This window comes from Hibiscus syriacus, unplaced genomic scaffold (assembly GCF_006381635.1).
Source record: "Hibiscus syriacus cultivar Baekdansim isolate YM2019G1 unplaced genomic scaffold, ASM638163v2 tig00004796_pilon, whole genome shotgun sequence".
Taxonomy (NCBI): Eukaryota; Viridiplantae; Streptophyta; class Magnoliopsida; order Malvales; family Malvaceae; genus Hibiscus; species Hibiscus syriacus.
Genome location: NW_024062031.1, coordinates 1 through 71320, shown reverse-complemented (window position 1 = coordinate 71320; position 71320 = coordinate 1). Strand labels below are relative to the sequence as shown.

General features: G+C 34.4%; 1 protein-coding gene and 2 pseudogenes across 1 annotated transcript; 1 reads left to right on the top strand and 2 right to left on the bottom strand.

Annotated features, from left to right (window-relative positions):
• Nucleotides 1-29978: 29978 nt before the first annotated feature.
• On the bottom strand, nucleotides 29979-58375 carry LOC120198756 (annotated as a pseudogene).
• A 361-nt stretch (nucleotides 58376-58736) lies between these two features.
• On the top strand, nucleotides 58737-59475 carry LOC120198755. Its single transcript, XM_039200037.1, has 2 exons — nucleotides 58737-59255; nucleotides 59404-59475. The coding sequence occupies exons 1-2, from the start codon at nucleotides 58737-58739 to the stop codon at nucleotides 59473-59475; spliced, it is 591 nt and encodes a 196-aa protein (XP_039055968.1).
• A 9323-nt stretch (nucleotides 59476-68798) lies between these two features.
• On the bottom strand, nucleotides 68799-69509 carry LOC120198754 (annotated as a pseudogene).
• Between the last annotated feature and the right edge of the window lie 1811 nt (nucleotides 69510-71320).

Sequence of the window (71320 nt, the reverse complement as noted above, 5' to 3'; positions counted from 1 at the left end):
GGTAGTTTTTTTAATGTTGTTGGCGAAATCAATATAAAAACATCAGTACCTTTATACTATTTTTATATAAAATACAGTATCGGTTGATGTCTAAATCTGAGTTAGGACAGGTTTATACTTGGTTCAAAGTGAGATGATGTTAAATCTGAGTTTGGGACATGTTCCAATAAAATAACAGCATGGAAGGTTTGGTTGTACTTTAATATTACTGTAATATCCATTTAGAGAGTCCATAATAATTAACTTTTAATATTTTATTTTTCTATTAAAATATCGTATAAAAAATCATAATGATTATAATTATCATACTTTATTGATGTGATATTTTATAGAGTTAAAAAATTTTATGTATCATATATCACATCATTATGATCATGATATGATATGTTTCATGTCACTCAGATGATATATAGAATATGATACACCATAATAAATAATATATAAATATTAAGCTAGCAACATGCGTTAAACATTAATCAACTCGTGATTTTCATCTAAACATGGTCGCTTTGATCAAAGATTGAATCGTTGAGAGTTAAAATATCAAAAGAAAAGAAGAATATGAATTAAGATAACTATCTAAATAAACATTGAACGCTAATTTTAATATTATACATTTAACTAATATCTAAACAATTTTTTAAATAACTAAGCACAAATGAAAATTTTAAAAAAGAATATTTGAAAATAATAAAATATAAGGGGCATGTTATGAGAGAAAAAAAAAAGATAGTTTAGGGACTCTCTAACCTACATGAATCAGTACTTATCTATCATTATATGTCTAATACAGTTACTGTGCGTTGGGGAAAATGATCAAAACTAACGAGCGCTTAGATTAGTGAAAAACGGTTAAGCAAACTTCAAAGTTCAGGTAGCGGTTTAGCATTTAGTCATATGATGTATATATGAATTTGTCATTTCCTTAATTGCACAATTGGATGCTGATTTCAACCTTATCAATTATTAAACAAAATACTCGTTAACAATTCAATAATAATTAACGGTCAAATGACTTTTTTATAAAAATAAATATTATTCTCTTTAGAGATTTTAAAAAATTTATTTGCATGTATACATCATCATTAATTAAAAAATTATGCATATATACTCACCTTAAATTATAAAATAATAATAATTCAATAACATTTACTTTGCCCTTTTATGCTATTTATTTTCTTGTTTCACGTATACGTACAATTGACTATCTTTGGCGAAGTTTGAGATGTTGCCGTGAACAAAAATTGGAACGTTAGCCTTAGGCACGTAAAACTATATAAAGTGCAAACAACAAATGCTGGAAAATGAATAATAATCTATCCCGAAAAAAAGAAGCAAATTTATGACAATATTATGGGAATAATACACTTTTTAATGTTTTTACCAAAATTACGCCCAAACAATATTATGGTCAAAATGAAACCTTCTAATAAAGTTATGTGTACGTCATCCAAATGGTATCTCCCACATTAACGTTAATTAGGGCTAAAATAAAAGAAAAAAGATTAATAGATCACAAATTATACGAATTTATTAAAAAAAAATAATGTGTGCGATACATGTGAAGATGCGTATGAGCACGAGTATGAGTCGATTGACAAATACAATGACATACATATGTATGTGTTATCTTTAATCATCAATTAGTTTATTGAGAAGAAATTTTAAACACTTTAAAAAAACATATAAATAATGTGAGATTTGAGAAAATAATGTCAAAAACTTTTACTTGAGCTGTCAAAGAGAATTCTTAAACTTGAATATGCTAGTATCGGTATAATAATTAAAGACAGTTTTGGATATTATGATCTCAAGTATTTCAAAAGGAAACATGTATCTTTAACAACCGTACTAATACAAATTTAATCAAGTTAAAAATTGTCTTAAATTCTTATATATTGTACTCAAATAAGTCTCTAACCTTAAATTAATTAGGATAATTTGCACATTTAGTACATAAATTATTACTTTGGGATGTTTTAGTATTAAACTTTCATTTTTTTCAAAACCATACCTAACGTTTAATTTTGTTTTTTAGTATCCATCATTTAAAAACATAATGGATGGGATGACGTGGTTAGCTCCGGTGGACAGACGACCAAGGTAGAACGATGAATCACGAGAGAATGATAAGTTAACCAACATAGTCCAGATTTAAGCCCATCGGACGATGGACATGAAGATCGAAAGATGAAGAAATTGAAGAGTCAATCATCGATTTGGGGAGATTAAGATGTTTTCGATGAAATGGAAGTTGGAATCACGTCCAAGGGTAAAAAAGGTGTGTGGACTAAAAAGTTTGGGCTTCATCGATCGACGGATGAGACAGCCGAAGATTTGTAGACATGATGGCGATGAGCTCGTCCGTTAAGTTTTTAACAACTGCACTAAATGAAATAAAATTTATACGTAAGTATGATTTGAAACAAATGAAAGTTTAGGTACTAAAACGAACAAAAACTGTAGTTTAGGTATAAATATGCAGTTTACCCAATTAATTAATATCTAACTAAATCCTAAACATAACTCGTTTTAATTAGTTACATACAAATAATAATATAAAAACTTATTTTCAAATAATAAAAGTATAAGGGCCATATTATGAAAAATAATGTAGTGTAGGGACTCTAACTACTTAAATCAATATTACCTATTCGTAGATATCTGTAGGGACGATAGACTAATGTTATCTCACTTGATTTTATTATATGTGTAAATCATCTCTTAATTAAGCCTATTTTTACTGTACAATTAATTGATTTGGTTCTCAAGATTTCATTAATTTTGAGTTTTACTTTTTTTATTAATTTGAAAAAATAATAATTTATTTTATGATTTTAACATTATTTGATAAGTTTTTCGATTTTTATAAATATTTATTTTAATTTAATTGTTTAATTAAATAAAAATAATCTAGAATTTATATATGATTTTAAAGTTATTAATTGTTTGAGATATAAAAATAAGGAACTAATTATAAATTAAACAAAAATATAATTCAATTTGATTCATATAATTATAATTTTAAATTATGAACTATTAATAGTCAAGATCAGAACAAACTCAAAATTTTATGTTATGAACGAACTTCTAAAATTTAAATATTCAAAGGGAACGACTCTCCACACTCACCCACTTCGATCAATCTCTAATCAAAAATATTTTAATTAAATTTTGTATTATTCAATCTCTTTGCTCACTCCTAATATCTAGTTTTTTTTAATAGTCCTAATATATAATTATTGTGCAGCGAGGAAGGGTGATTAAAACTAACAACCTTCTAGATTAATGGCAAAAAGTAGATCAAATATAAGAATTTGTGAGCCAAGAAGGGCCATCAATATAAGTGCCTCTTAGATTAATGACAAACAATAAGAGAATAGATTTAAATCTGAACAATTTTAACACGAAAGTCAAGACTTCATTAAATCAGAAGAAATTATAAACGTTAATTTAATTGTGATGATTATAAAATAATATATGTTGAAATTTTTTCTAAAATTGTTGACAAAATTCACACTTTGTATACAACTGTTCAAACCCAAAGATCAAAACTCCATTTTTAATAACGAATCACTTAATGAATTTTACTAAAATGTAGTCCTCTTGATCAAGATGGATGTTTCTATGGACTTTCTCTCAAAAGTGAAAAGAAATTGATGGGAAATGATCACATTTTGGAAAAGAATTCCAGAGGAGAAAACGGGCAAACTTGGCTATCGATGATGATGTCAAGGAACAACTTGTAATCCATTATTTCTGAAGTATTGTGACATTTTAAAAAATGGAATACCTACGACTTATGAATTTTTAAGGGAACAACTTATAGTCTCCCTTAATTGCAAACTTGAACGTAATTTCAACTCTATCAATAAAAAAAGAGTTTTTTTTCTTTTTTAAATAAAAGTAATTAATTTTATTAAAAAGTAAAATGTCTAAATTACAATAAAAAATGTATAATTATCACGTAGACTAAATATTAATTAAATATTTTCCTATAATTATGACACAAGAAACTAGCTAGCTACTTAGTTATACAAGGATCATACATAAAAAAAAGTTAAAAATTCAACCAAAATACTAATATTATCTCATTGATTTTATTATATATTTTTAATAATGATTATTTATCGGTAATGATCATTATCGTGAATACTATTTGAGAAAATAATAATAGTAATTTTTTTTGGAATAGTGGGTGTGATTATAATCTTATATTTGTTCATATTTTTAGTCATGACAATTCATATACCTTATAAATGCAGTTGTTGAATCCATATTTAAAAAGAATAACACTCCTTTAATTACTGATATCACTTACTGGGTCGATAATGATAATATAATTACCTCTCATTTCTAGGTAATATAATATTTTTATAAAAATGTTGTTTTGAATAATTTTATCTTGAAGAATATTATTTATTAATTTACTTATTTTAAAGAAAACATGCTCATAGGTTGAATGGTCTGTTTGACTCAATTCAAATATAATTAAAAAATATTATTTTTAATTAATTATAATATATATATATATATTAAAATAAAAATATACTATTACTTTATATTTAATTAAAAATGAATAATTTAAGGAAGGCATCCCGAGTCAAGCCTGTGCTTGGATACATATATATTTTAAATCGCTCAGTTCAGTTTATAGACATCTCTATTCCGTGTATATATATATATACATGATTAAAAAATGCAATTATTTTCTATAAAATATTTAATAAGCTAATTATAGAATTAGAGTTTGTGGTTTTTCTCTATTTTTTTCTTAGTTGTCGTTATTTTTTTCTTCATTATTTTTGTGATCGGTGATAGCGTTAGTGTTGGTGCTGATAGCCAACTATGATATTCATTTATTTCCTTTGTTTTATTATAAGTATATTTTTATTTAAATAATTATGTCTTTATGGCACACATTCTTCTGTCTTATAGCACGCATTATTCTGTCTTTATGATAGGTTTTCTCTGTCTTTATGGTATGTTTTCGGTCATTGGTTATTGTTTTCGTTTATCATTCTTTCAGTGTTGGATTAAACATAGTTACGACTGATTAAGATGACGCTATATTGTTATTATGTTGATTTCTTTGCTTTGGACCATCAAATGGATTTGGATAAACAATTGCGTTCGTGGATAATATTTTATGTCGCTTGATTTTTATTTACAGTTTATCGGTGGTCTTTCAATAATTTCATCTCTTTGTGGGTTGTTGTAAATACAATCCTATATGTTTATATTACCTTTGTTTAAGTTTATTTGATTATGTTTTTTTCTTTGTTTGGTCATTCTGTGATCTTAAGTGGCTAATTTTTTTGTGTTTAGGAGAATATATTTATCATATATTTAGTTTACGGTTATAAACTTTCATTATAATTTAAATATTTTTTATTTTTAATAAAATTAGCGGCTTTTATTAAAAAAATATACTAATTAAATTAACAATATAATAGATATAAAATCTAATCGGAGTGTAATGGAAAGAGTTAAACAAAATTTCATACTAGTATATTCTAATTTAATATTAAAAATTAATCTGATTACAATGTAAGAAAAAATATTTACTTTGAGATAGTATAATATAATATATGTACATAATTTTTTTTAATCAATTAACAATATATATATATACCTTATAAATATATATATATTTAAATTAAAATATAATATTTTATTTTATCACGGTGATGTTAAGTTTACATCTACCTGATTTTTTAGTTACAAAGAATGATAGGGCCTGGTTTAATGGAAAAGAGCTCACCTTTTCTAGACGGTCAAATTTGTCCCACAAATCAGGTCCTAATATAAAGTTTTAAGACATTGCAGTTTCAGGTCTTAAACTCCTCTCTCCCTCTCTCTCTCTCTCTCTCTCTCTCTCACTCCGGCGAGCGGCTCAGCAAAGTTCAATGTTGTCCGTTTCAGGAAACAATAACTTTGTAATAATCCCTTATCCCACTCAGCAATTCGACCTCGACGATGCAATTACGATGCCGGAAAATCCTTCTGTAATCATCCCCTATATCACTCATCAATTCGACCTCGACGAAGCAATAACGATGCCGGATAATCCTCAATCCAGGCAACAAGCAGTAACCGGTCTGGTTTCCAACATGCCGACCGTTGATCATGCCGGCGGTAGCTGTTCGGTTTGTATGGAAAGTTTCGGTAAATCCGAGGAAGCTGCTAGACAAGTTTCGTGCGGCCATGTGTATCACATAACTGTATTACCGGTTGGCTTTTGAACGGAAACAGCAATTCTTGCCCTCTCTGCCGCCGTGAGATTTCTGGTTGACGAGATTATATATCCGTAATAATTATCTGGGTAAAGTACACAAATAGTATCACGACTATAAGATAATACTTTTTTAGTTCCCCAATTATTAAAATTTATAAAATGGTCCCTAATTACTTTTTGAGTCTCTCGACTATAAACAATTGCAAAAGGGTTATCCGACAATCATTATGTTCTAAGCTTGTCCTTTTTCATTTAAAAATTAACGGTCGTATGAGTTGGATGTTAACATGTTAACTAAGATATATAGTTGTTTCAGATTATGAAATCAAATTTTATCATATCTCAATCAACAAGTTAACGTCTAACTCATACTGTTATCAATTTTTAACGAAAAATGAAGAGTTTGTGACATAATAAATATTCATGTGACCATTTTGTAACTTTTAATAGTTGAGGTGTTCAACAAAGTAACACATTATAGTCGAGAAATCATTTTTGTAATTTTTAATAATTGGGGACTCAACAAAATATATATTATAATTAGAGGATCATTTGTGTACTTTACTCTATAATTTTATATTTAGCTTCTCAGTTATGTTCGCAGGAAGTTCTTCTTTAATTATCTAATGTAAAAAAACGTTAATCCCAAGTCTTGAATCATAAATAATTACTACTTTTTAGTGCAATAATAATTGTATCAATTAAATTAATATTTTATTTCATTGACTAATTTTTTTATTTTTAATTCAAATTTCATTTAGCGAATTAATCTAAAATATTTCTATATTTTCTTATTACTTCAAATAAAATATAGTATCAGTTTATATTTTATAATATTAAATATGTTGACAAAATTAATACAAAATTACGAGAAATGTGTCCGGATATCTTATTAATCTTGCTTCAATCGCTAATAAATAATTCACGAACTTTTATTTATATAAGACTTTATTGTGTTTTAAGGGTACAAGTAAAATATTACCCTAACTCATAATAATTAATCTGAAACAAAATAATTCATAATTAGACAAATTTAAATTAGAACAATTCTTGATAAAATCCACACATAATATAAATAAGAAACATAGAAAAAATCCACACATATTTATAATAGAATTCAAATATAGAAGCTCAAAATCTCAATAATATTCGTCTTTTTATTTCTATTTCTTACTTAGATACGAGTTTAATATTTGAAATCAAAGAAAAAAAAAACTAACACTTATTTTTGTAGAATAAAAATATAAAAAACGTATTAATAAACGCTAAAGTTATAAAACATTTAAAATATATATAACAAATCATGTTATACTAATTAAATTTATAATTTTAAGTGTAATTTATATGATATTGTTTAAACTTATATTATTTTTTGAGGTATGATAAAGTGTTTATTAAAATTTAATGATTTATAAAAGATTTTTTGAGATTATAATTTTTGAAAATATTTTATAAATTTAAATAATATATATTTTTATTTTTTTAATTATGGTTAAAATTACAAAAATTATCAAAATAAAGTTATAGTTATAGTTGAGATACCAAATGAAACATTACCCATTAGTTTTAATGTGCTGCATCATCCCTTCACTGCAACTAATGACAGTTAACAGCTCGGTATCCATTTTATAATAAAATCCAAAAATTGATATCTATTTTATAATTTTTTAAAATTTAATATATAAATTGTAGTGTAAAGTGCAACAGGAATAAGAGAATCTGAATAAAGTATTATATCTTGAAAAGTAGAGGAGAATAAAAAGATATCACTCTAAATTTTCTATACTGGAGTCTGACCCATCCTTAGTCAATAGAAAGGTTCAAACTTCACTTCTAAACCCTTGTTCTTATTTCATTTCAATGTTAGAAAATCATATCGGAATTATCTTTATTATTTCGTATAATCAATTTATATCGATACTAAAAATATTTATATTATCTCACCTTATATGGATTTAAATCTTAATATTATCTTAGAATATAATACATCTTCACTTAATAAAAAACTCTAAATCAACTATATATCATGTTTTAAAAAATAGAATAAATAAAGTGATCTCGGTGGTTAAAGAAAGTATTATTCTCTCTTAAGGTCTTATATTCAAATAATTACATCTATAAAATATGTATATATTATCAATGATTAAAAAATATTATAAATAAATATTATCTTATAATCATTTTATACTATTAAAAAACACAAATTATGTTATTATTATTATTTACTTGACCTGCTAATGACATGTGCTTGTGGAAGACAAAAACGTAGTTATCAAAAGAGAAAAGGAGAATTGTCATTAAGTGCAAACTTTTCAAAGTGAAGAAAAAGGGTAATGACTGGACTTTTGTTTCCTTTCAACATCATACTTCTGCTTTACTTTCTTCTCTTCTTATCATAATTGTGTATTACATTTATTTTTGGATAAACTATATTAGTCATCCAACTATCATTTTAATTTTTTTATCGTTAATTTATTTAAATATATAAAGTTACGTTTTAATTCCTTCTTATTCATCTGTTGTTAAAAAGATAACAATAATATTAACACATCACCATAAGGTAATGTGATATTATCATTGACAAAATAAAAAAAATTCTATACCTACACCTTGTGTAAAATTGATACGTTTATTTATTTATTTTACTCTTATTCAAAATTAAACCTATAGTTACCAATTACCAGTTGGTTAAGTTGATGAGATGTTATATCTCTTAAACAATATCAGAGATTTAAATATAGGTTTTGTGAATGGAGAAAACTGGATTGAAAGGTCACTCTTATAATATGTCTTTGTAACATTTAATTTGAATTAATCAATGATCGAACTTATATTAAGATTAAGATAGATATATTAACTAAAGTTAAATAGACATATTTTTATTCACTAACATTATTATCTTCTTTAGTATTTTTTTTTTTGCAAATCTGAAAATTTTAGCTCATTCCAACTCTTCATGCTTTTAACTTTTTTTTCCACAACCGTGAAAATCTCTTAACAGTCCAACTGTTTATATATATTACAATCCATGATAATCTTTTTTTTTCTCAGCCGTGACAATTTTATAGTTGTTCGAAAATATTTTTTCCTTGAAATGATATATTTTACATACTTTTATTAGTTTTATAATTAATATTTTAATGGTTTAACAGTTAAAATTAATATTTTATTTAGACAGATCACACACATTAAATTTTAAATAAATTAACACAAATCAATCTACCTTAGTGGTTAAAGAGATAGTTATTATTTTTAATGATATCAAGTTCAAGCATTAAAGATTATAAAGGTGTTTGTGCTTTCATTGTGAAATGATTGAGAATCTTTAGAACAAATATTACTTGTAATCAATCTAGATTAATAAAAAAAGTTAATAAATTTAAAATATCTAGTTATTTATTTTGTATAAAAATTTTAATGATTAAATATACATTAATAATTGTATTATTTTAAATGAACATGATAAATAAATAAAAATGTTGAATCGATTCAAATACTTAAAAAATATATAATAATGTTAATAAATTCAGCCATTTAACAATTAAAAATATTAAGTATAAAAAGCTTATGTACATATATACAAGTCAATTTTATAAACTATGAAGTGTTTTTTTAGGGAGAAAGTAATATAATATAATATATAAATAAAAATCAACATTTGACCACGGTAAGTTGGACTTGATACAACAACGGGTGTCATCTGAACAAATAAACGTGCTTGCCGCTCACCATGGGATTGATACGTGTGACCCATTAATTTGCATGTTCGTCAATTACATTGATCAACAGTGTTTAGTTTAAGGTTTTAGTTTTTCAATTTTGATTTTTCTGTTAATTACGTTCACTATAATTTTTTCGACTCAACTTTAAAATAGTAAAAGTATATTTACAAGAGCAAAGGTCAATAACAACATTAATGCATATATTACTTCCATGGTATTTCTTAAATAACATTCATTTTCCGATGTTGAGCTCAAATCACAAGTACTGAAGTCACTGTCGAAACGATTTTTACGCGGTGCGGGGGGCGAGATTTTGAAAAACCGCGTCATTTTTAATTATTCTCTTTTCAATTGAATTTTAATTAAAAACAATGTGATTTTTAGAAAACCTCTCGTTTCGAAAATTTGGAAATTCCGTTACGGTAAAAATATAAGGTTCGAGGAGTCGCCACCAATCTTTGATTAGGGTGTGATTGGGCACCCAAAGCATTTTGTCATTTTAAATAAAATTAATTTTAATTAAAACGACAAGTAGAGGTCTGCGTTATCAAAATCTGAGTTCGGGAGTCGATTACGTGTGGGGAAGGATTAGCACCCCCACAACGCCCTAAATCGGTACCTAGTCGATTAATTAATTTCTTTGCAACGAATTTCACAAGTTCAAATTTGATTTGATTAGTGATCCCTTTAAACGACAAACATGCAAATTTGCAACATTCAAAGCAACAAAATAGATTTAATTTAAAATTACCAAGTCATTAGAAAGATAAAGAATATTCGATTATTTAAAATATCGGGACCAGATCTTTAGTTCAGTTCTAACGACCTTTTCTCGAAAAGTTTAAATAGTCGAATATTCCTTTCTTTCGCTCCCAAATTTTAAAGTGGAGAATCAAAATTTTAGTGACAATGACGGGATACACTTGTAATTTAAAATCATCAATAACGACCTTCCAGTAAGTTATGAAAAGCCATTTCGACAAATTTTAAATTAAAAGGGTATTATCCTTAATCAAATTATGTAATAGGAGTCGAGTTGCATATGAGGCTAACATGCTTATAGAAAATGAATTACACCTAAATTTATGCAAATTACAACATACTCGAAATGATATACACATGCAACATAAAAATAAACTACATTTGACTCTATGCGTATGGACAAAATACTCGAAATAATATACACATGCATATATTTAAAATAAATCTGAAATTAACCTATAATTATGCATAAAATATTAGACAAGGACTAAAATGTAAAGAACATAAACAGAAGGATCTTTTCATAAAAATTCATTTCCAAGTATCGCAAATATAATATAACCAAAGTTCTACGGAGGACCAAAATGAACGTTTGTCAAATTGCATATCCAATGTGAAAACAACCGAAAATAGCCCTAAACATGAAATTGGACAAAAATGAAACACTCAGAAAATTACAAGGCAAAATCAGAAAAGAGTAAAGCTCGGTTAAGGAACCAAAATGTAACAGACTGAACCTACTGGGCCTCACACGAGATTCAACCAATATCTTAAAACATGGGATATTCCCCTAGCCATAAAACGCTGTCGTTTTGGCACAGCTCGACACTACGTCGTTTTAACGCGCAGATATATCGGTTATTAGGGTAATTTTTGAAACCCTGGATCATTTCTTTCCCAACCTAAACAGATAAGCCCTTTGCCCTCAGCCGTCTTTCTCTCAAATCTCTCCTCCCTCGTCTCGTCTAACCTATGGAAACCCTAAACAAAAACTCCCAAACGCCGCAGCCTCCGCCGCCTAACAACCCCGCTGAAACACTCAGATCAACCCCAAAGCCTAGGATCTAAAAGATTTTCGACCCCCCCCACTAAAAGCAAACTCACGGCCACCGCGGGTTCTCCCCCCGGGCTCCGACGAGGAACCAACTCCTCCAATACCCCTCACTGCTTCCCTTCCTAGGACCCTAGCCTCACAGTCCGCTAGCCACCACTCCCGACGGCCACCAAGGCTGAGACCTAGACCAAAATCCCTGAAACCCCACTCGGTTCACTCTCCAGTAATCCTACGAGACCCCTACCACCGTGGCCTCCACAGCCACCGCCTAGAGCTCCGATGAAGAGCTATACAGACACGAACCTCAACCTTTCACCAAACCTCAACCCTACACCTCTCAAAACAGCCCTCTCTCTCTCACCGTTGAACCACACAACCGCTGTGGATTTTAACCCTCAAGGGCTCCAATAGGAAGACGAAACCCTAAGACAAACCTACCCAGAAACCCGAAGCCCTATGCTCAACATACCCCCAAAACCAAATCTCACGCCCAGATGAAACCAAACGACTAATCAGAAGAGGAAACGACGACTTACCCTTAGTGACTCAACGGGATTTGGCTTTTCAAACGATGGTGATGGCTCCAGGAAGGTAAAGGTTTTCTCTTCCGTCTATGGTTGTTTCATTATTTGATTTGCTAATGGGATTTTAGACTCTGGTTGTGGATTTCTCTGGTTGTGGATTTCTCTGGTTTCGTCGTTATCTTGATGGTTGGATTCCTGTTTTTCTTGTTGTTAATGACTGGTAGTTCTCTAGGGTTCTCTCGATGTGGTTGATCCTCTTTTTTTCTTGCTTTCTGTTTTTTTTTCCCCATGGTCCCGATCCCCCTCTTTTCTTTTTATATTTCTCTCCTTCTCCCTCGTTGATCGATTTCTTTCCAGTTTTGTTCTTTTCTGTTTCTGCTCTCGTTTGGTGTGTTTGCAGGGCTCTGGAGCGAGCAAGTCACGGGCGGCAGTAGTGGGGAGTTGTGCTGCACATGGATTGCTGGAAGTGGTGATGCCTGGAAACCGTGCTGCATGGGTGTTGTCGATAGCCCCGATGGATTTCACGTGAACTGCTCGGGTGGCGTAGGTCTGCTGGAAGTGTGGGCGCTCGTGGTATGGGTCTTCTGCTGGCTCGGGGATCACAATGTCTTGCGAGCCGTTGGATCATAGCAGATCCAATGGCCTTCATGTTGCGGCGTTAGAGAGTTGGGGGTAGGAAACCCTAATGGGTTTAGGGTTTCCAGAATTAGGTTGCCACAATGGGCTTCAGCATCCAAGCCGGGCCTTTTTCTATTTTGATTCCATTTGGGCCGATCTGGTCCAGTCTGTTTTGTTTCTGGCCTGTAACATAACAAAAATAATATTTAGTCCATGTTTCATATATTTATTTGTTTATTTATTTACACATATATATATATATTAATAACTACGTAACACCAGACTTATAATAATAACCAAAATAACAATAATAAAACCCGAATTAAACTCAAATAATCCCGGACAAATCGAGCATCTACAGCTGCCCCTCTTTGCTCATTGTCGTATAACGAGAATAGAGCAAAGATCAAAAGATGATCAAGTTTGTCCGACCATAAGAACTTTGATAGACTCATCCGCTCCACTCTTCCTCTAGGGTGAGTGAGACTTAAAAAAAAAAAAAAAAAAAAATCTTCTGAAAATGGGTTCGCTCCCTCTTTCTCCAGGAGAATAGAACTCGAACATCTTCAAAAATCGCGTCAGCTCTCTAGTCCTTTTCAGGGAGTATAGAATTCAATAAATCTTCAGAAAAATGGGTTCGCTCCCTATTTCTTCAGAGAGTATAAGACTCGAATCATCTTCAACAAACTTGTCTGCCCCCTATTTCTTCAGAGAGTATAGGACTCGAACAATCTTCAACGATCGCGTCTGCCCCCTATTTCTTCAGAGAGTATAAGACTCGAACAATCTTCAACAAATGGGTTCGTTCCCTATTTCTCTAGGGAGTATGGAACTCGAACATCTCTTCAAACGGGTTCGCTTCTTCTTTCTTTAAGGAGTATGGAACTCGAACATCTTCAACTGGGTTCGCTCCCTCTTTCTCTAGGGAGTATGGAACTTGAAGAATCTTCATCAATCGTGTCTGCTCCCTATTCCTTCAGAGAGTATAAGACTTGAACAATCTTCATCAATCGTGTCTGCTCCCTATTTCTGCAGAGAGTATAAGACTCCAACAATCTTCAACAGTCGTGTCTGCTCCCTATTTATGCAGAGAGTATAAGACTCGAACAATTTTCATCAATCGTGTATGCTCCCCATTCCTTCAGAGAGTATAAGACTCGAACAATCTTCATCAATCGTGTCTGCTCCCTATTTCTGCAGAGAGTATAAGACTCAAACAATCTTCAACAATCGTGTCTGCTCCCCATTCCTTCAGAGAGTATAAGACTCGAACAATCTTCATCAATCGTGTCTGCTCCCTATTTCTTAAGAGAGTATGAGACTCGAACAATCTTCAACCATCGTGTCTGCTCCCTATTTCTTCAGAGAGTATGAGACTCGAACAATCTTCAACAATCGTTGGGAAACCTGTAAATATTTAAGTCATCATGCAATGTCATGATCCTATTCATGCCTAAAATGTATGCAAATGTGCAATTTAATGCATTTTCTTCTTCGAAGGAACATCATCTCTTTTGATTTCAATGGAACTCGATTTCGTTTCGGGTACAGAGCCTTTGACCACACTCTCAATACCATATCTTTTGGCTCGACAGGACTTTGACTTCTTTCTTTCTTGAAACCTGCCGGTACCCCGACCAATCTTCTTAGTAAATGACAACATCTTTGGGTCATCTATTAATTGCTGGAATTTTCTATGAACCCCAAGGTTTCTGCTTCCCATAATCATACAAACATACATGTTAAAACCAAGGTCAGCTTCATAATACCTGCATTTTCCAAAACCTTTTGCCTAATGATACAAAATGATCTCATGTGCCACAAGTTAAGCTATATGTTTTAACTTTTTCAAAATCAGATGCTTGTAAAAGGGAAATTAAGAAGGGAAAATATCTCTTTATTTATATAAATGCGAAGAATTTTTAGGCAACTACATGACAAACTTTTAATCGGAAAAGAACCAAAGGATAGGTGTCTTCAAATATCAATAACACAAATGCTTTTGAACTGGCCGTCAGAATGACTCGAGTGTAGCTTCTGTGAAAAGGATCTCCAAAATTGTGATGACACCTAAGAGTGCGAAGCTCTTTCTGAACCCCAAAATCTCCCATTAATCTTTGGTCTTAATCCCAACTGCCATTGTCGTTACCCATGTCAGGAGCTCTGCCTACTTCCAAAAACAATTCAGATTATCCATCATGCACGAACTCTGAATTTAAAACTCAAGTCGCCCTTTGCGGGTTTTCGACTCGAGACCTCCTTGGTTTCAAGACGCCCTTTTCGAGTTTCATCTTGAACCCTTCTTTTTTCCATTTTTTCATTTTTTTATTTTTTTTTATTTTTTCATTTTCACTCATTTTTCTTCTTTTTTTTTCTTCAAGCAAAATACTTCTTAACTGCGTCAGAATTCACTGGATGAGGTAATTCAGACCCATCCATCTCAGTTAAGACCAGAGCTCCCCCAGAGAAAACTTTCTTGACAACATAGGGTCCTTCCCACTTGGGCATCCATTTCCCTCGGAAATCTTTTTGAATGGGCAATATCCTCCTGAGCGCCAAATCTCCTTCGTGGATTTCTCGAGGGCGGACTTTCTTATCATGTGCTCGTATCATCCGCTTCTGGTATATCTGACCGTGACAAATAGCCTTCAATCTCTTTTCTTCAATCAGATTCAATTGGTCATATCTGGCCTGTACCCATTCTGCCTCATTTAGCTTCACTTCTGATAAAACCCGGAGCGAGGGAATTTCCACTTCAATAGGGAGGACAGCTTCCATCCCATAAACTAGAGAAAACGGAGTTGCCCCAGTAGACGTTCGTACAGAAGTCCGATAGGCAAACAGAGCAAATGGCAACTTCTCATGCCAATCTTTATAAGTTTCAGTCATCTTCTCTATAAGCCTCTTAATGTTCTTATTAGCCGCCTCCACTGCCCCATTCATCTTTGGGCGATAAACCGTGGAATTATGATGCTTTATTTTGAATTGCTCACATACAGATTTCATCATCTTGTTGTTTAAGTTCAACGCATTGTCAGAGATAATTCTCTCTGGTAAGCCATATCGGCAGATGATTTCTTTCTTCAAGAACCTACATATCGTTGACTGGGTAACACTTGCATAGGAAGCTGCTTCTACCCACTTGGTGAAGTAATCTATTGCTACCAGAATGAAGCGATGACCATTTGACGCTTTTGGAAAAATTTGCCCAATAACATCCATGCCCCACATAGAAAACGGCCACGGAGCTGTCATCACATGCAACGGATGAGGAGGGGTGTGCATTCTATCCCCATAAATCTGACACTTGTGACACTTTCGGGCATAATTGATGCAATCAGTCTCCATAGTTGACCAATAATACCCAAATCTCATAATCTGTCTGGCCATTACATGCCCATTAGCATGGGTGCCACATATTCCTTCATGTACTTCTTCAAGAATCATTTTCGCTTCTTTATTGTCCACACACCTTAATAAGACCTGATCCATGCTTTTCTTATATAAGATCTCACCATTAAGCACATACCCTGCTGCCATTCTTCTAATGGTCCTTTTGTCATTCTCAGTTGCCTGTTCGGGGTAACTTTGATATCTTATATACTGGAGGATATCATAGTACCAAGGTCCTTCATCATCTTCTTCTTCAATGTCAAAGCAGTGGGCTGGATATTCATAAGCCTTCATTTCAATAGGCATCATATTTGAATGCTCGTTCATCTTAAAGGCCGCTGCCAAAGTAGCCAAGGCATCCGCCATTTGATTTTCTTCTCTGGGGAGGTAATTAAAAGTCACTTCTTCAAATTCTTCAATAAGTCCCAGAACTAATTTACGATATTCCACAAGTTTGGGATCTTTGGTTTCCCATTCACCTCTGAGTTGGTAAATTACCAAAGCTGAATCCCCATATACCTTCAGCATTTTTGCTTTGAGTTCAATAGCTGCTCTAAGACCCATAACACAAGCCTCATATTCAGCCATATTGTTTGTACAATCAAAATTGAGCCGACTGGTAAAAGGATAATGCTCTTCACTTGGTGAGACCAAGATTGCCCCAATCCCATGCCCCAAGGCGTTTGAAGCACCATCAAAGTTCATCTTCCAGTATTTACCGGCAAGAGCAATTGTTTCTTCCTCCGAGATAGCCATTAAATCCTCATCCGGGAAATCGAAATTCAACTGTTCATATTCTTCTGAAGCCCTACTCGCAATGAATTCTGCTATGGCGCTCCCTTTAACTGCCTTCTGGCTTACATACTGGATATCAAATTCGGACAACAGGATTTGCCAACGGGCTAACCTTCCTGACAATGCAGGGACCCCCATTAGATACTTTAAAGGGTCCAGCTTAGATATGAGCCAGGTAGTATGATACAACATATACTGTCTAAGTCTTCTGGTAGCCCACACTAAAGCGCAACACAATTTTTCAATTGGTGAGTATCTGGCCTCACACTCCGTGAAGTTCTTACTGAGATAGTAGATAGCCCTCTCCCTCTTCTCAGTTTGATCATGTTGCCCCAACACACATCCCATTGAATTGTCATAAACGGACAAGTAAAGAATTAAAGGCTTTCCTGGGATAGGGGGCGCTAGGATCGGAGTATTCGAAAGATATCTCTTTACTGCCTCAAAAGCCTCTCGGCAATCTTCACTCCATTCTCCTGAATCATTCTTACGAAGAAGGCGGAATATGGGATCACATCTTTCGGTCAGCTGTGAGATAAATCGAGCGATGTAATTTAACCTCCCCAAAAATCCTCGAACCTCTTTCTGTGTTCTTGGGGCTGGCAAATCTTGAATGGCTTTTACTTTATCAGGATCTATTTCGATTCCCTTTCGGCTCACTACGAATCCCAACAGTTTTCCCGATGTCACCCCAAAAGTACACTTATTTGGGTTAAGTTTTAGTTGGCACTTCTTTAATCTTTGAAAGAGCTTCCTCAAATTCTCGACATGTTCCTCCTCCGTCTTGGCTTTGACAATCATATCATCGACATAGACTTCAATTTCTTTATGCATCATATCATGAAACAACGTTACCATGGCCCTCTGATAGGTTGCCCCTGCATTCTTTAATCCAAACGGCATGACTTTATAGCAAAACGTCCCCCACATAGTGATAAACATTGTTTTCTCCATATCTTCAGGGTACATTTTAATTTGATTATAGCCGGAGAAACCATCCATAAATGAGAATAAGGAATTTCCAGCAGTATTGTCCACTAACGTATCTATATGTGGCAAAGGAAAATTATCCTTTGGACTAGCTCTATTCAGATCTCTATAGTCGACACACATTCGTACTTTCCCATCCTTCTTTGGTACTGGGACAATATTTGCTACCCATTCAGGATATTTGGCCACTGTGAGAAACCCAGCATCAAATTGTTTCTTCACTTCTTCTTTAATCTTGAGCAGCATCTCGGGTCTCATTCTTCTCAGTTTCTGTTGTACGGGCTTGCAATCAGGCTTTATTGGTAATTTATGGACAACCAATTCTGTATCCAGCCCTGGCATGTCCTCGTATGACCAAGCAAATACATCTTTGAACTCTTGAAGTAATTCTATCAAGCTTTGCCTCCCTTCAGTAGACAGGGTGGTACCAATCTTTATTTCCTTTCTGTCCTCATCTGTACCCAGGTTCAAGATCTCTGTAAGCTCTTCGTGAGGCAGGATCTGCTCATCTTCCTGTTCCACCATCTTTAGTAATTCTGAGGGTGGTTCACATCCCTCATCCTCATCACAACCTTCGATTTCCCCTTGACATATGGGCATCTCGAAATCAATCTCCGGGTCAGAGTCATTAGCATTCGTATTATTGATATCTGAGTTCCTGAAAGGATAACGAAAAAGAAGATATATACCTATATACATATATACATATGGGAGAATCTTTTCCCATATAAACAAATAGAAAGAAATAATATATGCGTATATTCAAACAAAAATGCATGAGGAAGTGTTTGCCATTCGGGAATTAACAAAACACATCTTTTATTGAAAGCAAGTAAAAAACACAACTTAACCCTTTACATCAAATCACCTACTGTCCCAGGGTATGAACAATAGGGAAGATTTCTAGTGTATTACTCTGCAAAAGATTTGTAAACTACAGGCAATTCCTCCGCAGTCCAGTTGTTCAACACAAAGCCCAGTGGCGCAGGGTAGATGCCCATAGCTCTCATTTCTTTGAACTCCTCATCGGTTATGACATTAATGCCCAAATCCTCCAAGGCATTCTCAACTATCCCTTTACTGCTTTCCAAAGTCCCTTGAAACATATATCCTCCTGATACGAAAATGCTGCTCAATGGCGGGAATGTCATGGGTTCCCAACTTGGGTCCTCACCAGTCAATCTCGCCTTTCTCAATTCCTGAATCTTCTTGATGCTTCTCATTTTTCTTTTAAAGTTGGCTGATACCCTAAACCGAACCTGTCTCTTTTAGTCACAGGGTAGATTGGGCTCACCAGTCCTTGCAACCGACGTCCAAGCCCTTTGCCAGTTTTTGCTCCTCTTCCAAGAGTCAGCTTAAGCCCCATTTTGGTACAGTTTGACAATCTAGGCTTCGGGATCTTCTTTCCTTCTGCCACAAACATGGCATTGACGTATTCCAACGATCTGAAAGAACATTCAACAGCTTGCTCTTCCACTTCAACGTATGGAGCAGTAGTAGAAACCGAAGCAATAATGTCTTCCTCAGCATGAATGCATATAAGCCTCCCATCCATTGCAAATTTTATCTTTTGGTGCAACTTTGACGGAACCGCACCGGCCTGATGAATCCAGGGCCTTCCCAATAAACAGTTGTATGTAGGCATGATGTCCATCACAAGAAACTCTACTTCGTATATCGCCGGGCCAATAGTCAAAGGGATATCAATCTTGCCTAGAACTTCTCTCTTCGTTCCATCAAAAGCTCGAACCACACTTTGACAGCTTCTCATCAGGGTGCTGTCCACTGGCAATTTTTTCAAGGTCACCAAGGGCATCACATTTAACGCCGAACCGTTATCTATCAGTACTCTGGATAGAACATGCCCTTTGCACCTAACTGTGATGTGTAGGGCCTTATGATTGCCAATCATCCCAGAGGGGACCTCGTCCTCAGAAAAAGATAAAAAATTATCGGCCTGGATGTTGGCAACTAGTCGGTCCAGCTTTTCTGTGGGTATCTCCTTCGGGACAAATGTTTGGTTTAAAACTTTTAACAGGGCGTTGCGATGAGCCTCTGAACTCAGAAGAAGTGATAGGACAGAAATACGGGCAGGCAGCTTGTGCAATTGCTCAACAATACTGTATTCACTATGTTTCAGAAATTTTAAAAATTCCATCGCTTCATTCTCCGTTACTGGCTCATTGACGATGGGTTCATCTTCTCTTATCTGCACATCGATACTTTTTCCTTTCTCGACAGCAATCTTTTTCTCAGGTTCTTTGTGATAACATCTACCACTCCTGGTCATGTGTCCCACTTCATCTACCTCTTCCTGTTGCTTTGTCACCTCTCCTATTCGACAAGTATATCTCCAGGGTACTTGTTTATTGTCTTTGTACAGGAACGGAGAGGGAGGTGTAATAATCACCTTTGGAGCTACCTTCTCAGCCACTCGATTCTTGGGAGTAATGACGAGGGGACAACTAGCACTATAGACCTCTTTGGATGATCCCTCAGAGGCGTAAACTTCCGCTTCTTCTTTCTCAGCCCCTTCTTTGAAGAACTCGATTTCCTTACTATCCATCATCTCTTGTACCAGCCCTAAGAAATCAGAACACTGTTGTATACTGTGTTTTGTGCAGTTATGGTAGTGGCACATCTCTTCGTTACTGAAACGTTCACGTGGCAGATTAGTCTTTAATAGTCCTACCTTGACCATTTGGCGCCACACCCAAGACATGGGTGACATCACCTCCCTAACATTTTTTACAGTCGTTTTTCCTTTCTCTTCAGCGACTGCATTAATCCCGGCTCCTGCATGGTTTGGCAATGGATTCTGGGCTATGTTTGGCTGTTCACCGTCACCAAAGTTGATGACGTTTCTTCTTCTCAGAGCTTGGACGACCTTTTTGAAAGCGGGACAATTTTCAATAGAATGTCCGGAAACCCCTGCATGGTATTCGCACTTAGCACTAGCATCATACCACTTGGGATACGGGGGTTGTATAGGGTCCACATGATAAGGTGAGACTACATGTCGATCATATAATTCGTGGAATAACTCCTTATAAGTCATGGGAATCGGATCAAATTGAGGCCTCTCTCTCCTTGGATCTCTTGCCCCCTGCCTATTGTCAATTTGGGGTGATGCTACCGTTCCCTGTGGTCGGGACACTGTGATATTATGGGAATCATACTGCCTTATTTTGTTGACTTCGTTTTCCTTCTTCCTCATCGGTTGTTTCTTGCTGGAATCTCCTCCCTCAAGCTTCCCGCTTTTGATCGCCATTTCAATCATTTCTCCCGCCGTAACTATATCAGCAAAACTTCGAGAAGGATTACCAACAAAATGTGAGAAAAATGGAGCCTTCAAGGTATTAACAAAAAGTAGGTTCGTTTCTTCCTCTACCAACGGTGGGTGGACTTGTACTGCTATCTCTCTCCACCTCTGAGCATATTGTCTGAAACTTTCACTATGCTTCTTCTCCATTGCTTGCAGCACCATTCTGTTAGGCCTGACGTCCTTCACATGTTTATACTGGTCGAGAAAAGATTTGGCCAGGTCTTTCCATGTCCTGACATCAACTCTCCTTAGTTGATTATACCATCGCAATGCTGAGCCTACTAAGCTTTCCTGGAAACAGTGGATCAACAGCTGGTCGTCCCCTACGTAACCAGTCATTTTCCTGCAGAACATTGTGATATGGGCAGAAGGGCATTGGGTACCGTCGTATTTCTCGAAATCAGGAGTTTTGAACTTGGGAGGTAGGACCAGATCAGGAACTAAACTCAGTTCCTTAGCGTCGAGACCATACAAGCTGGTATCTTCTTTCATAGCTTGTACTTCATTTGCTAGCTGCTTATATTGCTCCTGCAACAACTTGTTTTCGCTCTTCTTTGCTTCTTCATCAAGGTCCGGGACCTGGTGACATGGGCTTTCTTCGGGATGCGAACAAGATCCAGGTTGCGGATTCACTGCAATGCCGTCAGGATTTATGTGTACTTTGGTATGGACAGATGTTCCTTGGATATTCGGAGACTGTACCGGGGTAAACCCTGGGGGGTAAAGTGGTTCTTCACTTGTTTGCTCATGGGCCTTTCCGTGCTCTGGATTTCTCCCTCCTAGCATATTTGCCAACTTAGACAACATATCCTCTTGAGCCTTAAGCATATCTTCTTGCATTTTTCTCAGATCATCTTGCAACTGCAATTGAGTTCTTTCTATTTGAGCAATCTTATCATCCATGGCCTTCCTTGTGTTATAGTGATGCTTGAAATTTCCCAGTATTCTGTAATGTATCCCTTATTGTTAATTTTAATGCTTTGAGGATGAATGCAAATTATGTGAAGTGCGATAAAAATGCAATACAAAACTTAAATTGCAAATAAAATGCAAATGCATGCAGAAAGACATTGATTCATAAGACGCGATCAGTCTTAGAACAACTTTCATCTAGGACAAAAGCATCATCTTTACAAGAAAAGTCCACTACAGAAATGGCCTAGCTCTCATGTTCAGCTCTACTATCTGACTGACAAGCCAATCGACCCTCTTTCCTACGCCTGATGCTGGATTGGCATAGCTCTGGATGACTTTTGCTTGGAGGTCCATCTCTCCCAACTGCCTCGCAACGCCGCTTAACTGATTCATGGTCTCTCGGATCACGTGATTCACGTTTGTCTTCCAGTCTCTAAAGTGATCGTTTGAGTTTTGCCATTGCAGTCTGGTGCCTTGGACGGTGCGCTCGAGACCAGCGATTTGTGTCTGGCAGCTTCGTAAGGCAGCCTCTAAATCATGAATCTTCTTTTGCAAAGCAGCGTTCTCCTCGAGGCTAACCCTTTGATCCACTTGGCAACGCTGACTTTTTTCTGCAGATAAGGAACTTTCAAGCTGCATAACGTAGGCACTGTACTCTTCATTCTTTGCCTTGGCTCGAGCTAACTCTTCCTCATGCCTTGATTCCATCTCGTGCATCTCTTGATTGAGTACCTCTATCCGTTCGTTCTTTACTCCGCACCTCTGTATCCAGAGGAATACTTCATCCTGTTTGCCTTGGAGCACGTTCTCCCGATGTTGCCTTTCTAATTTTAGCTCTTCTTTGCTTTGCCTCTTCTCAGTTTCGAGCTCGTCGATTCTTTGCTTTCTAACCTCAAGTTCAAGTTGCATGTTATTTGCCTTCATTCTGAGTTCTTCAATATTAGCATGCAATTCTTCTTCTCGCTTCTTGCTCAAGGTGTACCTTTGTCTTAACTCTTTAGCCTCTGTCCTTTCGCTCTTCAATGCCCTAACCCAGGACCTTCTCTCGGACTCAAGTTCTTGATTTCTTTTCTTCTTCTCTGTCTCTACTTCTCTGACTCGGTGCTCTCTCTCGGCTCTGACGTCTCTAACTCGGCGATCCCTCTCAGCCCGGAGCTCTAACCGCCACTGCTCTGAAGTTCTCCCGAGGCCAGCAATTGCCCGTGCTCGACTCATTTTTTGGTAATCGCTCTGTAAACTAGTGAGATTGGCCTCCACCTCATCCTTTCTCTTGCGCATAAGCTCAAACTGTGTATTATAGAACCCCCTATCGATGTCCAACATGAAATTCTTTTGTCTAAGGGCCTCACACTCCGCTTCCTTCCTGGCGATTTCCGCTTCGAATTCACTCTTCAGTATCTCCAACTTAGACGGTACGTATTTAAACTGTACTTCCAAAGGAATTGTTTGGTCACGATCCGCCAACGGAAGGATATCATTCTTTCGCGCCGCCCTCCATGCCACGTAGTCTGGGGTCAGCATGACCTCAGCTGCTATGAAATCAGTTCTAAAGGTTGACTTCCACGCCTCTGACATTGCACGAGCAGTCTTCTTGTAGTGATCTCCACAGTACACAAATTCAGATGCCTTCAGACCGGATGTAGCTGGGATGAATTGGCGTGCCCCAAATTGTCTCAGTACCATCAGTGGCGCATAACCTACTCCACCCCATAACCCTAATAGGGTTACCCAATCGGAATCCCCGCATTTGTACAACACATCCACAAAAGCTAACCAGGGGACACGCCACACTATATCATGTTCCTGTAAATTTCTGAAGAGTGAAACCCAATCTCTCCTGGTGAGATGCTCTGGCCACTCTTTAGTGAGGAAATCTTTTAAGGGTGAATAGGCCGTAGAAAACCGTCGACTATACTCTCGGTCAATTTTCCAGAAGTGACTGCGTATCCAAACAGTAAGCAGCTGGACACACCCGGTGAAGCGGCTACTCTCAGCTATTCTGCAACTGCTAAGTGCTCTGAATGTTTCAGCCAAAACCGCAGGGACAGGGTTTACCTTCCTTTCCAAACGCTCGAATAAATCGACTACTGCGGCTTCCACGTGATAAAGAACTTTCGGGAAAATCATCAAACCATAAATTCCCAAGGCGAACATCTCCATGCTCTTCTCGATATCGCTATGCTTGACGATAAGCTCCTTGAGGCATGACCAAGGGAAGCAATCGGACTCTCCCTTCTTTTGGATTCGATCAGCAACCCACTTCTCTCCCATCCCAGTAATCCTTGCGAGCTTGCTCTTAAAGGATTGGGTCCTTGAGGCTTTTGAGTAGATACGGTCCAAGTGTATCGTCTCGAAATGAAACAAGGAGGTGTATTCTTCTAACGTGGGAGTCATGTCTTCCTTGTTGAAAGTGTAGCAGCTATACGCGGGATTCCAAAACTGGACGAGAGCTTTGATTAGGGGTTCGTTTACTTTCACATACAACAGAAGGGCGATGTCACCATACTTTTGCCAGAAAGAGTATTTCACCTCAGAATTCCAACTTTCCCAAATTTCGCGTAACTCTTGCAAATCGTTTTGCTTTAGACTGACCGGAGCAACCTCTGGTAGTACTGATATGTAATCTTCAGTCAAACTGTCGCCTTTCTTCCTCTGAGTTTCCTCGGACCACGACCTCACTTCTGCGTTATCCACTTCCTTGTTATGAAAGCTCTTGTCCATTTTATGATCGCCTTCTACTTTTATGACCACCTTGTGAATCAACACCTTTCTTCATGAATGATGATGCAATGCAGCGGTAATAAATAAACACAAACAAAAATAAAACTGTGTTAGTATATACAATGAATAGTCAAAGAATAAACAAACAACATGAAGATAGAAAATATATACATCCTAAACCTAATTCACATGGTATCTACCCAACATGGCGTCTACCGAATCATGCTTTGGTAGATCCTACCCGACATGATATTTACCCACATGTTTTGTTACTCATAAAAAATCCTAACCGCATGGTATCTAATTCACATGCATATTTGAAAAATAAACCTAACCACATGATCTCTAGTTCGCATACTTTTTGCCAAAAAAAATGAATTCGAGGGAAAAGTTAGAACGAGTTTCCCCTTTGTGTCTGCGGACAGAGATTAAACATAAGATGGGCAGAGTTTCAGTATTTCTAAAAGGGTCCTCGAATTGTCCTTTGCTGGTGCCCCCTTGGGCTTGCCAGACCCTCGATCCTCGCCCATTATAGGCTTAAAACGGATCAAGTTCAATTTCGAGAGGATACATTTCCCTATGTCCATGCGAGGAAACTCAATGTTTCACTCGTAAACATAAGGCATGTACCCCAGAGGTTACTAGCTAAAGCCCGTGCGGAGAACAATAATTTTTCTCACGTAAGCGTAGCTTTCACCCCTACTTAACGGGACAGAGCACAATTAGAAGGCTCTAAATATCAAAATGGTTGTTGCGACTGTAAAGGAGAAACCCATAATCCTTTCCCTCGATCCAAGAAACACAACAAACTAAAGTGAAGGTCAAAAAACTGAAACATGTAAATCACACGTTAGTACAACTATTTATTTGTTAATTAAAACGCAAATTAAAATGCAAACAACAATTTAAAACAAATCAGGGATCAAAAATCAAATTAAAGTGAACTTACAACTTTCGTTTGCAAAGACAATTAATTAATCGACTATAGGCCTGACTCTCTAAAAGTCCCCAGCGGAGTCGCCAAGCTGTCGAAACGATTTTTACGCGGTGCGGGGGGGCGAGATTTTGAAAAACCGCGTCATTTTTAATTATTCTCTTTTCAATTGAATTTTTAATTAAAAACAATGTGATTTTTAGAAAACCTCTCGTTTCGAAAATTTGGAAATTCCGTTACGGTAAAAATATAAGGTTCGAGGAGTCGCCACCAATCTTTGATTAGGGTGTGATTGGGCACCCAAAAGCATTTTGTCATTTTAAATAAAAATTAATTTTAATTAAAACGACAAGTAGAGGTCTGCGTTATCAAAATCTGAGTTCGGGAGTCGATTACGTGTGGGGAAGGATTAGCACCCCCACAACGCCCTAAATCGGTACCTAGTCGATTAATTAATTTCTTTGCAACGAATTTCACAAGTTCAAATTTGATTTGATTAGTGATCCCTTTAAACGACAAACATGCAAATTTGCAACATTCAAAGCAACAAAATAGATTTAATTTAAAATTACCAAGTCATTAGAAAGATAAAGAATATTCGATTATTTAAAAATATCGGGACCAGATCTTTAGTTCAGTTCTAACGACATTTTCTCGAAAAGTTTAAATAGTCGAATATTTCCTTTTCTTTCGCTCCCAAATTTTAAAGTGGAGAATCAAAATTTTAGTGACAATGACGGGATACACTTGTAATTTAAAATCATCAATAACGACCTTCCAGTAAGTTATGAAAAGCCATTTCGACAAATTTTAAATTAAAAGGGTATTATCCTTAATCAAATTATGTAATAGGAGTCGAGTTGCATATGAGGCTAACATGCTTATAGAAAATGAATTACACCTAAATTTATGCAAATTACAACATACTCGAAATGATATACACATGCAACATAAAAATAAACTACATTTGACTCTATGCGTATGGACAAAATACTCGAAATAATATACACATGCATATATTTAAAATAAATCTGAAATTAACCTATAATTATGCATAAAATATTAGACAAGGACTAAAATGTAAAGAACATAAACAGAAGGATCTTTTCATAAAAATTCATTTCCAAGTATCGCAAATATAATATAACCAAAGTTCTACGGAGGACCAAAATGAACGTTTGTCAAATTGCATATCCAATGTGAAAACAACCGAAAATAGCCCTAAACATGAAATTGGACAAAAATGAAACACTCAGAAAATTACAAGGCAAAATCAGAAAAGAGTAAAGCTCGGTTAAGGAACCAAAATGTAACAGACTGAACCTACTGGGCCTCACACGAGATTCAACCAATATCTTAAAACATGGGATATTCCCCTAGCCATAAAACGCTGTCGTTTTGGCATAGCTCGACACTACGTCGTTTTAACGCGCAGATATATCGGTTATTAGGGTAATTTTTGAAACCCTGGATCATTTCTTTCCCAACCTAAACAGATAAGCCCTTTGCCCTCAGCCGTCTTTCTCTCAAATCTCTCCTCCCTCGTCTCGTCTAACCTATGGAAACCCTAAACAAAAACTCCCAAACGCCGCAGCCTCCGCCGCCTAACAACCCTGCTGAAACACTCAGATCAACCCCAAAGCCTAGGATCTAAAAGATTTTCGACCCCCCCCCACTAAAAGCAAACTCACGGCCACCGCGGGTTCTCCCCCCGGGCTCCGACGAGGAACCAACTCCTCCAATACCCCTCACTGCTTCCCTTCCTAGGACCCTAGCCTCACAGTCCGCTAGCCACCACTCCCGACGGCCACCAAGGCTGAGACCTAGACCAAAATCCCTGAAACCCCACTCGGTTCACTCTCCAGTAATCCTACGAGACCCCTACCACCGTGGCCTCCACAGCCACCGCCTAGAGCTCCGATGAAGAGCTATACAGACACGAACCTCAACCTTTCACCAAACCTCAACCCTACACCTCTCAAAACAGCCCTCTCTCTCTCACCGTTGAACCACACAACCGCTGTGGATTTAACCCTCAAGGGCTCCAATAGGAAGACGAAACCCTAAGACAAACCTACCCAGAAACCCGAAGCCCTATGCTCAACATACCCCCAAAACCAAATCTCACGCCCAGATGAAACCAAACGACTAATCAGAAGAGGAAACGACGACTTACCCTTAGTGACTCAACGGGATTTGGCTTTTCAAACGATGGTGATGGCTCCAGGAAGGTAAAGGTTTTCTCTTCCGTCTATGGTTGTTTCATTATTTGATTTGCTAATGGGATTTTAGACTCTGGTTGTGGATTTCTCTGGTTGTGGATTTCTCTGGTTTCGTCGTTATCTTGATGGTTGGATTCCTGTTTTTCTTGTTGTTAATGACTGGTAGTTCTCTAGGGTTCTCTCGATGTGGTTGATCCTCTTTTTTTCTTGCTTTCTTTTTTTTTTTTCCCCATGGTCCCGATCCCCCTCTTTTCTTTTATATTTCTCTCCTTCTCCCTCGTTGATCGATTTCTTTCCAGTTTTGTTCTTTTCTGTTCTGCTCTCGTTTGGTGTGTTTGCAGGGCTCTGGAGCGAGCAAGTCACGGGCGGCAGTAGTGGGGAGTTGTGCTGCACATGGATTGCTGGAAGTGGTGATGCCTGGAAACCGTGCTGCATGGGTGTTGTCGATAGCCCCGATGGATTTCACGTGAACTGCTCGGGTGGCGTAGGTCTGCTGGAAGTGTGGGCGCTCGTGGTATGGGTCTTCTGCTGGCTCGGGGATCACAATGTCTTGCGAGCCGTTGGATCATAGCAGATCCAATGGCCTTCATGTTGCGGCGTTAGAGAGTTGGGGGTAGGAAACCCTAATGGGTTTAGGGTTTCCAGAATTAGGTTGCCACAATGGGCTTCAGCATCCAAGCCGGGCCTTTTTCTATTTTGATTCCATTTGGGCCGATCTGGTCCAGTCTGTTTTGTTTCTGGCCTGTAACATAACAAAAATAATATTTAGTCCATGTTTCATATATTTATTTGTTTATTTATTTACACATATATATATATATTAATAACTACGTAACACCAGACTTATAATAATAACCAAAATAACAATAATAAAACCCGAATTAAACTCAAATAATCCCGGACAAATCGAGCATCTACAGTCACAAACAAAGAGTTTTACACACCTGAATACATGGGCGAAGCTTAGGGAGGTGCATTATTCACTTTTTAACCGAATTAATTGATTAATTAATTAGATGTTAAATTTGTTGACTATCAAAATTTTTATAAAATTTATTATTGATTCAAAATCAATTAATTAACCAAACTAACATAAAATATTGAACATTTAATAATATATATATTATACCTTAAACTCAAACCAATTAAGAATAAAGATCAAATTATCTTTAAGATAAATTGCAAATTTAGTATCCTAATTATCACTTGCGTTCCGTATTGGTCGCCCAATTATTTTTTCTTTTAAAATCATATCTAACGTTACGTTTTGGTTTTATTTTGGTCATCCACAGTTAAAATATCAAAAATAAAATCATCATCAATTCTAAAAAATATATTGATATATATTAATATTTTTTCTGATTCCGTTGCTGTTTGTATACATAGAAAAAGAAAGTTTGATCAGCATGAGAATGACTTCGGATCTACACGTTGCCTTCTTGTTTCGGATTCCGTCATTCCCATTTCATGTAAAAATGGTTAAATCGGGTGGAAGCTTGTTGCATCTGAAGCCTCAATAACTGCATAGTAGTGTTCCAACTTGCCGTCTTCGCTACCAAAGTTACAAACATTTTCCTAGAATATCCAAAATGACCACAACTGAAATTCCCGGTGCCTGTAACTCTGCAATCTCATAACTTTGCGGTGTGTTCTTGGATCATCCCATGTATGCCTGCAAAAGGGAATTTAATACACAACCTTGCATTAAACCCTAAACCCTTGGCATTAACTTCTTACCTTGGGCATTTTGCCCGGTTATGGTAACTTAAGAGTTGGCAAGACCCATAGATTTTGCGCCTTCATTAGCAGCTAAAATGTCCGCTTGTTCCTACACACCACATTTAACACGATGATTAGTGATGTATATGAAATAAAGTGTTCATATTTGTCTTTTTGTTGGAGTAATCATGCTATCAACTAAATCATGAGGTGATTACGCATATGATCGTATAGCTATACCTGAAGCCGATGCAACAAATACATCAAGAACAGATGGACAAGCACCTGCACTGATTTTTTTCCGACAATGTTATCGTAAAAGTAAAACCTACATAACCCGTTTCCCAAAGACGAGGTGAAACTATTCTTACAAGATAGCATAGCAAGATAATTCGAGCCGTCGGATATCGCCATAGAAATCTGGTGGCCCTGACAGCTCCTGAATCCAGTAATTTTACAGCCTTCTGTAACTGCAAGAGGCAGATCGAAACACAAATCAGAGTAAGCAAATAGGATCGTTAAGTTAGTTTTGGAATATAAAAATGGGAATACCTGTATGCTTGCTGCAGCCACATGACGGTGATGCACAGGAAGAGGCCTGAAATTATTAAATAGGTAAGGAAATTTCGGAAATATCAAAAGTAACCGCATGGTAAATTTAGAGGAAGCAGAACTTCCATGAAGAGCAGCCAATGAAAATGTAGGATGGATAGGTAGTAATATCTTTCATTGTTTTTATTTTTTGGTTCAATAATATCTCTTCCATGGTTTTGCAATTATTTATTTACTTCATAAAAGAACTAGGGAGAAATTATAGGTTCAGGGAAAGCCAAAAAGAATAATTCCATTACAAGCGTCAAGTGCCGAGTACAATTGCATGAATAGTGTTGCTTAATTTGAAGGAATTACAGTCCAAGAAGCAATGCAAGAAAAATGGCCCATGTATAAACAAAAAAATTGAGCCACTGGTTAATAAATGGGTGACTTAGCCTACAGACCACAGAATTTCTGTTTTTTTTTCCAGCACCTTTTCTCTTTTGGCTGCAACAACATTTCATTCCAACATGCTGTGCTGCTAACTTCTGCAAAATATTTTATTCTTTTATCTGAAGGGGAGATGTATGTAAAGAGGAAACTCTCAAATCAGGAAATTTAAAATTGGGCCGCGACTGAAGACTTACAATACTAGATAGTTTGGCAAATCATAAAAGTTAATATAGATCCAAATTCAATCAAATACAGCTGCATTTTAGAAATCACATTTCCTAAAAGGAAAATCAGATCTCAAGGAGAAGGCAATATAATCTTACTAGCTAATAAAAACCACGTATTTTAACATTTCCTAAAAGGAAAATCAGATCTCAAGAAGATTGCAATCTAATAAAATGAAAAAGCATAACTTACTCAAGTGCTTTGATTTCAATGTCTTCCTCCCACGAAGACGATGCACGACGAGGAACTCTACTTCTTTCTACTTCAACCTGTTGATTATAACGGTACATCACAGAAAACAACGAAAGTGAATACCAATAGTTATACAAGTGTAGACACTTATTTTCGTCCGGAGTAATTATATATATATATATATATATATATATGCATATAGTAATACAGTTTTTGAAAATGTTTTGACAAAATATAATGTATAATTTTAGGAAAAATGATTTTCGAAAATAAGTATATATTATATAGTTTTTGAAAACGTTTTTAAAATCTATATAGTATATGGTTTTGAAAAATATTTTGAAAACATTTATATATTATATGGTTTTTAAAACATTTTGAAAGTATATATAATATATAGTTTTGAAAACATTTTAAAAATATATATTATATAAAACATTTTTGAAAACATTTATATATTATATAGTTTTTAAAACATATTGAAAGTATATATAATATATAGTTTTTAAAACATTTTAAAAACATATATTATATAAAACATTTTTTGAAAACTTATATATAATATATAATTTTTTAAAAACATTTTTAAAAACTATATAATTTTGAAAACATTTTTTAAAAAGTATATAATATATAATTTTAAAATAATTTTGAAATTATATATTATATAGGTTTTGGAAAATATTTTTTTTATTTTTTTTCCTTTTCTCTGTTTTATTATTATTAACATTTTTTTGTAGGTCCAAAGTTTAGGTTCGAATAAAAGGGTCCAAGTCAGAGTCCAATAGGCCCAACTAGGTAGCCTGATCCAGCTAACCCGATTAGGCCCAAGTGGATGAAGATTACACAGCAAGACTAGGGTTTCTGAAACCCTAAAGTCAAACGGTCGAACATCGGCCGAGGATCCCGGGACTGAACCATCCCGGGATTTCAACAGTAACGCCCCGAGCAAAATAGAATAACCCGGGGTACTGGTTCACCGAGCAGGGTATAAATACCCCGGTGACCAACAGAGGAGAACAACAATCGGTACACAGTACACTACCAGAGAAACTCTAAGCCAAAAAACATCATCAAAGCCAAACACGATCACAAGCAAAACACGAACCATCAACAGCACAAAGACAAAACCAAAAAAACAGAGGAAACCGGGAGCAAACTCGAAACAAACAACACATAAAATAAAGCAAGCCAATACACAACGAAAAAATCAAAACATCAGCCACGAAGGGTCACCGGGAGCAGAAGAGTCGAGATGCCGGTTTTAAAGGGTAAAGGTCGAAACTTTAAGGGTAGATTTACGACGTTTAGAGTTTTTTAGTGGATTTGGGGTTCAGTTTTGGGTTTACGGGGTGGATAGGAGTATGTTTTTTTCGGCCGCCGCGAGCGGCGACCGTAGACGGCGGCGGCAGGTGGCCGGAAATCGCCCAAGGGAGAGGTTTGAGAGCATTCTCTCGACTGAGAGAAGGAAGTTGAGAGAAAATGTTACAAATGAGTGATTTTGGGCTATTGGGATATATATATAGCAAGGACCAGTTTGCAAATAGGGGATTCTTAAATTCTCTCCGCAGTCATTTGTATTTTGAATCGCTTTACAATCTGATCACTATATACCATTTGGCATATGAATTTTCGATTTATTCAATTCATTCCCTACTTTAATTTACATTCTTTTACAATTTGGCCCTCTATTTTGTTTTTATTTTAATTTAGTCACTTTTGTTTATTTTTTCCTCTTTCACGATTTTTAATTTTTTTTTCATTTTTATCTTTTAACTAACCCTTTACTTTTTGTTTTATTCATTTTATTTTCTTTTATTATTTTCTTGTATTATTTTTGTTTATTATTATTATTTATTTTTTTACTAACCTTTAATTATTTTACCTATTTTATTTTAGTTTTTTTGTATTTTTTACCATCTAATATTTTTTGACATTTCAGTTGAACTTTCAATCAATCAAAGATAAGCAATCCGAATCGAATATTTTAAATTTTAATTTTAATTTCATTTTTCGCAATTAAAGACAACCGTTAAATTAATTGGTACTGAAAGGGCGGTTCAAGGGTATTAATCCTTCCTTGACCGTAACCGACTACCGGACCCGATACGTTTCTGGTACAACGCAGATCAGGTAAGAGAGTGTCTGATTCACCTAAATATTTTTAAAATGATCGGTGGCGACTCCAATTCGTTTAATCCAAGTCGAAGCCCAATTCCGAGGCTCAACCGAAAGACGGTTCCGACAACAAGAAATAGAAATCAGTCTTGCATCTTAGATGTCAATAAACCTGTGCTTCTTGAAGACGATTTATTTCCTTCTCCAACTGGAACTCAGCAGCAGCTTTTTCACTCGCCATAGTTTCTAACTGTGTTTGCTTGTAGTACTGCATAATGGAGTAGCCACAAGAAGTCAGCATAAGCAAATAGATGTTACGAAAAAAACAAATCTCAGTTTCAACTACCAAGAGGTCAGTCAGTTCACGATAGCGTTTCTCTAGTTCCATATGTTCCTGAGAAAAAGCAACAACTAACAATATAAATAAGGTAATGATTGGGAGGATTTCAAACATAAAACTGAATGTACCATGAAGCAATTTACTCTATGAATTTGTATATAGAAAACAACTGAACAGAATTCCATCCAATTTCAGATGAGAAGGAAATTTAAGAAATGAGACATCAACAGAAGTAAATCAATGTCATAGCTTCTAGTTCAGGAAATTTCTCCTTGTCTGCGTATATTGATAGAGAAAATATATGGGATGTCTTGATATGACTTAAGCATGCGGCACGTCATAGATGTTTCCAACATTTAAAACTTTAGGGAAGCTTGGCCCCAAGGAGCCAAGTACATTTCATGTCCATGAATAGGGCTGTAAATGAGACGAGACAGATCGTAAGCTATTCTAGACCGACTCGGTCAAAGCTCAGTCAGCTCTCGAATCAAATGAACTCGACTCGAGCTCGAAATTGACTCGAATTCTTAACGAGCCTAAGCGAGCTACTTGATACTTGACTTGAAAAGCTCATGAGCAATTTGAAAAAAATAATATATTAAATTTTTAGATTTTTTTTAATTCAATTGTTAATAATATTAACATTTTTATGTTGTTCTTTTTAAAAAAAAAAATACAATATAAAACTTTCATGTGCTTAAGGTTCGGTTCGAGCTCGAGTTTGAGCTTCAATCAAGCTAAGCCTGAGAATATTTTGAGTTTATGTTTTTCGAGCTCGAGTCGAGCTTCAATTTTTGATTTCGAGTTGAGGTTGACAATTTTAAGCTCGTGAGTTTTCGATTCAAGTCGAGCTCAGTATTACACTTTTCGAGTCGAGCTTAGCACTACCTGAACTCGACTCGGTTTGTTTACAGCCCTATCCATGAGTATATGGAAACTTTAGGGGAAGAGCAAAAACTTCAAGTTAAAAATACAGGAACAACAGGTTGTTCAGTAAATAATTTGGTACACACCATAATATCTGACAAATATAACGTGTTGGTTGAACCCAAAACATACAAGAGAACATGATCATGTAGCTTACAGCTGATATACAGGTAGATAAAGCAGATAAGCATGGAATTTCAGGCTCCACTAAGTTCAGCATTCACTAACATAAACACCTACAGTGTATACATATCAGTAGAACAGACACCTACACTTCCTTCTGATTACTGCACATAGATCAAGGTGTATGCATGTATTTGTTTGATTGAAGAAATAAGAAAAGATGAATGAATTTTAACGGTTACCTGACGTGAATAATGCTCAGCATCCCTCTTCATGGCAGCCATTTTAACCCTCACTTTCTGCACTTCAGCCTGCAGCCAGACAAATTGGTCAAAGAAAACACATCCATCAGCCAGAAAAAGAAACCAGAATAATCTTGCGATGATTTTATAATGATAATTGTATTAGGTAAGGGAAAATATGATACTTGGCTCTAATGAAGAGAGCTTGCTCTCAGCATCTCTTTGACCTTGGCGTGCACGCTCCACTTCCTCCTGCATTCCTGTATCCAATTTCACAATCTTTAAGCCGTTTCTTATTACATTAATTACAGTTGTTGCAACAGCTAATGGCCAATGATTATGCCTTTCACTAGATATTAAATGTCTTATAAACTGCTGAACTTCAGAAAGTTCTTAATGACATATAAACCCCGATTCCAGTGGATTACATGATGTATTCAGATCATACAAGTAGGATGACTTTTATTTCTAGATTATAGTTACATGAAATGGTCCAAAAATATCATTTGCAAGAAATAGTTCACACAGTTGCATCCTCTTCATGATTTACGTGAACCATTTGATTTGCTTCTTCTGGGGCCTTCTTTGTCCACGATGAGCACGAGCTTCCATATCTTGCAATTCTTGTTTTAGAGATGTGTATTCAACCTGATATATTGATAAATTAATCTCAAGAGCACTTTGATTTCACATTTAGCTCAGCCAGAAAGACAAACTTTCATATAAAAGCACTGTTATCATTTTTGTTTTACCTCAAGAAGTGCCACCTTCTGCTCAAGTTCTGCAGCTTTTTGCTGTCCTCTCATCGGCAACCCTCTGAACGAAGAACACACAACAGTTTAAAATGCTTGTTGAAACATATTTAGATTTCAAATAATCAATGTACAGCTTTGCAGCTGAACAAGAGGCACCATATTTGCCAAAAAGATGGTGATATTTTAATGTTCAAACTGTAGATTACATACTACTAGAAGCTAAACTGCCAGTTTCTTAATTTAAAAAGAAAATTTGACAAAAACCAGATTAAACTAATAGTTAGCATCCTAATGGTAAAGCTTATTTCAGGAAACTCATTAATGTGGCATAATACTACTAGATTACCAAATTATGAAACTGAAAATGAGAAATCAAAGTGCCCTTGAGATTTCTTTATCCTGATCATTAAACTCATGCCGATTGCTTTTTCCTTTTTGCAACTTCAGCATTTGGTACTTGTGCAGATCCATTAAATGTTAATTTACGCTGTTTAGTAGGAGAAGAGATTTGGGAAGTTGGATAGTGGGGGTATGCTGTGTAACATAATATTTATCTTAGTAACCTTGCTTTATCACGAAAAAAATGTCAAACTGAGAAAAATTATTAGTTAATATAAATGTGAATATGTTTGTAAAATGATGTTTTTCCAGAATAACATATTAAGAAATCCCAAATGCCGACATAACTTCACCATGCAGATATTGATGCAAATTACCACCACATCAAGGCGATAACTTGAAACAACTGTTATCCACTTCGAAAGCATGAGGGACTAACTTTAAAGGCTAATATTACATTCAGCTAAAGTTTCTCTGAACATGCAATACTAAGATGCTCAATTAGCAAGTAAAACAAGAATATTAAATATGCAAATTAGTTGCTGATTTGCAGTGGAATTAGAAATAAAGACTACTTAGATTACCTGGATCCTAGCAAGAGCTGTGGAAGCCTCAACAGCTCGATTTTCCAATTCCACTTCCCTTTCCATGGCAGCCTATTCCAAAAACTAGATATTATTAGAGTGCAACCAAGATAACAAAAAAAGAGTAAATGCATCAACGTTTCAAACATGGACCATTTTGGTAGCATTATGTGCTGCACGTTCTTCTTCTTCTCTCCTCTCTGCAGAAGACAGCTCTTCTCGTAGGGCCTAAGAAAGAAGCATACCAATAGATTACCAAGATCATAATGAAACATGTGTGTGTGTGTGAAAACGCATGCAGATGCAAGCAAGAAAGAACCAATTACTCTACCTGCATCATCTGTTAATTCCCTGTTTCTCATGATAGACTCCATGTTTGCCTGACGGTAAGCAATCAAAATTGTTAACAAACTTAACACGGCCAAATGATGCAAGCCAAGAGGAAAAAATGATATCCCATTGAAGAAAGAGAGTGTCTAAGTGTGGAGGCAAAATAAAGGAACAAAATTCGGTCGAAGGAAAGGGATACAAAAGCAGACCTGCAGACTATAATCCGCTTAGCAAGACCTGCATACTATAATTCACTTAGCAGGTTAAGAGGAACTTATTAAATGGGATGATTTTTAGTTATAAGGGAATTGACATAAGCTCTTTAGATTTATATTTCATGACAAAGGCGTTATTAAAAGAAGCATCAGGGTTTCTATCATTTTATTTAGCTAATAAATCTAGTAACAGTCAGATATACATAATCTGTGGCGATAGGAACTGTTTCTTTTAAGCTAAACACATAAATTCACCTGCTAAATCATATAATTGAAAGCTTCTATACATATTGCATGCAATCTTGACAATGGCTTCTTTGATTATTTCAGTTCATAATAAGGTCTTGTAGAACAGAAATGTCAATAGGAGCTAAACTTATTAATTTAGTTGAGGAACTAAGTAGAGACCATACTTACGAAAGATAGAGCTTTGAAAACAGGGGATTTTATAATGAACGAGAACCAAGCATAGTTTGGATTCAAACCTGAAGTGAAGCCAGATTTCCTTCAGATAAAGCAGCTTGTTTCTTAAGTGCATCCATGGAATTGACAAGTGCCTCTATCTCAGAGTTCTTTGCTGCCAAAGCCTCAACCATATTTGACTCTATCCTCGTTACTTCACTCTTAGATACAGATAAATCTTGCTGCAGCTGTTTTATACGAGTTTCATATGATTTACTCTGCTCCCTCTGTCAAAGAAGCAATTTAATCCTAAATTTTATTCCTTAAGTTGCACGCGTAACAAGCATGACTATAACATGAAAATAAACTGAAAAGTGGAAAAAAGATAAAACCAACCGCCTCAGCAATTAGAAGCTCCTCAAGTTGTGCATTCTCATATTTGTACTCTTGAAGACGGGATGAAAGTCCAGCACAAACCTAGGAATCAGTGTAGAACAATTTGTTACAAAATCAGAAAATAAAGAGAAAGAGAAGGAAAAAAGAAAAAAAAAAGAAGCATCAATATATCTAATCTGTGAGTGGCTACTTAGGAGGCACAAAAAGATTCACACTCATTTGCAAGTTAGGCTGGTTCCTTTTAAAGGTTACTCTTTTCATGAGAAAGATTTTAAACGAGAACATTCTTCCAAGCAATATAACAGAAATATTCTCAAGACTCTGCCTAATAGATGGATGGCCACAAATATGATGTATTTAAAGAATGTTGATAACAAATTAGACCCATATAGAACCCATTAACATATTCAAGGAAAAGAAACAGATATGACGACTTTATCCCAAGGGTGCAGCTTATACTGATTCATAACAAAATTTTGTTCAGGGTTCTGAACTCTTATTTTCTATAGTACATGAGAGTGAAATTCAATTCCTTGAATACACGTTAGTCTCAATATTCTTCACCAAAAGGAAAACCAATAAATTCAGAGAGCTTACCCGAGCTAGTCTTGCCTCTTTTGATTGACCAGTAGAATTGGTGGTTTTAAGCAGTCCTTGAGCCTGGATGAAAACCAAAGGACTAGTGAAAAAGACTTTTAAATGGATACAACATGAGAAGATTCAAGCATAAACTACAATTTCAGATTTGAGTGAATTTGTCACCTCATCAAGTTGGTCCTGGACCATTTTTGGAGGAGTGCCAGCATTTTGCTCTTGCAGTTTCTTTTGATTCACATGAGTTTCAATTTTAACATCATCTTCTTTTAACTTAGCTTCAGAGTTAACATGAGAATCAGCAACTACATGTTGTGACTTCTCTTGTTCAGTCTTGGAAGGGACATCTGCAGTTTGGGATTCAGTATCTTGGTCACCATCAGTTAAATGATCTTCACTGAAAACCTCAATATCTTTGGCAGCAAATGAAGGAGGGTGCTCAACATGAACATCAGAAGCATTCTCATTGAGAAGCTCCCCATTTGAAGTTGATAACGAAGATTCTGCATTGTTGATAATTGCAGAGACTTCTTCCTGATCAACACCATGTTTAACCACATTGGTATCCAACGGCTCAGATGAAGGAAATTTAGGGGGTATCTTTCTCACTGTTTCCATACAGCTCAGTACTTGTCGGACCATAGAATTAGGGCGATTTGACCAACCTGACATATATTTATCGAATATTTATTTTTTTAGCATCGTTTGATGTATATTTCTCGAAGTGGTACCCTTTCGGCTGAGCTGGCGAAAGGCGCATCCCCGGGGATGTGCTTTACCCGTGTTTTCGCTGGCTCGACTGCCACGTGTGGAAGGCGCATCCCCGGGGACGCGCCTTCTATTAAATGTCATAAATGCCCCCATCCGTTTTCCCTAACTACCCCTCCTCCTCCCCTATATAAACCCCCTCAACCCTCTTTCATTCTTCACACCAAAATCATATTCTCCTCTCTTATAGAACTCAAATTCTCCAACTATTTGAGTTTTAAATTTGTTATTAGTGGTAAGAAATTTATTTTTATGTTAGTATTTTTTTAAATAGTTATTATATTTTATATTAATATATTTATGTAAATATTATTTTTTTTATTAAAATAATATTTATATAATTATTATTTATTTAGAATTATTAATTTTTTGTGCTAATTATATTGTTTTGTCTACAGTTATAATGGAAAACAAAATGCTGTTGCGATTGGATATTGATCATATCTCCAGACATTTTAGCGATATGGTAATATTTTTATAATTAATGTTAATATTTAAATTTATTTTTATTTTAAAGTTATTATGAATTTATATTAATTTTTATTTTTTATAATGTATATTATTTAGGATACTGATCGTATTTTAGAGACTTTTATTAAAAAATCCACGTATATCGACACCGGAACGTATTTTGCCATATTTGGCTTCTGTCGGGTTCGGGTACATTGCAATAATTATTGGCGGTTGCAAACTTGAACCTGTCCTAATTTCTGCACTGATTGAGAGGTAGAGGGCCGAGACACACACTTTTCACCTTCCATGTGGAGAGGCCACAATTATATTGGAGGATGTCTCTATGCATCTGGGGCTTCCCGTCGACGAAAATATAATATGTGGTATGGCGGATGGTGATTGGCAGTCAATGTACATTGATTATCTTGGAGCTGCTCCGCCAGAGTTTAATGGAGGTAGAATAGCTTTATCTTGGTTGAAAGCTAATTTTGAGGTTTTAAATGAAAATGCTTCAGAGGATCAAGCAAAGGCATGTGCTTGGGCATATATTCTACGAATAATTGGAGGAATATTGATGCCCGACAAATCTCACAACCAGGTGCATTGTATGTGGTTGCGGCATCTGATCGATTTTGATGAAGCTAGAAGATATAGTTAGGGCGCTGCAGTTTTGGCATTTCTCTTTAGAGAAATGTGTCGGGCGACGAATTATAAGAAAACTACTATCGGTGGATGCCTACTGCTTCTACAATCATGGGCGTGGTTCCGCATGCATTTCCTATTCCCGATCGTGAATGAACCATACGTATTCCCCTTATTGTTGATGTAATTTTCGAACTAAATTTTGATTTAAATATTTTCAATCAAATAGGGTGATATTTAGTTTATATTATATTTCATAGGTGGTCGATGAAAAGAAATGACCATAAAAGTATACCTACTGGGTTAGAGGAAATTCGTTTACTTATTGATACGAAAGCTGGGTCTGAGGTATGTTTTTAAAGTTGTTTAATTATTAATATTTTAATTTAAAATGCTAGATATAATTAGAATATTTTATTTATTTGAATTGTATATTTATATTTCAGTTTCAGTGGATACCTTATGCGAGCGATGAAGTGAAGGCTTGCATCCCACCCCACCTTAGTGGGTCATTAGAGGTATGGATATCGGTTATACCTCTTATATGTTATGCTATTATTGAGTGGCATCCAGTTGATCGCGTGCTCCATCAGTATGGTTGTACGCAATATATTCCTGGAGCACCTAGGAATTTAGACGACGTGCATAACATAGATAGACGAGGAAAGAAAGATGTTAATTGGGTGGTGAGACACAGAGATTGGATTGCGCTTTGGGAGAACCGATATACACTGTTGGCCCCTCGACAATATTACGCTGAAACTGGTCATATGGTTACGGATAACTATATGGACTGGTTTAATGAAAATGGGAAGTTGTTTCTACTTTCGGCGGAAGCACGAGGGGTTAACATTCCTAGGCGCCGAGAAAGACGTCAACCGTCTCAATATCATCGTCCCCCGACGCGTGGACGGAGAGAAGGCGCTACCGGTTCTGCATCAGTCCCACCACAACATCCTTATACGTAGATGCCGCAGGGGTACATGCCCAGCCCTCCACTTCATATGCCAAGCCCACCAGTTCATATGCCATCTTCGCAGGGTTACATTCCGAGCCCGCAGGGTTACATTCCTAGCCCGCCAGGTTACATGCCTAGCCCACAGGGTTTTATACCATATGGAGGTGCATATACAACTATGTTTAATGATCCAACATATGGTTCATATGCATCTTATTTGGCTGGTGGTGCTTCTCCGCAGACACCTCAATCTCCATCTGGATCACAGACATCGATGCCAATGTTTCCACAGTTTTCACAGTTCCCGGGGAGCGGTGGGATTGTTACTAGCACTCCTCCAGGGTCGTTATTTTATACAGGCCCTTCAGCCTCTTCAGCGTCATCTACACCAAATGAAGAAAATACTGCTGATGATGATAGTGAAGATGAGGAGACTGAAGAACAAGTTCCACGAAGAAATCCTCCACGAAATAGACAACCACCGCCATGTGGAACTCATTCGAGAAGACGACATCGGTGATCCAGTTGTATTTTACTGTTATTTAAATAGTTATATTTCATAATTTTATGTAATTTGGTTATGTTATTTAAATGTTTCATGGTTGTTACATACATATTTTTAATGTTATTTTCTATTCACATTTAACATTAAATGTTTGATAAATGTTTTTAAAATACAAATTATATTATTCGAAATTTAAAATAAAAATAAAAATAATATTATTCGAAATTTAAAATTAAAATATAAATTATAGTATTCGAAATTTAACATTAAATTTCAACTTAATATTCCAATTGTATTCGAAATTAAAAGTTATATTCCAATTATAGTTCACAATACTTAAATTGAAATTAAATTTATCCATACATATGATTTTATCATTAACATATATATTAAAACGTATACATTAAAATCAACTTATCACTTCACATTTATTCGTAAAAACATCTCGATGCTCATTCCATACAATTTTAATGTCACAATCAACTTATCACTTCACATTTATTCAATTTATCCATAACATTTTATCTAATTTATTCAAACTTCACATAACGTTTTAATTTAAGTTATGAACTTAAATTAATCTATATGTATAATTTATTCTTAACTTGCTGAACTTTCAAAAGAAGTTAAATTTTGGTTATAATTTACCTGATTTCACAATCCATCTAGTGTCCCCGAGGGACATGAGTGACATAATAGGGCAATGATAACATATTCTCTGACAAAATAATGGAAGGCGCGCCCCTGGGAACGCGCCTTCAAGTCCCCTGAGAAATAATAGGTACTGATATGAATAGTGTCCCTGAGGGACATGAGTGACATAATAGGGCAATGATAACATATTCTCTGACAAAATAATGGAAGGCGCGCCCCCGGGAACACGCCTTCAAGTCCCCTGAGAAATAATAGGTACTGATATGAATAGTGTCCCCGAGGGACATGAGTGACATAATAGGGCAATGATAACATATTCTCTGACAAAATAATGAAAGACGCGCCCCCGGAAACGCGCCTTCAAGTTCCCTGAGAAATAATAGGTACTGATATGAATAGTGTCCCCGAGGGACATGAGTGACATAATAGGGCAATGATAACATATTCTCTGACAAAATAATGGAAGGCGCGCCCCCGGGAATGCGCCTTCAAGTCCCCTGAGAAATAATAGGTACTGATATGAATAGTGTCCCCGAGGGACATGAGTGACATAATAGGGCAATGATAACATATTCTTTGACAAAATAATGGAAGGCGCACCCCCGGGAACGCGCCTTCATGTAAATAGTACTTCGATTATAGACACTATTATATGCAACGTATTATAAACTTTCAAAACAAACTTCAGTTGACAAGCTTTCAAATTCTCAAATTCCCAAACTCTAAATTCTCAAATTCTCTGAAAATGAGTAGTCTTTCTGCTGTTGTTTTGTATGATGGAGAAATTAAGGAAGCTGAAGAGGGGGTTGTTTTTGAGTCAGATCATTATACCCCCTTAACCTTGAAGAGAAACATCACAATTGAGGAGTTAATCACAAAAAATTCATTAAAGATTCGTGTAGCAGGCCAGAGAAGACTATCTTCACTTCAGTACAGATTTCCTACTGAACTTTTTCCGCTCACGTATACATCATTTCAGCTTTCAAACAATGATGATGTTTATATGATGGTTGATGCTCATATGGGGAGTTCACAATCTCTTATTGAAATGTATGCCACTTTTATTGACGTTCGTGCAACTCGTGGTCTCTCATATTCCTCTCACTTTGGCATTGCATATCAAGCTGATCAAGTTGATAGCCCGACACAACTGATCTGTAATGATTTCACATCATTAATGGCGGATCCAACGCCAGATACCATGCCATCAAGTTCAATAGGAAGGCATTCATCTGCAACTGCTTATGATCTCAACCCACGTGGCTTCACCAATAATCCATATTGCAACATCTCTTATACTTCAAGGGGCAGACATTCATCTGCCAATGTTTTCGACTTACATATGGAAATGCCAACGAGACGGCAGTCTATTCACATCCCACATGATACAATTGCCTCAAGTTCAAGGGGAGGACACGCAAGCGGGAACTTATTTGACCTCAACATTGGATTATCGGAGGAATCCTTATCTCCACCAGAAGAACCTCTTCAGGAGCCAGGTACAGATGGTGCTGAAACGGGATTATTCATTGAACCTGACTCACCACAGTTTAACGTACATTCTGATGATGACGAGGATGACGTTTCGATAAAAACAACACTATCCGAACTTCCTGCACATATGTATGAGGCTGATTATGATGCAATGTATGAGCCTGAATTTCCAGATCTTCCTGATGTTGGCAACTATGGACTTCAATCATTAGTCAATGACGGTAATTTACATATTGGAATGGAGTTTGCATCGAAGGAGGAAACAATGATGGCAATAAAGAGTTACAATATTCGTAACTCAGTTAAGTCCCGAGTTGATCGATCTAACACGGAGAAATATGTCTGCTACTGCGTCCAACATGACAACGGATGTCAATGGATGGTCCGTGTATCAAAGAGGAAGAGGAAGAACAACTTATGGGAACTAACCAGATACAACGGTCCTCATACATGTTGTGCAACAGGTATAAACCAGGATCATCCCAACTTGGACTCCAACATTATTTGCCAAGCAATCATGCCCATTGTGAAGAAAAGCTCTCATATAGCTGTTGCAGTGTTGATTTCTGCTATACAGTCACAATATGGGTACACTGTCTCATATAAAAAAGCGTGGTTGGCAAAACAGAATGTCATTTGCAAACTTCATGGCGAATGGGATTCCTCTTACAACGAGCTGCCCAGTTGGTTTCATGTTGTGCAAAGACTTAATCCCGGGACAATTGTTGAGTTCGAAACTCAACATCATTACGTGAATGATCGAATGGTTCGCGATCGCTGCCAATTTTACCGTGTCTTTTGGACTTACCCTCAGTGTATTAATGCAGTCAAGTACTGTAAACCAGTTGTCCAAATTGATGGTACTTTCTTGTATAGAAAATACAAGCAAGTTTTATTATTGGCTGTAGTCCAAGATGAAAACCGAAATATTATTCCTGTTGCGTTTGCCCTCGTTTAAGGAGAAGACACTGAGTCTTGGGCTTTTTTCCTTAAAAATTTAAGTTTACATGTTGTCACCAGTGAACGAGTATGCATTATTTCAGACCGAGGAGCCGGGATAAAAGCAGCAATGGACTCTTTGGGTACAATGTATAGACCTCCACATGTTCAACATCGTTATTGTGCCCGTCATATTGCTGCAAACTATTACGGAAAATACAAGAAGAACGATGAACGTCAGTTAGTCGTGCGGATGGGTATGTTACTTTTTCTCAAATTTTCTATCAATTTCTTATTACTTATTTATACTTCATATTAACTATTACATATTCCTAGTGGCTTAGGTTACAAACTCTTACCTCAAAGGTTTGAGTCGATGCTACAAGAGCTGTTTGGCAAAAATAAGAAGGGGTGCGAGTACATTATGGACATCAGCAAAGAAATGTGGACAAATGCATATGACGGGGGGTATCGCTATGGTCATATGACAACAAACTTGGCTGAAGCAATAAATTCAACCTTAAAGGGGGCGCATCATTTACCAGTCACGGCGTTGGTTAAAACGACTTATTTTTATTTGGGTCAACTCTTTGCAAAGCTCGGAGGACAAGCTCTTACTTGGATGAAAAACGGCCATATTTACCACCCAAGACTAGTAGTTGATTTACAGGAAAAAGTGGCTGCATCAAATGGGATGTTAGTTACAAATTTTTCTCGCACCCGTGAATTGTTTCGTGTAACCGAAATGCCACGTCCGCTGCAAGGGATTGGAGCTAACTCTTTCAGAGTTAATCTGCAAGAGAGGTGGTGCGATTGTGGTTTCTTTCAAGAACTCAAATATACATGCTCTCATGTCATTGCAGCTTGCTCACATTCGCATTTGGACTACAAAAATTATGTTGATCCCGTATACCAACTTTCACAAGTATTCAAGGTATATTAATTTGAGTTTCCGCCCATAGGAAACGAAAGAGACCCAAATGAGATTCAAACTTGGCTTACAATTGTACCAGATCCATTGCTATTGAGGGACTCAGGTCATCCAAAATCTACTAGAATACATTATGATATGGATATTCGGGAGAAGTCAACAGAACAAAAACGATGTGGGCATTGTAGAAACATCGGGCACAATAGAAAAAAATGTCCAGCTCTGTTATCATCATTTAACCGTTAACTCTTATGTAATTAATATTGTATTTAAATGAATGTTTTTGTTTCTAATAATTTAATGTTATTGCATTTATATAATTTGTCAATGTATATACACCTAAATAATTTTTTTTAACTTTTAAATACATATATTTTTTCAATATATTTATTTAATATAATAATTAATATTATTAGTTATAAAAAATTTTAAAATATAATAATAACTCCACCTTCTAAGTAGAGAAAAATATTAAATTAAACAAATTAAAAGTTATTAAAAAATTTGTATACGATGACACATTTTATGTTCTGATTGAATGATTAAATTTATTAAATTAAATTTTCAATAAGACTAATTTCATAAAATATGTAAGTCTTGAAGATTAAATATGTAATTATACTAATTTATTAACTTATGCATCAATATTTTCGTTAAATATTGATAAGAAATGACTAGATTGATAACATTTAAATAATTAACTGATAAAATTAATAGATCGATAATCAAAATAAAAAATAATAATATAACCATATGTGTAATATTATAATTTCATACATTTTTCCTATAACTACAATAAAATCAAAATTGGTTTTCATATATTGTTCTATAATTCACTCCACCTTTAACACACATTAACAAAATACATTTGATAATTCTTACATTATAATCGAAACATTTTACATAATATATTACTAATTTATAATAATAATAAAAATAAAATATTTATTATTAAACAAAATACCAGCGTGGTAGTCGAGTCAGTGAAGGCGCGTCCCCGGGGATGCGCCTTCCACACGTGGCATCCAACTCAGCGAAAACACAGGTAAAGCGCGTCCCCAGGGACGCGCCTTTCGCCAGCTCAGCCGAAAGGGTGCCACTTCCGGAAATATATATCAAACGGTGCTAAAAAGGTAAATATTCGGTAAATATATGTCAGTTTGGTCAAATCGCCTAGAATTTGCACTAAAGCTTCCCTCATTGTCAGAAGAAAAAGTACCATTATCTTTATCAAGTGTTACATCAGATTGTAGTACTTCTGAACTTGTTTCCTTGCGTACCGTATCATTAGATTTGGGATATTAATAAGTGTTTAATTTAGTTAATATTTTATTTTTAAATTATTCTTTAATTATTAATTTTTGTGATTTATTTATTTATTTTAATTTATTTTCTGTACAGAACACAATATTATGAAAATTGAATAAAAATGACACAATTCTGTAAATTTTTTATTTTCAAAATCAAAGCTAGCTGGAATTCGGATTTTGATTAAACTCAAATTTAGGATAATATTTTAAACATTATATTTTATCTTTGTATTTTAGTTTAAATAGGTTTTTACTATTTTAATTAAGTTTTATGATATTATTTTTATATTTTATCTCTATCTTTGTATTTTAGTTTAAATAGGTTTTAGTATTTTAATTAGGATTTAAAATATTATATTATTTTTTAGGTATTTTAGTTTAAATAGTTTTAAGTGTTTTAGTTAGGATTTAAGATGTTTTAGTTTGTTTTTAGGATTTTGAAGGCTATAAATACCCTCTAAGGGTAAGCCTAGAAATAGATATATCTCATTTGAGAATAAAATCTTCTTTTTCTCTCTATTTTTCGCATACTTTTCTATTATGCTAAGTATGATTTTGGTTATGCTTAGCTAATTTTCTTTCAAGCCGAAGACTAAAGCGAAGGCTCAATTCCAAACGTGAGAATTGTAAGGTACTTAAATCGCTTCAGATTTTCTCTCTGTTTTCTGAAACTTACTTTTCAAATCAAAACTATTTCGACATTGGTTCGGATATTGTTATGGTTAATGTTTGAAGAAGAATTTGCTTATTGAAGCATATTCAACTTTTCGAGAACACACTTAGCAAAATTGTTTGCTAAGAGGAAACTGAGATCGGAATCAGTTGTTGTTGAAACGACATAATCCGAGTTGGTAGCGAAGAATTGTTCTTGTAAGCTTACGTGAATCTTGAAGTAAAAATTTGTTTCGATGATCCAAAGAATTTGAGGCGGAACTGAAGTCTGAGGCTGCTTTCACAATAAGTTTCTCTTTGTCTTAATCTCTTTAATTTGTTTATTTAATTATTTTTTTCTTTTATTTAATTCTTATTTTTTATTTTAACCACAACTTTAAAAAAATTCCCCTTTTATATTTATTACTATTAATATTTATTATTATTATATTTTTCTTTTTTTATTTATTTTATTTTAATATATCTTTTCAACTTCATCTAGAATTCTATTTTTTTCTAAAATCAAGAAAGAGTTTTATTAAATCAGAAACACCACAGTCCCTGTGGATCGACCCTGCTTCTCTATACTACATTTTTATTTTTATTTATTAAAAAGCCAGGAATTATTTTGATAGTAAAACGACGGTTATCAAATTGGCGTTTTTGTCGGGGACTAACGACAAGTACTGATTTATTTTTCTAGTTTTTGATTTATGACCAGAAGTAACCCAGGTGAATTAGTAGATTTAGATCTAGAGATCGAAGCACGAGCACGAAGAATCTACGCACAAACGCTTCGAGAAAAGAGAAAAAGACAAGAAGAACAAGAGCAAAGTTCAGAAGCAGAATCAATTCCAGAGACAAACTCTGAAGCAGACGCATACAACATCCTGATGGCAGAAGAAGAACAAACGATCCGAGAGCTAGCCATAGCTCCTGTCACTCAAACGCCATTACGCATTAATTTTCCTAGTGGCGGGACTCCGTTTCAATTAAAGACAGGACCAATTCATATTCTTCCCACTTTCCACGGCTTTCCCACTGAAGATCTGTACAAACACTTGTTGGAATTCCACATGGTTTGCACTAGTATGAAACCACTGAGAGTTACCGATGATCAAATTAAATTGAGAGCTTTTCCTTTCTCTTTATCTGACTTGGCTAAAGATTGGTTATTTTATTTACCTCCAAATTCAGTTAATTCATGGGCTGACATGAATCGAATTTTTCTTGACAGGTTATTTCCAGCGGCTAAAGCAAGCGAGTTGCGAATGAGCATTCTTTCCATTCAGCAAAAGAGCGAAGAGTCTTTATGACTATTAGGAGCGATTTAAAAAGCTTTGTGCACGTTGTCCGCAACACGGATTAAGTGAGCAAACGTTACTTCAATACTTTTATGAAGGTCTTTTACCAATAGAGATGAAAATGGTGGATGCCGCCAGTGGAGGAGCATTAGTTAACGTGACCCCAACAACAGCAAGTGAATTGATTTCAACCATGGCAGCCAACTCTCAACAGTTTTCGAGTGAACCCAACCGACGGGTTCACGAAATAAGTACATTTTCCCTTGAAAATAAGTTAGATAAATTAACTGAAGTAGTTAATTCACTTGTTGTAGAAAAATCTGGAGCAACAAGAGCATGTGGGATATGTACAAAGCTAGACCATCCGACGGATTGCTACCCGCTGATACAAGAAAGAGGAAATGCAGAAATCAATGCAGTAGGGAACTTTCCAGGTCCTCCACAAAGACAATACAACCCATATAACAATACTTACAATCCAGGATGGCAAGACCACCAAACTTCAGCTATGCGGAAAATCAGAGACCAACTTATCAACAAATGCCTCATTCTCAACAACAAACGCAATACTCATCATTGGAGGAACTCATAGGAAAGTTAGCAATTTCACAAGAAAAGTTCATTGCATCCCAAGAAAAATTACAAAACCGAACCGAAACACATCTTCAAGAGTTAGATAATCAAGTAAGCCGGCTAGCTCAAACTATGGGAAAATTGGAATCACAAGGAAAACTACCTTCTCAAACGGAGTTAAATCCGAGAGAGAATGTTAGTGCCATCACACTCAGAAGTGGAAAAGTTATCTCACCCGAAGTTCCAACAGCAAAAGACGCACATCAGGAAGAACAAGAGGAAACACCACATCCAGAAATACAAGGTATGTATGACTCACATCCTTCTCTTTCTTCTCATGAAATCACGCCACCACCCTTCCCATAAAGGTTGATGAAGCGTGATAAAAGAGCTGAAGAAAGGGAGATCTTAGAGGTTTTCCAAAAAGTTCAAGTCAACATACCTCTTCTTGAAGTAATTCGACAAGTATCAAGGTATGCTCGATTTTTAAAAGAACTTTGCATTACAAAGAGGAAATTAATGGGACACGAAAAGGTAAATTTTAGAGAACATATTTCTGCAATTTTCAACGAAAACTCCCACCAAAGATGAAGGATCAAGGTATGTTCGTTATACCTTGCAAAATAGGTAATTTCAAAATTAAATGTGCAATATGTGACTTAGGAGCTTCAATTAATGTTATGACATTTTCTATATATAAAATGATTACTAACGAGCCTTTGAAGGAAACATGAATAACCATACAGTTAGCTTATCGATCTGTGATCTATCCAGTGGGAGTAATGGAAAACGTCTTGGTAAAGATTGATGTATTATTCTTTCCTGCAGATTTCTATGTCATTGACATGGAACATGATAGGTCAGATTCTTATTCCGAGGTACTCTTAGGCCGACCCTTCCTAAGCACAGCACATACAAAGATCGATGTTAGAAGTGGTATACTAACAATGGAATTTGATGGTGAGATCGTTGAATTTGATGTTTACAAAGCAATGAAATGCCCTGATCATGTTAAAAGAATTAATTTTGTTGATATTATAGATCCTTAATTGATGAATATATTGAATCTAATTTTTCTTATGATATTTTTAAGGATCCTGAACTTTGCCACGAAGATGAAGAAAGGGAGTTTGAAAATATTAATTCAATCAATTCTAATTTATCTTTATATTCCTCTAAAACTAAAATTTTACCTTCTGTTTTGCAGGCACCTGATGTAGAATTGAAGCAATTACCAGAGCATTTGAAATATGTATTTTTGGGCGAAAATGAAACTTTACCAGTGATCATCTCAAGTAAATTATCCAAAGGAGAAGAGGAAGCTTTGGTAGCGATATTGCGCTCTCACAAAAAAGCCATAGGATGGACCATTGCCGACATTAAAGGATTAAGTCCCTCGACTTGCATGCATAAGATCAAAGTCGAAGGAGCAAAGCCATCACGTGAAGGACAACGTCGATTAAATCCACTGATGATGGAAATAGTAAAGAAAGAAATTCATAAACTCATTGACGATGACGTAATCTATCTAATTTCGGATAGTAATTGGGTAAGTCCGATTCATGTGGTTCCTAAGAAAACGGGAGTCACAGTGGTCGATAATCAAGAAGGGGAATTAGTACCAACAAGAGTTCAAAATGGATGGCGAGTTTGTATTGATTATAGGAAGTTGAACTCTCTTACTCGAAAAGATGATTTTCCTCTTCCTTTTATAGATCAAATGATTGAAAGATTAGCTGGGAAAACTCATTATTGTTGTCTTGATTGTTTTTTCCAAATCCCAATAGCGCTAGAGGATCAAGAAAAAATGACTTTTACTTGTCCATTCGGTACATTTGCATATAGACGAATACCCTTTGGTCTTTGTAACGCACCAGCCATCTTCCAAAGATACATGCTAAGTATATTTTCCGACTATGTGGAGAAGGGCATCAAAGTCTTTATGGATGACTTCACGGTTTATGGTAACTCTTTTAATGAATGTCTTAATAATTTAACTAATGTGCTTAAAAGATGCTTAGAATATAACCTTGTTTTGAATTATGAAAAATGTCATTTTATGGTTGATAAAGGGTTAATTTTAGGTCATATTGTTTTCTCAAAAGGGATTGCAATTGATAAAGCTAAAACAGATGTTATACGCTCACTTCCTTACCCTACAACTATGAGGAAAATTCGTTATTTTCTTGGCCATGCAGGATTTTACCGCAGGTTTATTAAGGACTTTTCGAAGATAGTACAACCTTTATGCAATCTACTTCAAAAGGATCAAGACTTTGACTTTAATTCAAAATGCAAAGAGTCTTTTGATTCATTAAAGGAAAAGCTTATTTTAGCTCCAATTGTTCAGCCGTCAGATTGGAATCATCCATTTGAACTTATATGTGCCGCATTGGACACTAGCGTTAGAGTCGTTCTCGGCCAAAAAATAGGGAAATAGCCACATGTCATAGCCTACGCGTCCGAACTTTGGACTCGGCTCAGAAAAATTATTCGACAACGGAAAAAGAACTTTTTGCTATAATTTTTTCTTTAGAAAAATTTAGATCTTATTTGCTTGGTACTAAAATTACTGTTTTCTCTGATCATGCAGCTATAAGGTATTTGATGAGCAAAAAGGAAGCAATACCAAGGCTTATCCGATGGATCATGCTTTTACAGGAATTTAACTTGGAAATTAAAGACAAAAAGGGATGCGAAAATCTGGTAGAAGATCACTTGAGTCGAATTCTCTTTTCCACATCTGAACCACCACTTAAAGAAGAATTTCCTGAAGAAAAACTGATGGTGGCGCAAAGCATAACTCCATGGTTTGCAGACATGGTTAATTATTTGGTCACAGGTAAGTTACCATTAGATTTGACAAGAGCTGAAATCAATCGAATTAAGCGAGAATCCCGATACTATATTTGGGACAATCCTTATCTATGGAAGCACTGCTCAGATCAGGTAATTCGACGATGTATTGTCGAAAGTGAGGTAAACTCAATTTTACAATTTTGTCATTCTTACTCTTGCGGTGGTCATTTTGGGTCAAAACGTACAGCTCATAAAATTCTTGAATGCGGTTTCTATTGGCCTAACATCTTTCGGGATTCTTATCTATTTTGTAAAACTTGTGAAAGATGTCAACATACAGGTAATTTAAGCAGTAGGAATGAAATGCCGCTTAATTCTATACAAGTTTGTGAAATTTTTGATGTTTGGGGAATCGACTATATGTGTCCTTTTACTTCGTTATTTGGAAATACTTATATTATTTTAGTTGTGGATTATGTTTCTAAATGGGTGGAAGCTAAAGTCACTCGGAATAATGATGCTAAAACTACAGTTAATTTTTTGAAAAATATTTTTTCTAGGTTTGGCACGCCACGGGCTATAATAAGCGACAGAGGAACACATTTCATCAACCGAGTAATCGAGTCGCTAATGAAGAAATTTGGAGTAACTCAAAGAATTGCTACTGCTTACCATCCACAAACAAATGGACAGACAGAAGTATCAAATCGAGAAATTAAAACAATTCTTGATAAAATTGTTAAACCGGACCGAAAGGATTGGAGTTTAAAATTAACCGATGCACTTTGGGCATATCAAACTGCTTATAAAGGTCCCATTGGGATGTTACCATACCGGCTTGTTTTCGGTAAACCATGCCATTTACCGATCGAGTTAGAACATCGAGCTTATTGGGTCGTTAAACAATGTAACATGGACGCAATTGGTGAACCTCGGAAATTACACATTCAAGAACTTGAGGAAATCCGAAGAAATGGCTATGATAATGATCGGATATTTAAAGAAAAAACAAAAGAATTTCATGATAGTAGAATTTCTTTTAAAACTTTTTTTGTCGGTCAAAAGGTTTTTTTATTTAATTCCAAATTTAAACTTTTTGCAGGAAAACTCAAATCAAAATGGCTCGGACCGTTTACAGTTACTCAAGTATTTCCTCACAGTGCTGTTGAAATTGAAGATAACTCAGGAGTACGATTTAAAGTTAATGGTCAATGATTGAAGTCATATTATGAAAATACTCCGGTTGGTCTAATCGAAGAAATCAATTTAGAGGAACCCACGCTTTGAAAAATCAGGTCGTCGAGCTAACGACGTTAAACAAAAGCGCTTGATGGGAGGAAACCCATTTCGTTATATTTTTGTTTTTATTTTTTAATTTTTGTTTTATTTTTTTAGCGAACTTTATTCTATTCTATTTATTTTATTTTGATTAATTTTATTTTTCTGAACAGATCTGAATTCCGATCGAATATTTAACGAAAAAAAATAGTGCATAAAAACTGACTTGGTTTGAACTGTGCAGAAAAATTCGAACAGAACAGTGCAGAAAAAACTGATTTGGTTCGAACAGTACAGAAAAATACACAACATAATCAAACAATGCAGTGCAGGAAAAAAAACATATTTGGTTCGAAATGTGGAGAAAAGTTCGAACAGAACAGTGCATCATCGGACAGTCTACTCTACAATAGCTCGTCTCGACGTGGCCGTGATCGCCACTAGATTGGGGAATGTTCTTTTTTTTCCTCTCTTTGTTTTTAAATTTGATATACGTTTTAGGAAAAAACGGAATAAGTGAAAAGGGAATGATAAGAATGTGTCAAATTTTTCTTGACTTGTTTAATCGTTTGAAATTGAGTTATTCTGATGTTGATATATTGTAATCGTTGGTTGCTAGTCTTGAATTTCGCTTTATACTCTTGCTTCCTTTTGGATTATGACCATGTTTTTTATCGAATTTAATTTGCATGATTGATGATTGATATAGCTAGTGAATTTTTTGTTGAGTATTGATATTTCATGCTTTTGTCAATAGAGATGAACTTGACTCAATGCATATAAACTTTTCTTGTGAGATTTGAGCCTAACGAGCATACATTTTCTTTCTTGCTCATTGTTTGACTTGTGTGTGCCGAACTAACTAGGATATTCTAGAACTTATAATCACAATGCATATCGAGACTACATGTTGAACGTAATGTTTTAATGTGATAGGGGCACCTAGGATAAACCCACTTTTCCCAAAAAAAACCTACCCATTTATATATCCACTAGTGAACCACATTTGAGCCTATTTCCCTTTCTTTGTTTTTACACCTCATAATTAAACTCGAAGCCTTTTTTTTCCTCTATTTTCACACCCTTACCGAGACTTGAGATCTTGTATCATTGTTGTTCCCAAAAAAAAAAGTTGTTCACTGTATCGAACAGCAAAAAAAGACCCTTTGTTCGAAAAAAAGGAAGGAAAAAAATCGATCGCTTCAATTGTCTTTCATCTATTCTTTTTCCTTGTTTTGTTCTTCATTGCACTTCATGTTAATTTGTGGATTGTTCTTAATTATTTTGATCTCTTGTTTCGGTATTTTAAATCTTTCTTTTCGGCCTTTCCCTACCCTAACCTAAGCCCCGTTACACCTTGTTTAAAGACCCCTTGATTATTGTATTATGTTCATTTTTCGTGGTGGAGACTTGATTGGATTCCAAGCCTATGGTAATATTTTGGTTAGTTTCGGTTTGAGCGGTTCCATTTACCCCAAACACTTTGAGCGGATATGTGTGAATCTTTGTGAGGTATTGAGTCATGTTTCATTGAAGTTGGCAATTAATTGAGATATCTTGCCTACTTTAAATTTTCTTGGTTATGTCTTTGCTTGATTGTAACTTGAATTCGGCAAATGTCATGGACTTAATTTGATTGGAAGTTTGAGGAATAAATTGAAATTGAAGATGACAACTTATGATTTTGATATGTTAATTGAAGAATGCTTGAGGACAAGCATTGAATAAGTGAGGGGGAATTTGATAAGTGCTTAATTTAGTTAATATTTTACTTTTAAATTACTCTTAATCATTAATTTTTGTGGCTTATTTGTTCATTTTAATTCATTTTCTGTACATGACGTAAGATTATGGAAATTGCACAAAAAGGACATAATTCTGCAGATTTTTTATTTTCAGAATCAAAGCTGGCTGGAATTCGGATTTGGATTAAACTCAAATTTAGGATAATATTTTAAACATTATATTTTATCTTTGTATTTTAGTTTAAATAGGTTTTTAGTATTTTAATTAAGTTTTAGGATATTATTTTTATTTTATCTTTGTATTTAGTTTAAATAGGTTTTAGTATTTTAATTAGGATTTAGAATATATTATTTTTTAGGTATTTTAGTTTAAATAGTTTTAAGTGTTTTAATTAGGATTTAAGATGTTTTAGCTTGTTTTTAGGATTTTGAAGGCTATAAATACCCTCTAAGGGTGAGCCTAGAAACAGATCTCTCTCATTTGAGAATAAAATCTTCTTTTTGTCTCTAGCTTTCTCTCTATTTTTCGCATACTTTTCTATTATGCTAAGCATGACTTTGGTTATGCTTAGCTAATTTTCTTTCAAGCCGAAGATTAAAGCGAAGGCTCAATTCCAAACGTGAGAATTGTAAGGTACTTAAATCGCTTCGGATTTTCTCTCTGTTTTCTAAAGCTTACTTTTCAAATCAAAACTATTTCGACATTGGTACGGATATTGTTATGGTTAATGTTTGAAGAATGATTTGCTTATTGAAGCATATTCAACTTCCCGATAACACATTTAGCAAAATTGTTTGCTAAGAGGAAACTAAGATCGGAATCAGTTGTTGTTGAAACGACACAATCCAAGTTGGCAGCGAAGAATTGCTCTTGTAAGCTTACGTGAATCTTAAAGTAAAAATTTGTTTCAATGATCTGAGGAATTTGAGGCGAAGCTGAAGTCTGAGGCTGCTTTCACAATAAGTTTCTCTTTATCTTAATCTCTTTAATTTGTTTATTTAATTATTTTTTCTTTTATTTATTTTTTATTTTAACCACAACTTAAAAAAATCCCCTTTATATTTATTACTATTACTATTTATTATTATATTATTATTTTATTTATTTATTTATTTTAATATATCTTTTTAACTTCATCTGGAATTCTATCTTTTTCTAAAATCAAGAAAGAGTTTTATTAAATCAGAAATACCACAGTCCCTGTGGATCGACCATACTTCTCTATACTATATTTTTATTTATTACGAAGCCAGGAATTATTTTGATAGCAAAACGACGGTTATCATATATTTTATTGTTGAAAGTCCTTTTTGTGCCTGAAAACAAGGGAAGATCGTTTAATTAAAGTTGTCTATATGAACATATTTACTTGAAATATATGCATAATGGTAATTCAAGGCTGCATATTTGTAATAACTTTGTCTTGGCTTTGTCTTTTCTGCTGAAGAACCTTGCACACTAGAAGCTTTACAATTAAAATAGGGAAGATATATGTGTCTGTGTGTGCTGGTATATGTCTCTGAGAGTGAGCTACAGTATGAGATAGAGACACGGATATGGGGGAGGGAGAGAGAAGCAGCAGATATTGTAATTTAGAAATTGGAAAAGAAGAAAGTTGTGTTATGACAATAGGACTCTAAAATGTATAATTTTAATCAAATTATGATTTTATTTATCTATTCATAATTCAAGCGGATATTCTAGTTTTTAGTTATTGGATTTTAATATTTCAATTCAAAAAAATTATCAAAGTATAGTTACTATTAAGGTTGACATATCTAACTTTGTCAACTCGAGAAATAAAATTCAAGTTCGATTCCTCATGCATCAAGTTTTCAAAGAAGAGTTGCAATCTAATTTTTGAAAAAAGGAAAAAGGAGACATTAAAGATACCGCATATTATTGTTATGAGAAGCCAAATTGTAACTTCAGAGACAATAAATATATTGGTGCATACTTTGTTAACAAATATTGCTATTAAAGATTGTTAAATAGTGTTTTATGTCGAGATGATATTAAAAGGAATATCTTTATATTGATTGTATCTTACTAAGCACACAGTCATATAAGATGATCACTTGAATGGCTACGAAGACATAATATACCATAATAGACACAAGCTTTCATAGATTTGGTATTTAAATTGGACTATCACTCACTGGATAGTGGATATAATCATGACCGGGAAATTTCAAGTACAAAAGACACCGAACCACATTTTTCACATTGATTTCTGCACGCAAATAACCTACCTTGTGACTGAGAATCAGATTGCTCCTCCGAAAGTTCACTAGCAACTAGCTTTGCTCTTCGATCTACAACTTCAAATAAATCTGGTCCAAAAAAAAAAAAAATTACCTTCAATTACTATCAAATCCGTAAAAGGAAATGTCGATGCTATCTTTACTGATGGATAGTTTAGAGCAACAATGAGATGCAAAAGCACATGATAAGTCCCTAGAGATTTTGCAAAAGTACTAGAGGTTCAGACTTCAGACCATAGCAATGTCACCCCTTGCATGCCTTCATATGGACTGTCTATAGAGAATACTTTACCAATAAAAATGGGCAATATCTGAAAAATCAACATGCAGGGGAGAAAATAGATGAAAAACCAACAAATGCATGGACCTTTCTCATACTCAATTACTCACTCTAGAGGACGCCATGGGAGTCAAACAGAAACCGAAAATTTTAGTTTGAATTTTTTATTTTCTATGGAAAGAAGAACATCAGTGCTTCCAAGTTCCAAGTAACAATGAAATTCTCAAACACGGATGCAAAATCTTCTATAGCATTTTTTTGGATAGATCGATCTTGAAAAAGCTTATGACCAAATTCGTTGGGATTTCCTTGACGATACTCTTACTCGGTGTGGTTTTCCTCAGAAGTGGATTAATCTCCTCCTATTTTGTGTTCGAAACTCCAAACTGTCTGTACTTTGGAATGGTAAAAAGATGGATTTTTTTAGTCCTTCCCGGGGGTTTACGTCAAGGCGACCCTATCTCTCCATACTTGTTTGTCTTATGTATGGAGAGACTTGGTTATTTAATTCAAGATGCTGTGGATAAAAGCTTGTGGAAACCAATCAAACCTGGATGGAATGGTCCTTATATTTCTCATCTCTTCTTCGCGGATGATTTGTTCTTATTCGGGAGAGCTAGTGTTCATCATACTAATGTGTTTAAGGATATTCTTGATAAATTTTACGATGCTTCTGGTGCAAAAGTGAGTTTTGAAAAATCTAAATTCTTTATTTCCCCATCCTCTAGATCGGGAAGTGATCGAAGATTCGGTCAAATTGTGAATATGAGCGCTACCTCGGAGTTGGGTAAGTATCTTGGCGTGTCTTTGATCCATAGTCGTGTTTCAAAATCAGTCTACTGTGAAATTGTTGACAAAGACAAGTTAAGGTTATATAGTTGGAAAGCTAGCTCTCTTTCAGCTATGGGAAGAACTATTCTTATAAGTTCGGTTACCTCTGCTGTACCAACCTACATCATGATGACTTCTAAGTTGCCGAGTAGTATTGTGAATGAAATTGATAAAGTGAACCGAGGGTTCTTATGAGGGAGTAGGGCTGAGAAACGTGCCCCTCACTTGGTTGCATGGGAGGAAGTTTGCAAACCAAAACGTTTCGGCGGCTTGAGTTTCGTACAATGGAAACTCATAATGCTGTTCTTCTCCAAAAAAACAGCATGGAGATTCTAACCCAACCGGACAGCTTGTGGGTGCGTGCTCTCAGAGGCCTCTAAGGCGTCCGGGGTGATCCAATTTCTTTTGCTATGGATCTTTCGCGGCCGACCTCATCGTGGTCTCATTCTTGGAGAAGCATAATCTTTGGCCTTCGAGGTCTGGGAACAGGTTTGATTAAACGCATAGGTAATGGGCAGGAGACTTTATTCTGGATGGATAACTGGCTTGGCAAACCCCTTTTCCAGAATACTGCTGCTCGGCCTCAGTTTGCTGATACAAATGCAAAAGTTTGCGACTTCTTCAATTCGGATAACAGCTGGGATCTTACCAAAATCTTTGCCGTTCTCCCCATGGATATCACGACTGAAAGTATAGGTTATCCCCTCCCCAATTTCATTATCATGCAAGATAAATTTGTTTGGAAACACACGGCAAATGGTAAGTTACTACTCATTCGGCTTACTTTGCTCTCAACATTGATAACCATGGCAATCCGGATGTTGATTTCTCATGGATTTGGAAATTGCCGATCATCCCCAAATGGAAGTTCTTTGTTTGGTTAGCTTGGCGTGATAGATTACCAACGCTCGACTGGCTTCTTGGGGTATTTCTAATACTGCTGGCTGCAAAGCTTGTGGGTGTCTCGTGAAAGCTTGATTCACATTTTAAGAGACTGTGTTGTTGCTTGTAAAATATGGAATCGTTGTATTGAGGGAGCGAGGCGGAGTAGCTTTTGGTCACAAGAGCCGCGTGTTTGGATTAATGAGAACCTGGATGTTTCTAAAAATTCTCAAGAAGAGGTCATCCTTTTTGCTTGTATTATATGGAAACTTTATATCGAGCGTTGTAAGAGGATTTTTGGACCTGAGGACCATATCTATGATGAATTTGGTGTTTGGCGCAGTGTGATCTTGCTTAGAAATGAGCAGCTACAAGTCCACAGCAAACCCCCCCCCCCGGGGGGTGTTTCGAATGTTCCCAAGCTAGTGATGTGGCGCCCCCCTTCGGTTGGTAGAGTAAAGGAACACCGATGGAGCTAGTCAAGGCAATCCGGGTATAGCTGGAGCGGGCGGTCTCCTTCGTAGTGAATATGGAGATTGGATTATGAAATTTACAGACATCTAGGCGTTTGTTCAAGTGTGGCAGCGGAGCTCTTTGCCATAAGGCTTGGGTTATCTATTGCTTGGAAGTACGGCTACAGCTACATCAAATGCGACGTGGATGCTCAAGCTGTACTCCAACTTAATGTCTGGCGACACCCACAACCATCCCCTTGGATCAATCCTTGAAGATATCCGGGATCTTAAAGCTCGGAATTGGATCCTAAGGTTTCAACATACCTTTTGTGAAGGAAATTTCTGTGCCGATGTCCTCTCGAAAATGGGCTGCACTCTTGATGAAGATATTGTTATTTTTGATTCCCCAGGAACTTTACTTAGCAATAACTTGTTTCGTTCTTTCCCTTTGTAAACAAAAAAATAGATGTGAATAAAATAAATTCTTAAATTTTCCTCAACATATCAAATCATATTTTTATTTAATATGTATATATTTAATTAAATTGATCATTTAATAACTTTAAATATATATTTTATCATTTTTAAATATTTGTGCTACTATGTTATAATTGATATCATTTTTTCATATATTATAATCATGAATCCTATTTAAAACTTAATTTATTCTCATAACAAGTTTTTATATTTCGACAGTTAGCCTTTGATTATTGGGTACTTTAATATACTAAATTCATCTACCATCTATTGGATTGATTCAAATCAAATTGATTTAAATAGAAATATTTTATACAAATCTAATGATCCCTCCTGCTATGCCTTGCCCTTTTGTTTGATACTGATTGCTAATCCATTATTGGGCTTAATTTTGGACAGTTTAATTGAATCAAATTGCTGCACTGGTCAATAGAATATATTGTTCACACCTTCATGCTTCAATTATATATATTATAAAATGTGAAAATATAATTAAAATAAAAATAAAAATAATAAATGTTAGATTTTTTTACTAACGCGTTTAAAAATTACAATAATCAAATTACTGCGTTATTACGTATATTTCAGTGGTTAAAGGGAATGTTGTTCTTCCTAGAGATTTTGGGTTCGGACAGTTGCGTCTGCAACATGTGACGTTATTAATTGGTTAATAAAGTTATGAATATATACTACTTGTAATCATCTCAGGCTATTTAAAATTTATATATGTTATAAAATATATTATGAAAGAAAACTAGGATACAATTGAGAAAAGAGATAAATATTGAGGGCTTTCCATTATGTCTCAAATTTGTTTCAATCTTTGAAGCCCAAAAAAGGAAAACCAAAAACCAAAGTAGTCGAAATCAAAACATGTTACTCTTGAAGAGGACCGTCGATAAAGTTTGGACCCTTTTGGAAAACGGGACCAGCCTGCAACCAAGAAATTGCAGCAATGGTGACAGGATTGTCATTTTAACATTTATAGTTTTTTTTTCTTCTTCTCAATTTTAATATTTTCAATAATTAATAATAATATCATCTATATAACGTCCCACATTATTTAATACGATTAAAGATTTCATACAATTAGGATCGTAATTTAGAACATTGATTGGCAATAGCCGACAGTCACTGTTGATTGGTCAGTTTTCTTCACCTTTCAACGCCAGCACCTCCCTTGATCGATATTTGGGTCAGTTTTGGACAGTGACAGTCACATCCTCGGTGCACGGTCCCCGGCGGTGTATCGGCCTCCCCGTGCTGCCGTTGTATCATCAAACTTTGATTAATTACACCACGTGACCTTCATTCTTCATGTTTAAGTTAGAAGGCGTTAAACTGAATTCAGTGTCTAATTAAAATCCATTTTCATTCATAAAATAGAAAAAAATGAAAATATCAAAATGTTCCAGAAAATAGCTAATAACTAGTTTATAAATGGAGGCATTGAATTGGTTGATGGTTCAAATCAAAATGCTATGATTAAAGAAGGCTTATGCTTAATCAAACTTTTGGATGGAAGCAACAGTTTCCCTTTAATATAGCTCCAAAGATATATTTCCTTTTTTGCTAAAAGTACAAATCGGTAATCATGATTGATGTTCATTGTTCAATTAGATTAGCCACACACAGTGTCAATTTTCATTATTGAAATTCAATATGAGTGATGAGTTTTAATAATATATAATTAATATTTCTTTTAAAATCAATAAAATGTTTTTAAAAAATTAATAGAAATGACTAGTTTTATTAAAAAAATAAAATATCTAAAACTATAACAAAAGTTTACAACCTTAAGTGTAAACTAAACATATAACTAGAACATTTTTTTATAACTTTTACACACAAAAATATTAACTTGATATCATACAATGATTATATAAGAAAAATATTAAAAATATGTCCAAAAATTTGAATAAAATTTTAATATAAAACCGTAATTATAATTATTATCATTGAATTTATAATGATGTAAATTTTGTAATAAAAAATCAACTTAAAAAATACATTTTAATCAATCTTTAGAGGAAATCCCTTCAATTGATGTGGATTTATTGAAAAGAGGGAAGGTATTTGTAAACTTGGGCCATAACCCAAAAGTAAAACTTCCTAGGTGTCATCTTGTTTTTGGCCCTCGGGGTTCAAGCCGAATGCTAATGATTCAACTTACTTTATGAATAGTTAATTTACTGTTATTTTTTCATAAAAGTTTATGTTTTAGTAGTTATATCTATAGAGTATATATATGCATTATAGAAATGATAATCCAGCTCAGTTGGTAGAGCACAAGGTTTTTTACCTTGAATTCGTGGGATCGAGTCTCATGGAAGGTATTTTATAATTTTGGAGGTCTTCTACGGAAGCTGTTCTCAACCTAGTGTTGGGGACAACCTACTATCTTACCTCCCCTTACCACATTACATATGAGAACAAAGAACAACCATTTATATATACGCATTATAGATAACTGAGAAAGATTATGATATTTTCATTGAAAGCCCTAATACGATGACAAACTATAATATTTTCCAATTAAAAAAAGTGACCTCTTATAACAATTCAACGGTCCAATATGTAAATGAAAATTCGAACTTTCAATCGTTGGATTGTAGCAAGAATTTCAACTTTAATGTTGTCAAGTCTTGATATCAAGTTCTACTCCTTTGAATTTATCATTTACATTTATCAACAACAGTATTTACAAGATTGAAAGATTTAATAGTTTGATCGAATTTGAAATTCTAGAGAACTTAGATATTAATAATTGTTATAATTCAAAGTTGGTGTCTGTCCTTAATGGTTGTTTAGTTTTTAAAGATGTAAGGCTGAGGTATGTCCCATGCTATGATGTCCAATGAGGTTGTATGCACCGGTCGGCAATTTGTTCTGTTTCACCCTAAGGTGCACTCTTTTTCTTCCGAATAGGATCATGGAAGTTTTTTAATGAGGTTCTTAGGGTGGTTATTTTGTTATTTTTATAATACAAAGTATCCTTTTACAAAAAAAAATTATTATAATTCAGGAGACGAATACGATATAACCATAATGTACTACGTTGTCTCATTAATATATGTAATAATGAAGTGATTAAATACAATCTTTAGTAAATTTAATAATTCATGATCAAAACAATCAAAAAGAAACTCATTTAAATACTATTAAAGTATTAATGCACTTGTCTTTAATAACATTAATCCCTGATAATAATTAAATCGAAAATTTTATAGTGATCGAAATAAGAACTTTTTAAAAAAATTCTCCCTCAAATATTTTTTTTAGTAAATATACTAAATGTGTTTTATTAACAAATGTGTAAGAATACTGATCAATAAACATTATTTTAACCATGATAGTGTTCCCTAATTGAATAATTTTTGCATCCAATTTTGCTTCAAGACACAATTCTTTCTACTTAGGAAAGAAAATGATACTTCACCCGTATTATATTTCGTCCTAAATTCAAATACCGATTTAATTTAAATTCTATGTTTGGAATTTTAATTTAATTTTATGATGTATTATGGTTAATGTCATCGTATAAACTTTATTTAATGATTAAAATATAAACTTTTAAAAACTTTAATTTATAGGATTAAAATATACACATAAAAACCTATCAAGTGATCTTAGTGGTAAAATAAAATGTTGTTCTTCCTAGAGTTATTGGGTTCGAGCAGATGCATATGCATGATTTGTGTATTGTCAATTAATTAAAAAAATTCTAAACATATATTATTATTATATTCCCCTTATATTATTCGAAAACAAATATACCCGTATATATTATCACATCACATCGCATCTCTACTTCTCAAAGAATTAAGATGAAAGCAATAATTCAAAGGTACAAGTGTGACCATAAATTTAGTATCCAATGTGCTCAATCGAAGTGACTAAATTGAAGGCATACAGTAGTTTTTATGTCCCTTTACTCTTGGTGAACCACATATGCATACTTTCCTTTTTCCTTGGTTTGGAACGAATACTTTGTTAGGCTAATGGGTCTAAATCTATAAAATTCCGTGCTACTTCTTGGCTAGAGAATATTATATATACACATTGAAATGGACTATCAGCTACCTAGTTTTAAACTTAATCCAAAACTCCAATACTTTGTAGCATCCCCTAAAGTATTGACAATCTTCTTATTTAATTAGAAATTATAAACTACTACCCATAGTAGTTAGTATTATTTCAGAATATTAAGAATCTATTAAGTGACTTCAGTAGTTAAGAGAATGTCATTCTTCTTAGAAGTTTTGGGTTCGAGTAATTATGTCTGTAAAATGTGTGCCTCGTCAATTGGTTAAGAAAATTCTGAACAAATAATATATTGTAATAAGGTTGGACTATTAAAAAATAGAACATTAAATATTTTAAACAACATTTAAATCCTAATTGGAGTGTCGTGAGTAGAATAAATTTAAAGAATCGTCGTCATAATAAATTTGTATAATTATCAAATCTGAATTAATCAACTAACAAATTGTATAAAGATAACTGCAATATATATATATATATATATATATATATACCGCTCATTGATTTTTTAGAACACAATTTTTACAATAATAATAGTAACAAAATGAAAATTTAGTCGACATATGAAAATTAATATACAAATATTTTAAAATTTTCATCATCAAATTTCATTAAATTAAATGATAATAATATCCATGAAGAGTCCGATAAATGAATTGTCTATAACTATCAATTAAAGGATATACTATCGTTATTTTTTTGTTAGTAAATTAATTGTTTTGAAATATATTAGCATTGCTAGTTATTTTTAATGAAATCAAATAAAAGAGATCATTATATAAATTGAAATTGTTTCTACCTTTTTAATCTCTTTCACAAATAATACTTCCACAGCCTATTTTTTGGTTATCAAAGTCTTCAGAGTTTTATAATCTCTAGAGTTCTCAAGTAGGGATGGGCGTAAAATTTTATGTTAGGAGATAAATTTTTTAAATTTTAAGAAGATATGGACTTATAAAATTATAAGAAAAAAACATTTTCAATAGAAAATACATATAAAAAAATCTAAAATATATGATAATTTTAATTTTTCAGGAGGACAATTACCCTCACCTACCCCTCGATCTATCCCTCCTTATAGGAGCCTCTAAATGTTCATATCCTTTTATCAATTGTTATCCCTTAATCTGATCGATATCAATCTCATATCACCAAAATTACTATATGATGACAAAGTCTATTCAATTTGTGAACTTACAAATAACAATCATAATAACAATCATGATTCTAACCCTAATAAAAACACTAAATATCAATATATAAGTCACGGTAAATGATTGAAGGAATGGATATGTTCCTTCTCTCAGACTCTCTCTTTGCTTTTTACTGTTCATAATATTCTTAGCACGCCTCTCTCTATTCTCCTCACAAAACCATCTGGTGGATTCTCTGGGCAATTATGTGGTGCGACGCCTTAGTATACGATTAAAATAAGACGTTACGAATTTTGTTATTATTTTAAATAATAAAATCGGTAAAAAAAATATCGAAAACATCATTATTTTGACCGATTATAATTACCTACATAGGTAAATACAGTAAAAAAAATTGGTCAAAAAATGATGTTTTCGATAAAGCGCTACTTAAAACATCTTTTTTTGACCCATTTTTTTTACCATGTTTACCTATATAGGTAATTATAACTGGTCAAAATAATGATGTTTTCGGTCGTTTTTTATTGTTTTATTATTTAAAATAATAATAATACCGATAACACTTTATTTTAACCGTATACCAAGACGTCACACGTGAGCGTTTCCCGGGCTCTCTATCTAAATTAGAATGGATAAACCACTTACGACCGTTACAATTTCATTTTTTCATCAATAAAATTTAAATTTTATATTTTTCTTCTCTTTTAAAAGAAATGGTACGAGTTAATTGAATTAAGATTTTAAATCACTTGGTAATATTTGTTTTACTTTGATTTCTAATACAAAGCTGGAAAGGATGATGGCTTATTTTCAAGTGTCAATAATCCCACTTCACCTAACGATTTGAGACTTTTCCAAACCAGACAACATACAATCTCTTTAAAAAGACAATAATTAAGAATGAAAGATGATAATTAAAAGAGAGATAGTTTTCATATTTTGTCTTGTAATGCATCCCAAAACCTGTTTCGTGATTTGAGAAAAGAGAAAAAGCAATATAATAATTAAGAACAAAAAAACCCCACAAAAAAATAATTTTGATTTTATATTACTAATCCAAAACCACTAACTTCATTAAATGAAATGTCGAAATATGTGCCCCAAAATACTCTTTTACTCATTTATATGATTCAAATTTAACTATTATTAAAATTGAATAATTGATATTTGGAGTTAAAATTTACTAGTATTTAAACTCATTAAGTAGTTTTAATGATAAAATGAAAAATTATTTTTTTAATATTCTAGATTCGAGTAATTGTATTTATAAGATATAAAAAATTCTAAACAGATAATACAGTATAATCATCACGTACTATTAAAAAATTATCAATACTTTATATATTAACAATCATTTTGTTTTCTATGTGTTTGGATATGCAGATAAAAATAATAAAACTAATTAAATACTTGAAATTAATTGCAATTCCCAAATTATTCATTTTATAAACCAAAGGTCAACGATCTAAGTAAGAATTCAAGCATGAGTTATTGCTAGGGAAAATCAAAACCCTAATTTCTCTGCATCTTTATTTTATTACAAATATTCGACATTAATAGTAGGTACAATTAATTTGCCTTATTCATCCAGTTAATCTGAACAGTGATTATCGACAATAGATACATTAATTTTATCAGTTTACTTAATTAATGGCAGTTCGGTATTACATGACTGCAATAAGATTTTGATCAAAAAACAGTGATAATTAAGGATTTTGTTCAGGGAAATCAGGGTATACATTCATTAATGATAATCTCAGTTAGTCAGTAAATAAAAGAAAGGATAAACAATGTATTTAATCACCAATTATTACCTTGATTCCGTTTTGGTCATCTAACGATTTTTTTTCAAAATCATCACTAATGTACATTTTTGTTTTATTTTTGTCACCAGCCATTAAAAATTAATAAATTATTGACGTAATATTTTTTTATTTTTCTTTCAATAATGATATGATATTATCTTATGGTGACACATCAACATCATTGTTAATATTTTAACGATGGGTGACCAAAATAAAACTAAAACGTAACGTTAGTGATGATTTAAAAAAAAAAGTTAGATGGCCAAAACGAAACTAAAGCCACTAACCTCAGCCTTTTAATAATTGGATTAAAGTCTTGAAAACCGAAAAGACTCCAAATACGAAAACATATCAGCTTTAATTGCTCCAACATGAGATAAAATGAATCATTAAATTTCTAAAAAATGAAATTAAAAAGTGTATCAATTATATATAGATATAAATATTTTAAAAAATAAACCACTGTCTTTGACCTTTTCCTTTATTTTATTCAAAAAATGAAAAAGAAAAAAAGGATAAATTCTTCTACAAGCTTTGTAAATTCTTTTTGCCTTACTAATTTTTTCTATGACCAATCAAGCAAAACAAATGCATACCAAAAAGGTCAAAGACGTAAAATTTGCCATATGGACCAAACACCAAATCTATAGCATAATTCTTGGTAGCCAAGCAAGGTATTTTCCTTTTCGAATGTAAATTAAATGTAAAATAACCAATCGACTTATTTTAATGATAAAAAAAGTATTTAAAAAATATGAATTGAAGTAGTTGTGTCTGTAAATAATATTTATCTAGTTATTATAAATTATTTTAAACAAACATTATTTTATAATAATTAAACTATTAAAAATTTGTAAAAGGACAATTTGATAAAAACACACTAATTTCTAAGATTATCCATTAATGATTCCATGGTAAAGGACCAAACACATTTGTGATTAGAGTTTGCATAGAAATATCATCCCAAAATACCCATTATTTTCTTCGTAATACCAAGGCATGCTATTGGGATTCAGTAGCCATCCGTCAATCGGGTACACAAAATCAGTCCCTATCTCCACTGATTCGTAACTCGTCCCTAAACTCGGTAGTTCCACTATCTGACTCAGCTCCTCCGGTGTCGACACGTTATCCGTGTTCAATGACGATGACGATGCGAAGCCGACGATATTATAGACGACGATGATGTAATATTGCTTAACAACTCCATTGAGGCAGCTTAACGGCAGCTGCTTGGACGTCGCGGGGGGAGTTGGAAGCCGGTCGCGGTAACGACTCGGCGAGTTCAGGGAAGTTTAGGATCGCCGAATTGCCTTGATGCTCAATGCCGCGACGTCGGTGCACGTGCCGCCATCTCGGGAGTCGAGAAAGTGCTAACCAGATCCGGCTCTTCTTCCGGGGCTCACGGATTTCGGACACCCATTTGCCCCACGCCCGCATTCGGACCCCCCGATATACCGGGTGCTTGGTGCTACTATCCCTCGGACGCTTTTCACTCTGGGAATCGGGTACCGAGTCAGTACCCGTTCTCCTTTTACCATCATAAGATGATAATGAAGGCGGAAACAAAGAAGAAGAGATGTTGGTCAAGGTGCTTGACCCAGTTTCCGATTTGGTGAGTCAGCCATTGCAAATTTATGATCCTGGGTTTCCTTTAACACAGAAGAATGCTAAAAAAAGAAGAGAAATTCACAGTTAAAAACATGCAACTTTTTGAACAAGTTTATGAACAAAACATGAGAAAGTGAAGGTTTTGCTTTGTAAGACATGAGAGAGTAAAACAGAGAGAAAAGGGAGAGATTTGGTTTGAGGAAAGCGAGGGAGAATCGAGGGGATTTTTAGCAATGGAAAAGTAAGGAGAGGAAATTGAATGGAATGGAATGGAAAGTTGAAGTTAAAACGTGGCGTTTATAACTAATCCCCACATAATATAACAAACGAACTCGACCGACCTCTCCCTTTTTTTAATAGCTTCCTAACGGTATCTCTGTGATTTATTTAATGGGAAAAAAAAAGGGAAAATGGTTCTCCTACCATAGTGATCCGGCAACAGCTGGAAGGAAATGGACTCACCATCGAAGAAACGATTTGTCTCCAATTTCAAGTGAATGAGCCTAGGGTGTAAATGAATTCATTTTTTAAACGAACAAGATTATCTTCATGTTTATTTATTTATTTTAAATGTTTTATATTCGATTTGTGTTGTTTAAATTTTTAATATTGTGTTTGTGATCGTTTATTTATTGTTTGTCAACATGTTCGTTTAGTATTCGTTAACGTGTTGTTTATATGTTCACGAACATATTCTTTTAGCGTTCATTCAGTGTTCGTTTAGTGCTTGTTTAGTGTTCGTTTAGAGTTCATTTAGTGCTTGTTTAGAGTTCATTTAGTGTTAGTTTATATGTTCAGTTAAATTTACACCACTAGTGTTTAAACTCCTTAAAATTCATAATTTAATTTTTAATTTTTACCATGTGTTTAATTTAATCCATACCTTTACAAATATTAAATGTAAAAAAAAGGAGACTGGGTAAACAAGTTTGTTCATGAGGAGTCGATAACGAGCTCATAATGAGCTTGTTTGTGAACATATACACACATGTTTGTGTTTTGTTATTATTAAAAACATAAAATATTTTATTCATACTCATTTATTTAATTTAACAAACATATATAAATAAACATTAGACGAATAGTTTACCAAATGATATATTTGTTTATTCCTGTAAACGATCCCGACATAAAAGTCAAGGGTATTGCAACCCTTGACAAATGCATAATATCTCTATGTACTAGGCGTTCGGTCAAACATAAAATGTCACATTTTGATATTATAATAAGATTGTATCTGAATGATTGTAAAAAAAAAACCAAGATTGTATCTGAGTGAATTTAACTTGGTTATGAAAACTTTAATCAAGTTGTTAAAAATCATATTATAAATGATTTTAAAATATTAACGACACTCAAATAGTTATAATAATCACTAAAAATCAAATAATAAATTAATAAAATTTGAACAAGGGTATCGATACCCTTGGTCCAATATCCAAGTACGTATTTAGTCACTCAATATCATTTTTATTTTGTTTTAGTCACTCAATTAATTTTTTAAAATCATTACTAAATTTACGTTTTAATTTTATTTTGATAATCTACTGTTAAAAATTAACATAATTGATTATATGACATCTTTTTTAATGATGAAATGACATTAATTTATGATGACACGTCAATATCATTATTAATTTTTTAACTATGGGTGACCAAAATGAAACCAAATATAATATTAAAGATGAATTTAAAAAAATATTTAAATAATCAAAATGATAATTAAATGTAATTTATCTCTAATCTTTCCTCCTAATTCAAAGAATGACTCTTTCAGTTCTCTCCATAAATCTTTAGGCTATTCCAAAAAA

What these genes read in the sequence shown, in the direction of transcription:
- LOC120198755 (XM_039200037.1), top strand. Translation starts at nt 58,737, where the DNA reads ATGGAGAGACTTGGTTATTTAATTCAAGATGCTGTGGATAAAAGCTTG. An exon ending in TTGTGAATGAAATTGATAAA is followed by an intron (nt 59,256 to 59,403) that starts GTGAACCGAGGG and finishes CCAAAAAAACAG; the next exon opens with CATGGAGATTCTAACCCAAC.